Source organism: Brassica napus, chromosome C4, assembly GCF_020379485.1.
Source record: "Brassica napus cultivar Da-Ae chromosome C4, Da-Ae, whole genome shotgun sequence".
Lineage (NCBI taxonomy): Eukaryota > Viridiplantae > Streptophyta > Magnoliopsida > Brassicales > Brassicaceae > Brassica > Brassica napus.
This window is the reverse complement of record NC_063447.1, coordinates 46,043,187-46,114,245: the sequence shown is the minus strand read 5'-3', so window position 1 is coordinate 46,114,245 and position 71,059 is coordinate 46,043,187. Positions and strand designations below refer to the sequence as shown.

Below are 71,059 nucleotides of genomic sequence, written 5' to 3'. Positions count from 1 at the left end.
AAATGGGCTACGTTATGCTCAGATTACAACAATGTAATCTAACTCAATTCGACGAAAATTGACTTTTATATATTGATGTTTAACACAAAAGGGGTTTACAAGGTACCAATGAACAAGATCGACTAAGCTTGAAACTCTGATCTAAAGATAGGGGGGATCAATGTAGCGGAAGCTACGATAACACAAGGATCTTATTTAGTCTAAGAATGCCTAAGATCAATATTTTTTTAAAATTCGTTGAAAACACCTATGTTCTAGCCGAAAACAAGGAATAAAGAGAAATCTCTTAACTTTTATTAATCAAATCATAAAATGAATACAAAGTTAAGCCTAGATGTCTATATATAATAACATCGTAAAACCTTAAAATAAGAAAGTAAATAACTGATAAACTAAATAATAAATATTTGGAAATATCCCAAATATTTATCTGCATCAGGTATCGAGGTCGAAGTGGATGGGGACAATGTCCAGGTCTCAGAATATGCCCCCTCTTCTCTCCCACGTTCAAATTTGTTACCGAAAGAAACAATTTGGATTCATAAACTAAGCGAACATTTTCAACTGTAGGGGTGAAAACAAAACAAATGTAAAAATCGAAACTAAACCCAAAAATCTAAATTGTATCGATCCAAAGATGAATCTGCACCAAACTAAATTAAACATAAATATTCAAAACCAAGAATGGTTCTTGTTTTATGGTATTTCGAGTTTTTGATTTTGTTCAAACTCAAACAAATACAAAAACAATTCAAATTTTCAAAACCCTTAAAAATACAATACCAAACATGACCAACCCCGAATAAGTATTCAAAACACTCAAAAAATCTCAAAGAATTCATAATATAAATATTTGAATAATTGATTATAACATTCAAGAGAAAATTTCATGTTTACCACTTTCATAGTACCATTATTTATCTTTACCATCACAGATATTTTCAAAAATATCTTCTTCATTAAATGGCAAAAACTTTTATACTCTCGTTCTCTATATATATAATAAATAAAATAAAATAAAAATTTATGTTTTCGAATTATAGTTTTTCAAATTCAAAATTTTTTATAATTTTCTTTTTGAATTTTGTTTTCAATTTTTTTTTTCAAAATTTTTTTTTTTAAAATTAAAAATTATGTTTGAAACTATTTTTAAATTTTTTTTATATTTTTTAAGTATTTATTTATAGATTTATTAATCCAGTGTATAAATATCTTTTACACTTCATTAAAAGTGAGGCTAAAAGTGGTTAGTGTAAACATGAAAAGTAGTACTATGAATGTGGTATTTGTGGCAATTTCTCAACATTCAGTCTAACAAATACTAGATTTTGACATGCACTTTTAAAGCGTTGAGATATTTTGTGTTACAAAAATGTTATAAAAACACATCAAATATTTTGTTAGAGATGTTACAATGGGTATGTCTCATTTAAGATCTTCAAACTTCAAACTCTCTTCATACCCATTTTATTTTAGTTTCGATTAAAGTTGCATATTAAATCTATGATAATTACTTTGGCTAATTTAGAGCCGTTTGAACTTAGATAAAGCATTTTTAATTAAAAAAAATCTAAATTATTTTAAAACTAGTGGTTTGTCTGCGCTACGCGCGGATTGTTTGACATCTAGATTATATAAATTTGTAAATTCTTTTGTTTGTTTGTTGTGTAATTTACTAAATAACTTCTTTTTTGTTTATGAGAAAGTTCTCATGTAGGACATAACAAAATTAAAATTTTCGAAACCAATAATATAGACAAATTGTTTTCATAAAATAGCAATGAAATTTTCTTATTTATCGGATATGTAAATCATGTATTAAATTTTAGTTGTGCAGTACATAATAGTTGTTCTGTTCTGAATTATATTCTTAAAGTATGAAAGTGAAACCGGCTTAAAATGAAATAAACAAACTTAGTCATTTGCTTATAATAATAGCAGTGGTCGCATCTCTTGGTAATCTTGTTTGGGTGGCATAACATTGTATACTTAGTTGTTTGTAGAGTGGTGAGGTAACAATTGAGTTTTTAAACTCAAACTCCCATGTAAAGTTTTTTAATGCGGTTCCATATATTGATCCATTATGAATGTGTGATTATCCAGTGTGGTAAGTGGATCATCAGAGAAAAATTGAAGGATTATGGTGCCGAAGTGACGGCAACCTCAGTCCATGAAGCATCTCCGTTAGAGGCTTCTAAGTTGTTGTTAGAGTCATATTCTACGATCACAACCTGACCTTCCGGTCTAGTTGTGGTAAGTGGATCATCAGAGAAAAATTGAAGGATTATGGTGCCGAAGTGACGGCAACCTCAGTCCATGAAGCATCACCGTTAGAGGCTTCTAAGGTGTTGTTCGAGTCATATTCTACGATCACAACCTGACCTTCCGGTCTAGTTTGGTTCTTGAGAAGAGAGGAGAGAGAGACCGAAAACGTTTATAAATTTTGTAAATTTATCGTGTTACAATAGTTTTTTTTGTTTAAATTGTTTTACTATCTTTTTTTGAAAGCTAATTGTTGTACTATCATTGCTATATTAAAGTTGTTTGGTTTTGATTTTCTGTCAAACATTTCTTATCATACTGTCCATTTTAATTACTGAAAATGAACTGACCGATCATAATATTTTTACCACCAATTACAACAGTAGAGGCAAATGAGTTGATAGTTAGAAAACAACAGTTATGGGGAACATTAATTTGTAATAAAGCCAGAAAATATATTAGAACCCATTATACTTTTCCATTTCTGCTGAAAAAATAGAAGAAGAAAAAAAGAAAAATGATATGATGCGCTTAGTACCAAGCCGGCGTGATAAAAAGAAAAGTGAATAGAATTCTCATTTATTACAATAAATTAGTAATTTGATTTTTTTCTGGATATGTTTACACACATATTTTATATTCAAATATGGATTTTCTATATGTTCTTTCTTTGTGTTTTTGAACACTAAAGATCAGTGTTTTTTTGTTTATATTTATATTATTTTGTATTTTAGTGGGTCTTTTTCAAATTTGTCTTTAACTATATTTGTTTCAAATTATAGCTACATATTTTTATTTAAAATGTGATAGTTACAATATTTTTCAACTAAGGCAAATAGTTTCAGCTTTCGTTTTGTTTTAGAAGGTACATAAATACTTATTATTGTATAAAAATGTTAATATGTTTAAGAGTTTTGCAGAAACACATGAAAGTGTTTCGCTAGAATGAGGATTCAAAGTGAAAGGGGCGTTTGGAAGGAGATAAGCCATATGCTAGAGAGTCGTAGAGTTTTTTTTCTTGGATATAAATGCCATATTTAATGTGAGAGAGTGGGAGGAGTGATGGGAGCGGCGTTAATGACTTGATTAATGTAGAACATAGACAAAAACTGATCAATTACACTTGCATTGATCAGAGTTCGTGAGATCCGAAGAGACGCGAATTTTATCTAGCAACTTAGTTAAAGACAGAGTAACACGTGTCAAATTTTGGAATAGCCAGTGCTGAGGTGGCGCACTCTGGAGTCTTTCTCTTCTACTTTATTATTGTATAAAAATGTAATATGTTTAAGAGTTTTGCAGAAACACATGAAAGTGTTTCGATAGAAGGAGGATTCAAAGTGAAAGGGGCGTTGGAAGGATATAAGCCATATGCTCGAGAGTCATAGAGTTTTTTTCTTGGATATAGATGCCATATTAATGCGAGAGAGTGGGAGGAGTGGTGGGAGCGGCGTTAATGGTTTGATTAATGTAGAACATAGACAAAAACTGAGCAATTACACTTGCATTGATCAGAGTTCGTGAGATCCGAAGAGGCACCGCGAATTTTATCTAGCAGCTTAGTTAAAGACAGAGTGACACGTGTCAAATTTTAGAATAGTCAGTGTTGAGGTGGTGCACTCGTATTTAATTTGGTAGAACGTTTCAAGAAATTTGTTTATATTATTTGATATTTTGGTACAATTACATTTATAGTAACAATTCAATATATTTCACATATATTGTTTGATTCGATATTGAAACGTATTTTGGTAGATAATTAGAATATGAAAATATATATATTCAAAGTTGTTAGATATTTGTTAAGTTTCCTTAATTTTAGTTATTCATATATTTTAATATAATTAAAATATCTCATTCAAAATCATTATAAAATATCTTGCCACAGTTATGCAGATTTTAGGGTGTGTAGTTATGAATATTAATGCGTTAGACAAAAATATTATAGTGAGTATTTTTTAAAAATATTCAACCTATAAATAATTTGGGTCTAAAGTTGTTATGTCTTAAAACTATTGATATTTTGTTTTAATAATTTGAAGTATGTTGTAATATTCATGAATATATGTTATTCTATATATGTAATTATTTTATTTTATAATTTATAAAATATATAATAAATGGATTAAATTATTTTATATTTATCTGTTCGTGTACTAATTAATTAATTAATTATAAATATGAATTTGTATATATAAATATAATAGAAATGTTATTTTTATTCTTTAAATAAACCGCGACATGCTTTCTCTTTTTAGTGTTGCTAAAAAAAGTCATTAACCGCGACTCTCTAGATTGAGAATTAGAGGGTTTGGGTTTCGAGCAATAGGAGTGAGCTTAAGAGGATGAGCCATAGTCAAGGACAGTCCTACAATAGCCTCTTCCATGTTAACTTTCTCTTCTTTGAATCTCCATTCAAATCCCTGCACCATCACTCCTATTGCAGTTCCCATAAAGATATGAGATAGATTTTCTCCAGGACAACCTCTTCTTCCACTTCCAAAAGGAATGTACTTAAGTGTTTGATCTTTTCTCTCATCTTTCCTTGTATCTAGAAACCTCTCTGGCTTAAACTCATCAGGATTTTCCCAGTAATTTGGATCTCTCATCAGAGCATAAGCATTAACCATTAGAGTTGTTTTCTCTGGTACATAGAACCCTCCTACCATACACCCTTCTTGGGAGAATCTCTCGAAGATAGGCTCCGGCGGGTGCAGTCTTAGCCCTTCCTTGACCACTGCTTCCAAATAAGGGAGGTTTGGTAAATCTGTTTCTTGAATCAACCTTGTCTTCCCCACCACGGAATCGAGTTCCTCTCTCAGTCTCTCAAGAGTCTTGGGGCTTTTGATGATCTCTGCCAATATCCACGGTATTGGTATCGCCGGGGTGGTAGTGCCTGCAAATAAAAGATCCTGCAGTTGCAAAACTTTTTCTTAAGCAAAGCAGTTTTATTTCTCAATGAAACTCCTCATGTAAGTAATATTTACCACACAAAACGACTTTATATGGTTCCTAGTGATCTTATACGATGCATTTTCGTCTCCATAAGCTGCCAATAACACATCCATCAAGTCCATATCATGATGATTCTCTCCCTGCTTCTCTTCGTGTTCCACAAGAATCTTTTCGAGCAGCTCATTGAAGCTGTTTAAAATAACCTTCAATTCCTTTTTAAACAGTGAGAGAACAAGCTTCTGTAACCATGGGGGCAATAGGTTTGCCAGCATAATCGTCTTCGACAAATCATCTAACTCAGTAGCTAATCCCTTGACACTCTCCATCACACCTTCCTCCTCTGGACAACACCTCCCCATGATCAACTTGCAGATGCTGTTGTTAGTGAGCGTAAACGCTTCCTCAAAGATCTCCACGGTCTCTTTATTCACTGCCTTCTCGAACAAGTTATTGTAAAACCTGTCTAGCTCATCAGCACGAATTCTTTGTGACCGCTTGAGAGCCTGAGGTCCTAGAAGGTTGGTGACAAGAACCTTCCTCATGAACTTCCAGTAATCTCCATTTGGAGCAGAGATGAAGCTGAAAGAACCAGCGAAAAGGGAATCTTCGGTCGGAGGGAATCCGCGAGAGGAGATGTTAACGTCGTGTGCCCTAAAGATCTCATAAGCAACTGATGCTGAGGAGACAATGACTATGGGGCAACTGAAGATGCGGAGATAGAGAATAGAACCATACTTGGAGGAGAGTTTCTGTAAAGATCTATGGATTAGAATAGAGAGAAGAATGTGAAGATGACCGATGATGGGTAGAGAAGGAGGGCTAGGAGGCAAAGGAAAGTCCTTTGGCTTCCTCAAGAAGATAGTGTAACAGAGTAGTGGGAAGAAGCATAGGAAGATAAAGATGAAGCATTTCTGAAAGTCAAGGATGATTGCTGTCATCTTTGCTCAAGTCAAAAGAAGAAAAATGATGCAGTTATTTTCAAGATCAAGAAGAATCGGTCTTGCAACAATCTCAGATTAAAGAAGGACCCGTTTTTGAGGTGTAAATAGAGTATTCAGATTGCTGAGAAGACTTTCTTATTGACAAATGTTGCAGCTTACACCATATTCAGACAAGAACTGGAAATATATCTTAAATAGATTTGGACTTAGAATATATTTTAAATAGATTTGGAATGTAAATCTAAGAATTGGAAATTATCCTAATTTCCAAATACTCCCCCTCGAGTTAGAGCGTGGAGATCGTAACACCCAACTTGGTGCTTGTCAAGCGCCTTAGTTAGAATATCTGCGAGTTGGTCTTTAGTACGAATGTGAAGAGTGAAGATCAACCTCATCCCAAACACTGTGACAATCTCGTTCTATGTGTTTCTTTCTTTCATGAATTAGCTTAGTGTCAGAAGCTTAAGGGAAAACTCCATCAAACGTATTATGATTCATGACAAACCAAAGCCTCACACAAACGAGAAGCATACACAATAAAATGTACAAAAATTTAAGTTAACAACTATCAACTCTTCAAACGTAAGAAACACTATTTAAACTTTTATGATTTTAATTGTTGTAGGTACTCATATGATTTTCGATATGTTATATGTAATCGGTTTGGTTATTTTTTGGCTCAACAATCAATTTGTTTATCACTTGGGTATATTGGTTTCCATCTATTTCTCTTAATTCAATTATAATATTTTATTCTGAATATACTTCATTTTGATTAAAATTCTTATTTGCAGTTAAAATATTTATTTTCTTAGATATGTAAATATTTTAGTAAGATTATGTATGACGTACTATATATTGTCTTCAGAATTAAATAAAAATAAACTGATGTTTTTATTCAAAACTACATAATTGAATATAACGATAATATTCTGAAGTCTCATGCATATATATTAATTTTAAGTTAACAATTAGTTAATATTTTATTTTTATTTATTAATATGTTTTGAGTCATCATGTAACTTATATGTATAAAAATAAATAGATTCTTATTATAAAATTATATTTTCTTATTGTAGTTAGATCTTTGATTTTGCATATAAGTTGGATTAGTCGAGTCACTCATGTTGTGAATATATTGAGTTACATATATTCTTTCAAATTCAAACTCAAGTATAATTATTTTTTATTCTAATTAAGTCAAATCAAATTATTTTTATTTCTCGCTGAAATGTGCATGTATTTTCATAATATTTTTCAAAATTATATGATGATTTTTTTAAAAAATATTTGAAAATAAAGAGATATATCAATAGGAAGCTATATTTTTTTGTAAGCTCATGAATGAATAATAATATTTACAATAATTAAAATATTTTATAGCTTCTAAATAATTGTATGCCTTAGATTTATTGAAAGGTAACCTATAAATTGTTTTAAATAATCTTAAAAATAAGAATTCATATTTGCTTGGGTATTTTGATTATAGATATATTAAGTTCCACGAACATAAAGAAAATTTATGAAAACATTGTAGCCTACTGGTTAAGGTTTAAAGGCTTCTACATCGAGACTTGAGGTTTGAATCCCAGCTATGCAATTTCTTTCAGAATGCATATTATATGAAGTCAAAGTTTCAATTCCCGGAGAAAATGATTTATTATTAAACAATTATTCAAACTACAGAAGAAAAGCTTACAAGGGATCTTCAACATGGTGCAAATAAATCCGTCCATGCGTGGATCTTCATAGGAAGGCTCAGGTGATGCAGTTAGGCATTGATCCTCGTAATGCATGTAGTATTGTCAGTTGTCAAATCGTCAATGTAATATTTCTCATAATTGTAATATCATAATAAATCAGCGTTAAAAAACATAAAGAAAACATAAAATTAAAAAATAACTAAATATTAATAAAAAAAATATTATTAAAAATGAGAAAATATAATATATATACATGATTAAAAGTATAGGCTATTTAAAAAGATCATGTAATTATTTGATCAAAATATGCTTATCATAAGAAATTATTTTAGGTTCCATTTTTAACATCTCTTAAAAATCACACTAAAATTTTGATTGTTTTTGTGAAATCATATTATATAAGTAAAATATAACTTATAGGTACTTTTTGTTGTAATTGTAAGATATTATAGTCAGCTAAAAATTATGCAAAAACATTTCAATAATAATAATTATAAAATATTTTTAATCAATTAAACATATATCGGTTTAAAAGAAATAATATTTATTTTTTAATATCAAGATTATCTTTGTGAAATTTGTTTTTTTAGGAAATCACATTATATTAAAATATATTTTTGTTTTCATCTAAGAAAAAATAAAGATATAAAGAAAGTGTTTTTTTATTACTTTGAAAGTATATTTTAAACAGAATATTACTGTTTTGTGAACTTTCCTTTTTAATCAAATCATATTATATATACATATATTTTTGTTTTTAATTTTTTTTTAAACTTTATAAATGTTTCCTATTTAAATATATATGTTATTTGGAAAAATTAAAAAGGAAACTAAATAAAAAATTAATAAATAATAGTATTTAAATTCAATATTTTTAATTCAATCTCGTCAAAAATTAACGTGTGTGAAAGTGACACGTAAGAAAACTGACTTCTCAAATAATATTATTGAAATATTACAATAATTTGATTTAGCCTAAGGTGGTTGAAGGTCTTAAATGGAATCAATATTTTAGTTCAAGTCCCGTGAACAGCGAAATTTTTATTAAAAAGAATAAACTAAAACGACTTTGTCCACATCGGTAGTGGTCAACGACCGTAAACAAGAATGTGTTCCGGCTTTGAAGTACAACCGAAACATGGGCTCTCGTCCAGGGCCGGGCCTGAAAATTTCGGGCCCAGACGTAAAAAAATTTTTTTGGCCCATTATCTAAATAAAACATGAAAATATTAAAAGGTGGTTCCCATGTAATTCGAACCTATAACCTCCCGCTGTTACATATCTAGCTTTTGCCACCAGAACTAGAGAGAAACTTCACTTATTCTTGGCCCCTAAAATAAATATTTTCATGTTGGCCCCAAAACCAATGCTTGATCTGCTTGGTATCAGGCACGGCCCTGCTCTCGTCCCACCTCCAAAACGATTTAACGAACTCTTGTCCTCTAATTTTAGCAATTCACGGAGGTAAGCTAGGCATGGTTGTTCTGGATACCGAAAAAAACCAAGGAGCTTTGAAGGGGACTTGGGTTTATACACTCGTCGTAAACTCAATACATGGATACAATATATGATGACTTATGCTGATAAAAGTGAACAGATGTTGCTTGGTTAAACTTAGAACATCACAAAAAGTAACATATATATACTTAATCATACATACACAAAACACTTGAACAAATACAGCTGGACATCTCCTTGCACAAAAAGCTTGCTTGCCCATACATTAACATGACCCACATAAACCAAACTAGTTTTCTACATATACCTTTCCAAAACCCTACATTAAACTGGTTATATCATAATTCACAAACAAAACCCACCAACTTTTTTAGTCGATTTTGTAGACAAGGACTTCCAACCTAAAACTAATTGATGATAAGTGTAGTGGCCTATCTATCTTATATATTATTAAATATTCATTCCAATATTATCGATGTGGGAAACTATGTCTCTAATACGCCTTTTCGAGATGATGGCTCTTTGAGCGTTAATCTTGGAATGCTTGAGAAAGGATCAATAGGCTTAGTTTTGGGCCAGATCGATGTGGATCGGGTTGAACTGCGTGGATCAGACTCTGATACTATGTTAGGCTTGATAGACTTCCAACCTAAAACCAATTGGTGATAAGTGGAGTGGTCCATGTATCTTATATATTACTAAGGATCTCTTCCAACTACCGATGTGGACAATGCTCGGGCAATGATCGATGGATCAGCTTTGGACCAGATCGATGTGGATCGGGTTGGACTGCATGGATCGGGCTCTGATACCATGTTAAGCTTGGTTGGAAGTCCATCAAGCTTAAAAGATTTTTCATACATAGGAAATTACCCCTAAAATTCAAAACCAAACTTATCGTGGTCCAACGTCAGACTGATCTTATAGGCATTTTTCTTACCGATGGAACGTTTTCTGCTTGTTACCAACTTATTTGCCTGAGATGATTTGTTGTGCGGTGGGGCTGTTGGCACTGGCTGAACACCTGAAGGCAGACGACTTCCAGGAGGAAACAATCATGGAACTTCAGAAGCTTCAGGCCAATCAGAGAATCCCGGAAGTGGATTAAAATGAGCTCTGTATGTTCCAAAATAACTCTCTAGCTGAGGTTTGTATCTCTTCTCGTTCTTTCTCTCTACCTTTCTTTTTCTCTGTTTTTGCTGTGCAAGACTTGGTTTTACCAAACAATTTTTTCATCCATTCTTGCATACTTAGATTGACTTTTCTACTTACTCTGATCATGATTTCCTGTTCATGCTCCATCGCTACACTCATCTAGATACTAGCTTACTCCAACACGCTAAAACTTAACAACTCTTCTAACAACTTCTTAACAACTCCACAGAACAACTCTTGGAATTTTAACTTAGTTAAAAACTAACTAACTAATGACTTGACTAGACTAGTTTCTTGTTACGTACAAGCTTGACTTCAGCTTTGACTTGGTTTTGACTTGTATCTTCTTCTTCTTCCACTTACAACTTGATTATCTTCTTCTTATTAACTTGCAAGACTTACTCAAGGAATCAACTCTCAACAGTGGAGCTGTAGTCACTGACTCATTGGCCGGACATCAGGGCGACTTCCCGGAGGAAACAATCTTGGAAAATTAGTAGCTTCCGGCCAATCAGAAACTCCTGCAAGGGGACTAAAGTCAGCTGCATAAACTTCAAGAGAATGTTCTTTACTGTAGTAGTCATTAACATACTCCAAATGGTCAATGTTCAGCTTCCTGCAAACAGCTAAGATGTGAGAACACGGATACTTGCAAAGCTGCCATACACCACACGCGCAAACCCATCCCTGAGATGAACAAAAAACCGCTTCTTTCCAACTTTCACCCCTTCAGTCACCTGAAACTGTTGTCCGGTTTGGTCTAGTTGTAACACATCGTGTGCTCTAGAGGCTACCATGTACTCGTCAAGCTTTGTCATGACGCGTTTAACGTACGTGTCTTCTCTTTTCACCAATTCGCTGATAACACCACGACGAGTTTTGAAAAGCTCTGCCAAGTGATCAAATATCAACAAAACGCAGGTCGTAACCGGAAGATCAACAGCTTTGTTTATGAAACCGTAAGTTCAAAAGATCGAGTTTGTCTCGATGATCCCGAACCTTATCCCATCATCATCATAAGCCAGAACCCATTGCTGCCTAGGTAACTGATCTAACCATTCTTTAGCCTCTGGATTCATCTTTTCGATTTTTTTCAAGTAGCAATCGAAACCTGATACGTACCTTGATGATCCAGCCTTGTAAACAAGCTCTGTCATGAGATTGCTATGGAAAACTTCGTAAAACTTTAAGCAGAGATGCCTAAGACAGAACCGGTGTTTCGCCCATTGACATTCAGGTTCGTTGAGAGCTGCAACCATGTCAGGATCAGGACTTGTTATTAAACAAAGTCCTTCCCTCTGCGTTACTTTCTTTCAGATGCAATCAAAGAACCAACGCCAAGACTCTGCTGACAATCTTTCTTGAGTAACAATCGCAAACGCAAGTGGGAAAAGCCTGTTTCCGGCATCGAATCCTGCAGCTACCAACAGTTTTCCAGGGTGTTTACTGCTCAACTCTATAGTATCAACAATGATCAGAGGTCTTAAGTGAGGAAACCCTTTGATTGACTGATGAAACGCCCAAAATACAGAATGAAACGATGCTTCTTTGGGATCAGGAGAAATCGAATATTGCCAGTCCATTACCATCTTATTAGATGAGGAAAGAGCATCCATTAACTTGGGAAGTAGGCTAAAGCTCTTGTCCAAATCTCCCAAGATTGAAGTGATGGCTTTCTCTTTAGCTTCCCACATATTATCACCAGAGACTGTGTAGCCAAACTCTTCTCTCACCCACTTGTTTAGCTCTGTAACTGAGAGTGAAGGCTGAGCCTTTATTAGACCTTGGAGCTCCGCTGCTAGAAATTCTGAGCACACATCTGCTGGCTTACAAGTGTGTGGACCTCTGTATTTAGTTATCTTGAAGCCAGTTCCTTTTGTTTCAGCTGCCTTGAGAATCCATCCGCAGCCACCATTCTTGCACTCAAAAGTAGCTGAAGATTCGTATGCATGGTGCTCTCGTTGCCTTCTAACAGAGTAGAGCTTCACTGCCTTATCCAACTCTTCTTTATCTCTGAAAGGCATCCCAATTTGTAACTCGCTTTCATCAAGCCATGAACTAGACAAAATCAACTGCTTTTTCTTATGTGAACCTTTCGCTGCATCCCCACAGTTTCTGTCTTCTGTGCTCTCCTCATCTACAGTCCACCCGTTACTGTTATCTCTCAGATTGGCATCAACATTAGCGTCCCTTGACGACAACGCTTTAGAGAGGCCTGATTAGCCGAGGAACTAGCATTAGTTGGTAATGGACGAGAAACCAGTGGTTTGACCTCTAGATAAAACTCAACATTGGTTATAGAAGGATGGTAGCTTGGAACCTCAAGCATGGTCTCAAGACTAGAATTATCAACAACGGGCAAATGCATACACTTGACAAGAGAGTGTTGAACAATGGAAGGGTATCAACCAATCAAATCAATTTGGAACTTAGCCTTATCAAACCCAGTGACTCGACGCAGATCATTCAAGAATGTGGGTAAATCAGTCTTGCTCTCAACTCTGATCACTCTGGGGATTGATCCTTGGTAGAATGGACCATCAGGGCCATCTTTTATACAACCGTTCCAATAACAAAACACGGGAATCTTTCTTTTCTCCATGAGCATTCAGCTAAGTCAAAGAACACTATAACAATAAAAAAAAAACCTAAAAAGCTGAACTTCATAAAGTAGCTGTGGAAACAACACTATAAGAGTAAGCAAGGTGAGATAAAAGAGAAAGCTTTCTAAAAAAGAATGTGATTACATAAACCCTAAAGCTCAAATGAATTGAAAAACCCTAAAGCTCAAACGATGATGTAAACTCTGAATTTCAAATCTTTTAGAAAAATTGAGTTAACAAGAGGAGAAAACAGGAAGATGAAAGGACCAGAAACGATTTAATGTTAGTAACTTTTTTTTTTTTACTTGCAGAAGAGTGTTGTTGTTATTCGCCGTCTTAGGGGTGATTTTTTTCGGCCAAGAGAAACCAAAGTAAGTAGCTTTTCTTCTATTACACACCACCGTGTCCCTTTATAAGAGAACTCCATCATGTCCACAATGTGTTCCATTTTTGGGTCTCCTCCTTTATTTTGGACAGCTAGATTTTGCTAATTTCGGTAATTAAAATTTTAATCAGAAAAAAGAGAAACCCACTTTTTTTTTTTTTGTCAAACTGACCGTAAATATACGGTAACTAAGATAAGACATGCACCAAATAAGTTTATTTAATAAATATTTAAACATATATTATCGACAAATTTATTTTTATATTTGATCATTTTATTTATATATATATAATGTTTTTTGTTGATATTATATAATTTATGTCCGATCGGCCGGATCTATTTTTTATTAAAAATTGTGAACATAAACAATAATTAATATATCATAATCCGATCGGACTGAACTTTAAACAAATTATGACATAAAGACCTTATGTTTTTTTTCCACAGAACACATTGTTGAAAAAGGTGAGCAGTATTGTTTCCACAATCGAATTATTTTGACCTATATATTTCACATGGTTTTGAAAGGTTTCAGATCAACTATCGAATTGATACATGTCATTTTAATGCTTTTAGCCGTATGCTTAAACGATGCTTTGAAATTTTATGGTATTGCTATGAAACAGTTGATAGTATATATAGGTATGATATGTAGGTTAATGGATTGTTTGCGAAGCAAAAGTAAATTAGCACTAACTACCTATAAATCTAATTTTTTGAAAAGTTATCAAAATAATGTAAATTTTCCTTAACAACACCAAAACAGTAGGCAAGCTTTTTCTTGGTGATAATTATCCTTACCATACAGAACATGTATATAAATTGTGTATCAACAATACATATACATATACGATAGATACAAACTCAAAATTTATTAAGGAAAAATGCTTGTTTCCGGTGTCGAATCCCGCAGCTACCAACAGTTTTCCAGGGTGTTTACTGCTCAACTCTACGGTATCCACCATGATCAGTGGTCTTAAGTGAGGAAAACCTTTGATTGACTGTTGAAACGCCCAAAACACAAAACGAAACGATGCTTCTTTAGGATCAGGAGAAAGAGAATATTGTCAGTCCATTACCATTTCATTAGACGAGGAAAGAGTATCCATGAACTTGGGTAATGCGCTAAAACTCTGGTCCAAATCTCCCAAGATTGAAGTGATGGCTTTTTTTTTTAGCTTCCCACATACTATCATGCGAGACTGTGTAGCCAAACTCTTCTTTCACCCACTTGATCACCTCCGAGATAGAGAGTGAATGCTGAGCATTTACTAGACATTGGAGCCAAACTGCTAGATAGTATAAGAAGGAATATTAGCAAAGCCTACAAAGTTTTGAGGTTTACTCATGACCAACAATATAAGGAATGTGATGATTATGAACCATGAAAATTTTTATGATTTGGAATCACATTATTAGAAATCTATTGAAATAAGAGATTATTGGATTACATATAGTTGCAACTTTGGAGTGGTCCCGGTGGAAAGTAGTTTATATTGGTTTGTTGCAACACATGGAGTAATTATTGTGCAGTTTTGATCTCGCTACAGAATCTTTTAGAGCAAAGCTCTTCCACAAGTCACTGCAAGAACATTTTCTTTGTAGCCGTTTGAAGACCAGAAGCTCTATCTTCTATAGAAATCAGATATAATAGAATTATGAAATACTCAAATGGAAGAGTATCTATACAATATAAAAACAAAAAGGATTAGAAAATAAAGAAAGAGTTCGTGAAATAGCAAAAATGTTACTTTTTATTTATTTAGATAATAAAATATTATAAAGTACTAATATTTTGTTAAATTGATATTATTGATAGTATATATCTCAGCATTAATGGTGCTCTTAAATTTCAATAATTCTAAATCATGGGTTTTATTATACTGTAAAAAAATTTGGTACATATTTTCTGTTTGGAAACGATGGCGAAAAGGAGTATATGGAATCAATTTGGACGGATACATCTCACTTAGAGAACCAAAGACAATCGTTTTCCAAATTTTGAGGGATAGAAAAGTCCACACTCTCTAGGTTTGTGTCAAACCTATTGTTTATCTGGAGTGTGGTGATAAAGTTGTACCAAACTATTTCATCTTTGCGGGATTTGTATTCACGGATCAATCTTGCGGCGTTAAAATCTCAAAGGTATTGTAACATGAAATAAACATGGGTTACACCTCATTTCCCCCAACTATTGATTGTTATGGTTAATTGAATCGAAGTAAAAACAGTGAAGGATCTTTCTGAAGTGATCAAAATGTGCACTGTGAAATTCGATCTTCAAGGAAAAAAAGTTGTTATCATTGGCTTAAGCTATTGCCATGAACTGTTGCATCATGGCGTTGAAGAATGGCGTTGGAAATGAAGACGTCGAAGAAGCCATTATTGGTGTTTGCTATGAAGACTAATTTTTCTATTAGCTAGTTTTGATTTCCCTTTTCAGTTTGGTGTTTTATGATTAGTGTGTAAGACTTTTCACTTATTATATATAATTAATGTTTTAGGGAAAAAAATGAATACAACTGAATGTAGAAGTGTTGTTGGACTTGTAGTTTAGCTCTAAATGCACCGTTTTCATACCTAGAAAGGTTCTTGGTATCATGTACACTTCAATGATGGTCTACAACCATAAATCTTTAGAAATCTCTGTATAAACAATATATTCTTTAAACTCTTAAATGATAGCCTTTTAACTCTTAAATGATTGTATTTTTGGCTACTCTAAAAGCTCTTACCATGTAATTGTTTTGTGCACCTCTTACCATGTATTTTTTTTTTTTGCTACTCTAATAGTTTAAATGATTGCACAAATTGTGGCGAGTCAATAGCACCCAAGACAATCTGCACAAACTAATTAGAACTTTTGACAGTGTACTTAATTTATTCATCAATTGACCACATGAAGAGCATTTTAGGTTAAGTTTTGACTGTTGAGTTGAGAAAATTGACCTGACCCACAAATAAAATGTTACAGAATATAGATAAACATTAGGATTTGTCTACGCAGTTGTTCATAACCCTAACCAGAGACTATAACCTTAGATTAAAGACAGCTTAGGGTTTTGGCGCGCTTCGGAATTCATCTCATCCTTTACAAATTTTAATTCCATAAATAAAATCTACGCAACCGAACCGGAAAGAGAAGATCGAAATCCATGAATTCGCTCAAAAGGAAAAGGGAAAGGATCGAAGGGAGCTTCCTCCTCTTCCAAGTTGGACCTCCTCAAGGAATGGAGTAATTGGTCTCTGAAGGAGGCCAAAGTCGCGACTCGCTACGGATTCATCCCTCTCATCATCATCATCGGCATGAACTTCGATCTCAAGCCGCATCTCTTCCATCTCCTTAGCCATGTCTGAACCTCCTATTTCATCACCATCCTCAAAACCAGATCAATCAATTGTAGAGCCTGTTAGTTTATAACTGAGTTTTTTTTTTTGAATGAATGTTAAATTTATTCACCAAAAAAGCCTTATTACAACTAGTGCTTACTTTTTAGTTTTAAACTTACACTTCACTACTCAAAAAGAAAGCAAAACCTATTTACATTCTAGTTAAAAACCAGAATTGCATTAACTCCTCCAAGCCTTTAGCTCCACTTTTTCGCACTAGACTGATTCTGTTTCTAATCCCCTTCTCAATTACTCTTTTCAGAACCGGCAATGGCAGTATCTTTTCACCATGCCTTACCCTGTTTCTTTCTCTCCACAAAGCATATAAGACTGCCTGAAAAGCATATCTAATACATATCAGACTCTTCTTCTCCCATGTCTTATCCGAAATAATGCATATAATCCCTAACCAATCCGTAGTATAATAATTTCCCATCAACCCTTTAGCAATGAATTCCCAAACTTGAGCAGACAAGTTACATTCAAAAAATAAGTGGTTTCTCGATTCAGGCGCATTCTTGCAAAGAACACAGACATCATCACCCCCCTGACTCCCTTTCATCACTCTATCCATAGTTGATAACCTATCTCTCACAGACAGCCACGCCATGAAAGCATATTTTGGAGTCACTTGCGGAAACCATATACCTTGTGCCCAAATACAAACCGCCTTTTTTATTCTCAACTGATCCCAAGTTTTCTGCGTTGAAAACTCCTTATTATAACCCGAGTCCCTTTTCCAGAGATAAGTATCTGAATTTCCAGCATACAGATTATTCTCAATACCACGAAGCTCCTCCTCAATCTCATTAAGTATTCCTACCCGGTGTCTTCTCCTTCGAACACTTAACACTGCCTCCTCCACTGTAGCATCTTTTTTCACTCCCATATCAATGATACCTCTAACCCCCAGCAGATCAGAGAGAACTCCTTTCTCAGACCAATTGTCGAACCAAAAAGATGTGTGTCTTCCATTACCCACTTCAATCTTAAAAAATAGCTTAGCCACACCTCTCAGCTTCAACATCTTGTGCCACAACCAAGAACCCATTTGCATCTTTGAGTTAACTTCCCAAAAACTTCGCCCTTTCAGTAAGTTAGCTCAGATCCATTTACCCCAAAGTGACTCACCAGTTAGCATTCTCCATATTAGTTTAAGACCGTATACCTTATTGACCTCTCTCATGTTTCTGATCCCCAAACCCCCTTCTCTCTTAGTGCAGCAAACATCTTTCCAAGCAATCTTTGCATTTGAGGATTTAAGAGCTGGCCCCGTCCATAAGAATGCTGAACATAGTTATTCCACTTCTTTTATACAACTACACGGTAATCTGAAAACTGTCGCCCAGAAGTTGAAAATACTGATGAGAACAGAGCTTATTAACTGAAGTCTTCCCGCATATGACAAGAATCGACATGTCCAGGAGCTTATTTTACTTCGTATCTTTTCCAGAAGAGAGACATAATCTTGCTTCTTCATCACTTGTGTCATTAGAGGTAGACCTAAATAGCAAACCGGGAGCTCTCCAATTGCAAACTTGAAATTCGACAAGATACTTCTCTTTTCTACATCCGAGACCCCCGCCATGTATATTGTTGATTTCTCCACACTGATACTCAATCCAGACCACACCTCAAACTCTTCAAACACCATTAACGCGCCTTGTACAGACTGCTTAGAACCTTCAACAAAAACCATTAAATCATCTGCAAAGCATAGATGAGTGATTGATAGAGATTGACAACCCGGGTGAAACTTGAACTTTCCTTCAGCCACTGCTCTATCAATTTTCCTTGATAATACGTTCATACACAATACAAACAGATACGGCGAGAGAGAGCAACCCTGCCGTAGACCTCTTGAGCTTTGAAAGTACCCCGCAAGGTCACCATTGACTTGCACCGAGAACGAAGGACTTGTTATACATAATTCTATCCAATGAATGAACTTCTTAGGAAAACCCAAGGCACTCAGACTCTTCAATAAAAACGTCCATTGCACTGAATCAAACGCTTTGGATATATCAATTTTCATAACACACCTGGGGGTAAGTGTATCCTTATGATAATCCTTGACGAGTTCTGATGCTAGAAGAACATTCTCCATGAGCAAGCGACCTTTAACAAACGCTGACTGGTTCTCTGTGATGATCTGAGGAAGCAATCTCTTTAGTCTATTTGCCACAATCTTAGAGACCATCTTGTAGAGGACATTACAGCATGCAATCGGCCTGTAGTCTCGCATCTCTAGCGAGTCCAGCTTCTTTGGGACTAAAGCTAAGATTGTGGAATTTACCCCCTTAGGAAGAAACCCAAATCTGAATACAGACTGCACCGCGATAGTAAAATCTTGAGCTAGAACAGACCATGTAGTGTTGAAGAACTCCGCAGGATACCCGTCTGGTCCAGGAGATTTATTATTTGGCATAGCAAATAGGACTTTACGAACTTCCTCTACAGTAACTTCCTCCTCCAAAAGACGACAATCTTCATCAGAGCATCTGAAATCAAGTAAGCTCTCCAACTCCTCCTCATTAGTACCTTGGAAGTTCTCAGGAATACGATTGAGAAATTCTGAGAAAAAAACTCTCTGCCTCCTGCTTAATCTCCAGATGTGAATTTACTAGGTCCCCATTCACACATCTTATTTCTCGTATCATATTCTGAGCTTGCCTTGATGTAATAGCTCTATGGTAAGTCTTATTGTTTTGGTCACCAATATCCAGCCAATGAAGCTTTGCTTTCTGCTTCAAGAAATCCTCCTCCAAACTAGCTATATGCAGCCATTTACCATACGCTTCCGCTTCATCTTTTATTGCTTCCTCACTCGGGGTTGCTAAAGTAAGATTCTGCTTTGTGCAAAGAGAATCAAAAGCTTCTTTTGCTCTTTTTGAAAGATTCCCCAGCTTATCCTTACCCATCTCTCTGATTAACGGCTTCAAATTCTTCAGTTTTTTCGAAAACCTGAACATAGCCGAGGTGGAATGAAATAATTTCTCTGTTGCATCCCAGTATTCTTTTACCATAGGCAGGAATGAGGGAAGACTACCCAAAGCATTTACATACTTAAAAGGCCTTCTAATTCTCTCCTGAGGGGGAAACAACTGCACTTTGCACCTCATGTGATCAGAACAGCCACCGGATTCGAAGACTGAATAAGCATTGCTAAATCTGAGAAGAGCTTCTTCATTGAGCAACACTCTATCTAACTTCTTGCAGATAATACCTTCCTCCCCCTTATTGCACCATGTATACTTAGGCCCCTGATAAGCCATATCTGTGAGCCGACATCGAAGAATCAGTGCCTGAAAATCCCTCATTCCACTAGGCATTCTTCCACCATTATCAAACCTCGAACTCTCATCTCCTTCCAGAATCTCATTAAAATCACCTAGAACCATCCAAGCTTTGTTTTTGAAGCTCGGTGATTCATGATGATGAATAAGATCATCCCATAACACTTTCCTCTCTTCCACTTGATTACTAGCATAGATACTAGTACAATAGAACCCCTCCTCATTTTCCAACTCCACTTTAACTGTCACCAACTGATCAGTCTTGTACACGGGTGTAATCCGAACTGAATCTCTCCATAAAAACCAAATTCTTCCTCCGCTACTGTCTTCATAATTATTAATAGAAGACCAATCTCTGAAAACCTTATTTAAAATCTTTCCTGCCTTACTTTCCTTCACTCTTGTTTCCAAAACACAACCAAACTTGAACTCTCTATTATTTATCCACTCTGCTACCATGGAATGCTTCAACTCTTTATTAAACCCTCTCACATTCCATGAAAAACACGCCATTTTTAAAGCTTGCGTCCAGAAGACCTTTTGCTCTTAGGATTTGCATCCTGAGCTTTTGGCTTCTGAACTTTCCTTCCTCCCTTTACACCCCCTGACTTCTCTTTCTCTCTTAATTTTTGATCCAAAATCTCATCTTCCAACAAATCTCCCTCCCTTTCTTCCTGCCTTTGATCTTCCTCAATAATATCATCATCCATTACTGTCGTCTCTTCATTCTGAATTTAACCATCTTCCACATCATCCACACTTAACACAGAGAATTTAGATGCCGAGATAACAGCAACTACCTCCCTGCTTGGTGTTTTTGCTGTAGCTCTACCCGCTTTATCTGGTAACACCAAAGCCCAGACATGATCCTTTTCCATCCCAATATCTTGACCTTCCGTAACCTCCTTTTGTTTGGACAATTCATTATTCTTTGTCCCAGACCTTTCCCTTGTGTGATTCGCAATACAATGATCATCCCCCCCCCCTTTATTACAGTCCCCACCTGAGTTACTACTTCTTACTTTTGTTTGCCCATACCTTCCAGTTCCTTCATTCATCAACCCTTGTTTCTTCTCTTTTTTCTTCATAATACAGACCTTTTCATTGTGCCCCCACTTCTCACAGATATTACATCTTGATGGCAGCCAAGGATAGTAGAACTCAGCAGTAAGCTCTTTCCCTTCAATAGCAAAATCAATCTCTTTTGGTAGCGTTTCGTAACATCAACATTCACAAAAATCTTTGCCTCCTCAAAGTTTGAACAAGCAATCGTTTCTGGATGAAGATGTACTGGATGTCCAACCGCGCTTATCATGAAGCTCAGAGCCTCCCAAGAGAACATGTTCAATGGCACCTTCCTCAGGTGAACCCACATTGGAATAGCCTCCTCTTCCTGTTTTTCCTCTTCCGTCTTAGGAGACCATTTTTTGACAATCATAGGAATACCAGCAATGTTCCACATCCCTCTTTTGATTACCTTCTCTCGAGCTTTCTGATTTTTGATCTTAAACCTCATCGTCGTAGCATTGACATCATACACCTCCACTTTAGATGACGAATCACCATAGCTCCAGATCTTGTTCACCACCATGTGCACCTTAGCGATATGAGGCGCAATATCCCGAAACTTTCCTACAACGAAATCCTCCCACAACGAAGTAGCATCGGAGAGAATCTCATCAGGAATCACCACTTTATGCTTACCATCAATCGATTTCACCTCAACGTCGTACTTCTTCAAACTTCGTTTGTCTTGCGCCACATCAACCCATTTTGAATCTCTTAGAATCTGATCTTCCTTCATACTCTTCCCTTCTCTCAATCCTTCATCACTAACCCCTTGAATCTCTTTGGTACTCTCCGGTGAACCAGATGAGCCCGGCGGCGATGCCGAAATCATCAGAAACCCTCGACACGAATCGCAGTCAGAATCGCCAATAAATCGCCTTTAGCAAAACGCAGCGTTTTTAAGACTCAGTAGTATTTTCGTTATCCACTATTAACCCAAAAGACCTATAATTGAGTTTAGTTTTAATAGTTACATATGAAATTGTATATGTTGAATCAAAGAGTGTATGTTAAGACTTGTGTATGTTCATAAGAGTAGTTATTATGTTAAAGGGTACAAGAGTGGTAGTTATTATATTAAGGGTTGCAAGAGAGAAGAGTTATGTCTCTTGCGTTTCGTACTCTTTCACTCGTATTGTTTCTATGTCTATACAAAGACATTGACATTCTCTTGGAAACATATCATATTTTCTCAGATAAATAAAATTATTGATTTTCTCTCAAGTTTGAGTAAAATACTTTTTTTTTGTTTTTAGCCACAATTATAAGGATTGTGAATCAGGCCCGGTCCAGTAAAAATTGTTGCCTAAAACGAATTAAAAAAATGTCCCTGGGAACCGAACTGAGTTATCATATTTTTCTCAGATAAATTAAATTATTGATTTTCTCTCAAGTTTGAGTAAAGTATTTTTTTTTTTTTTTGTTTTTAGCCACAATCATAAGGATTGTGAATCAGGTCCGGCCCAGTAAAAATTGTTACCTTAAAGCGAATTAAAAAAAATGGCAACCCCTAGGAATCGAACTGAGAACCATTGACCTTAGGTTGTGTTGATCAACCTCTGGACTATAAGCGACTTTTACAATTTTGATGCCCTTAAACGTTTAATCTATTTTGGCACCTGAAGCCCTAGCTTTACCAGCTTTAGGTCAGGGCTGGCACTGTTGTGAATACAAATCTGTTTTGTTTAGGGAAACTAAGTTTCCATTAACAGCGCCAACCCTTATTTTCTCTGCGTGTTCGTCACACTTTGTTTGTTACTCATCTCTATGGTATCAAGCTAACGTGAAAACATAAACTCAGAAAGTATGCCACTGATGCTAGTTTTAAGAACTTGTGTGTAACTGCTTATGCTAACTGCTTGATTTGAATGTCCAAACTTTAGCAACTTTGCTTTCTTAAAATCTCACATTCACAAAACTTTAAACCTATGGTATCAACATATACCTTTTGCAGTCTTTTCTTCCTCAAGAGGCACAGACATTTAAATTCTTGATAACGTAAGATTCCAAACCAATTTATGCATACTAAAATCTCCAGATCCAACAAACCTAGCTAGCTACGAATCACTTCTCCTTGTCGTTGTCAGTGCCATATAGTTGCGACACAAAGATTGGAGTCCCAGTGATAACTTTGTTGTATTCTTCTGCAAAGTTATAAAGTTATGCTAAGAGAATGATTCTCATGATGACACACAAGCAATGATATTTTGATTAATCACATATGAGGTAATGTTAATTATTAATAATGCTCATCACATTTTTCACGGCTATTGAATTTGGTGCCCTCCGACATGTAATTACCACACTTGTTGCAACGAGCACGTACAGGAAGCATAAATCAAATTCTTTTCTGATGGTTCTTCGGTTTCGGAGGCGAGGTATCTTCTTCGGATCAAAGTCTGGCGGATGATACTTGTTTAGGCCTTTGCATTCTGCCATATCTTCACAACACAACAAATGGTTTAAATATAGTAGTATATTTATATTTAATATTTTGTTTTAAGTTAAAAAAAAAAATTCTTTTTAAATTTTTATCAAATCAAACAAAGCATAATTTTTAATTTTTCATTGACAAATATATGTACTAATATTTAGATATTTAATAATATTATGGATTGCTATTTTTTCTTATTTTTATTTTATAAAAATTATTAACTTAATATGTTTACTAATTATTTTCAATAGTAAAAAATGATAAGAAAAAACGGTCTATTTAAGAACTGAAACATCGTCATGTGTTTACTAAAGCCGATATCTAATCATCTAAAAATTATCTAAAGTAAAATTCACAAAATATTATTAATGATAAATATATTTATGGGCTTTTGGTATAAAGCCAAACATACTTAAAATCGACGGTATATAAACCAAACCAAACCAAATCAAACTAGATATGGTTTTAATATGGTAGTTATTTTTTATAAACCGAATTACCGAAAAATCAAAAAAATGAACCAAAATCCGGATTTGAACACCCCTAAATTATGTATAGCTGAACATTATTTTATACTTTATGATTTCTGATTTTTAATTAGTCAAATATTACAATTGATAGAACTTAATAATATATAGAATAAAGTACAATATATTAATTAAACATATCAAATCTAACACTATGAAAAATTGTGTGTTTTTATTAGCATAAATTAATATGCACAAACCATCTAAATTGTATAACCCATAGATACTTGAAAATGGTAATTTTATAAAAAATACCAAAAAACAAATGACTTTAACATGCTTATTTAGTTGTTTGAACATCAGTAACAGATATCATCAACAAATATATTCACACAAACAACTAAAACATACAAACAACCATAATGCTAAACATTACAAATAAAAGAATACCCATGCGGTTGTTATCCTTACAGAAAATTACCGTGTAAGCCCCCTTAGTCCAGTGGTTTGACTAAGGGTTCATTAATGCTTCTACACCAGGAGGTCTGGGTTCAAACCCCAGAAAACGCAAATTATGCAGATTATGGAGAAAAATGGTTACAAGAGGTCTTCAACATGGTGCAAGACGCACCATCGAACATTGATCTCATAGGACGGTTCAGAGTGACGTAGGGCGGCTCAGAGTGATGCAGTCAGACATGTATTCTCATATGGCCGTGAAATCGTCTATGTAATATTTCTCAGTGTTGTAATAGAGAAAATTACTCAGACTAATTCTTATTTTTCTGTAATTAATTACTAGATTAATTTCCTTTCGTTGATGCATGTTAGAATGGTAGCATAAAGACGAAATAACCATATAATAGTTGATAATTATTACAACAATGCCATTATATTAGTTTTGGTAAACAATTAAAAACACCTATTAAAATCACGATTAAACAAAAATTAGGATTCATGGGATTCACCGGCGGTTCTCGACGAATTGGGAGAATGCGAGTTAGAAAGCGGCAGTTATAGACAAAATGAAAACAGGACCAGGACCAGACAGAAAAATCAATCGTCTCCCCAAACAAAACCTAGAACACCGTCAATCGTTTCCCGTTGAAGATAAGAACCAGAGAGATGCGGATGATCAGTTCATTGTACGGTAAATTGGACTTCTTGAGAGAGCACCCGAAAAACCTTCGAAGTAATCTAATATTCCCCGTCTCTCTCCTTCACTACGGACGGTGGCTATGGTGATAGCGGTGAGTTATGTAACCGCTGGGTTTGGTTATCGTTTATTGTGTTCTTGTACAATCGGGAACTTGAAAAGCGCGTTGAATGATAACACCGCTTTGCTCTTAGTCGATATGTTTAGTGTTTTGGTTACTTTTTCTCCAAAGAGCTAGAAATGTACTCAATGATTACTCCATTCTTGATCTTGGTCTATCACGTCCTCATTGATCTCTTTAGAATGAATGTTAAGCTACAGATGTTAATGCCATAAGCAATATTCTACATGTATTTGTAAAAAAATCATCTAAAGACACTAAACGTTTGACTATGGTTATTGTGGCAATAATGAAGAGAGAGAGAGGGAGCTTAACAGTTTGTGAAAAGTGTCATTTAAATCCCGAACTTACAAAACAAAGCCAAATAAATCCCGAACTCTTAAGTGATCTTTTTAAATCCTGATTTCGCAAAATTAGCCATTTAAAGCTTAAAGTCTCGTTGACCGGGCTAATTTGAATCCAGAGAAAGTCAACTATTAAATGTAGTTAACATCTGTTAAGTTTTGTTACCCGTCATTTAGTAGACATTTAACTTAAAACCCCAATCTATGTCATAAGAACCCTAAATTCTTAAACATTTGAAACTTCTCCTAGTTGTAATTACGGAACATACTGCCAATCAAGAGGCTTGTGGCCCCATTGGCAGACTCTGACGCAGCTGGGTAGCAGCACCTTCTTGGTTCTAGACTTAAGGAGAAGCGTGATCAGGCCGTAGTGAAAGTTTTTCCAAGAGGAGATCTAGCTAGATCTCCCTTCTGCTACTGCTAAGCCTATCTCTGATGAATAAGGGGTTTTCTTTTTTTCTCTAGTTTTTCTTTGTTTTAGTGTTGTGAGAATTATTTGTGTCATGTCGTGAATGTGGGGTTCCTTCCATAAATCCAAAATTTGCAATATCAACAAATGAACAAAGAGATTGAAACATGAAGTTCAATCTGAGTCACTAAGAAGGTAAAAACACAAAACACATAATCATCATCACTCTCAGTATCCTTATTTCTAGCAAACTCTCCAAATGCCTCTACCATATCTCGACAAGTTTCTTCTTTGACTCCTATGCCATTTTTCCCAATCTTGTTCTCAAATTTATCACCAGGATCATCTATTGCTTCGCAATCATTCCTATATGATTCACAATCTCTTGTCATCTCCTCCAACACTTTCAACGGGATGTCGTTGCATGATCTCCACGGGATCTCGCAGGATTACATCTTCTCCAGTTACAACTAGAAGAAGAATATTGATTTGAAGTTTTAATTTTATAGGGCTTTAAGGTTCTTATGATTTGATTGAAGGCTTTAAAAATGGCAAAGTTTCTACTAACTAAACTGTCATACTTAACGGAAATTAAACAATTTAACTGTTGACTTCCTATGGGTTTAAATTAGTCTGGTCAACTAAAAGTTCAAAGTTTAAATGGCTTATTTTAAAAAGTTCATGATTTAAATGGATCAGTTAAGAGTTCAGGATTTATTTGGCTTCTTTTTGTAAGTTCGGGATTTAAATGGAGTTTTTCCCAATTTAAATTTGATAATTACAAGAATGTATACAATTTTGCAGGACAGTATAATGAGAATGATCGTGTTCATGTATGTATTTAAATGGTTTTGTTACGATTTTATTTAACCATTCAAATTTCGTTATTTATAGTAAATTTGTTGTCAAAAGAATAAATAAGTCTATCTAACTAAATTTGTGGTGAGAAAACAAAAAAAAATCTATCAAATTGTAATTAAATCTGTTAGAAGTAAGTAAATTTGTGACCAAGGAAAAAATAATTAGGTGAAATCTAATTAAATCTGTTAGAAAGAGGTCAATCTATGGCTAAAAGAAAATTTAGTCTATCAAATTCAATTAAATCTGGCAAATAAAGTAAATCTGTGGCAAAAAAAATAAATAAATCTATTGAATCCTAATAAAAACTGTTACTTGCAATAAATTTGAGGCCAAGGAAAAAATAAATATATGGATGTTATATAATTTTTTTCGAAATTAAATAAGTTTGTGGCCAAAATGTGATAAATTTATTAAAGTAATGTCAAATTTAAATAAATATGTAGATAAAAATTTAACTATGTCAAGAATAAATTTCTGACTACGTAAGATGTTAGGAAAGATAAATCTGTTAAATGGCAAAATCGCAAAGACTATTTTTGAAACAAAAAATTAAAGGCAAAACGGGCAACAAAACAAACTAGTAATTGAAATAAAATTAGAGTTAATAGAGTAATAAACTGATAAATAAAGGTTAAACTAACTTTTTTTCCCAACGCAATTACAATTTTACTTTGACGATCAAACTATTTTCTTAATTGGGTAATATTCGTTCTTTTTTTTGTTTGAACTAGGGTAGTATTCATTTTTTAAAATTTTAGTAAAGTTCAAACTAAAATATAACCATTTAATATACAAAAAAACTGGTGGGAAATTTTAACTTTCCATAGGTACTTAAATCACGAAAAGTTTTTGAGTTGATAAATTTAGAACTTTCAAATATATCCTGCTTGTGTAAAGAAATACAAAATGTTAAATTATTTTTCTAAGACCATCATATTAGTAAATCCTTACTAATTAAAGGGACTTTTAGAGGCTCCATAGAGCGTCCATATCAGCGAAAAAAAATTCTCCCGAAAAATGACACGTGACATTATTATTTAAAAAATAGAAAAAAAATAATAAGTAAATTTGCAGTATAAGGAAAAATAAATAATAAGTCCTTACTAATAAAAGAGACCTTTTGAGGCTCCATAGAGCGTCCACATCAGCGAAAAAAAATTCTCCCGAAAAATGACACGTGGCATTATTATTTAAAAAAATAGAAAATAAATAATAAGTAAATTTGCAGTGTAAGAAAAAATAAATAATAAGTAAATAAACAATATAAGAAATAGAAACATTGCATTAAACAATAATAAGTAAATATACAATATAAAAAAATAAATAATAAGCAAATATATAATTAAGAAATAAAAAAACTAAATTAAACATATATTTGAAAAATGTATAGTATAATAAATAATAACTAAATACACAATATAAGAAATATAAATATTATATTAAATATTTATCGTAATATTAGAATAAATAAATATAAAAAAATAATAAGCAAATATAGTATATAAGAAATAAAAATATTACATTAGATATGTATCGTAATATTATCATTAATATAAAGGCAAGAAATTTAGAATAAATAAATATACAAAATAAGAAAAGATAAACAATAAGTAAATATACAATATAAAAAATAAAAAAAATCTAAATTAAACATATATCAGAAAAATGTATTGTTAAATAAATAATAAGTAAATTTGCAGTATAAAAAAAATAAATAATAAGTAAATAAACAATATAAGAAATAGAAACATTGCATTAAACAATAATAAGTAAATATACAATATAAAGAAAATAAATAATAAGTAAATATATAATTAAGAAATAAAAAACTAAATTAAACATATATCTGAAAAATGTATAGTATAATAAATAATAACTAAATGCACAATATAAGAAATATAAATATTAAATATTAATCGTAATATTAGAATAAATAAATATAAATTAAAATAAAAAATAATAAGCAAATATAGTATATAAGAAATAAAAAGATTACATTAGATATATATCTCGTAATATTATCATTGATATAAAAGCAAGAAATTTAGAATAAATAAATATACAAAATAAGAAAAGATAAACAATAAGTATATATACAATATAAAAAATGGAAAAACCTAAATTAAACATATATCTGAAAAATGTATAGCTAAATAAATAATAAGTAAATATACAATATAAAAATATTACATTAAACATTGATTATAATACTACAATAAGTGAATATAAAATAAGAAAAATAGAGAATAAGTAAATATACAATATAAGAAATACAAAAAATATATTAAACATCTATTTGAAAAGTATATAATAAAATAAATAATAAGTAAATATATAATATAAGTAAAAGAAATATTACATTAATCCTTACTAATAAAAGGGACCTTTTGAGGCTCCATAGAGCGTCCACATCAGCAAAAAACTTCTTCCGAAAGATGACACGTGGCATAAAATATTGTTTTACATTTTAATATTACTAATTTTCGAAATTATAAATAAAATGTAAACATACAGCATAAAAAATGGAAAAACTACGTTAAACATATGTAAAATTACCATTTTTCACTTAAAAAAAAGATGGCTTATCTCCATAATGTAACATTACCGTTTTATAAAAAAACAACAAAAAACATTATATATAATTTTGAAAATAATAAATATATGTAAACATACAACATAAAAAATGGAAATACTACATTAAACATATATAAGATTACCATTTTACATTTTTATTTTTAAAAAATAATATGTAAACATACAACATAAAAAATGGAAAAACTACATTAAACATATGTAAGATTACCATTTTTCATTAAAAAAAAGACGGCTTATCTCCATAATGTAACATTACTATTTTGTAAAAAAAAAACATTATACATAATTTCGAAAATAATAAATAATATGTAAACATACAACATAAAAAATGGAAATACTACATTAAACATATGTAAGATTACCATTTTACATTTAAAAATAACAAAAAAATGTAAACATACAACATAAAAAAAATGGAAAAACTACATTAAACATATGTAAGATTACCATTTTTCACTCAAAAAATGGCTTATCTCCATAATGTAACACTACCATTTTATAAAAAAAAAAAAAAAAACATAAATATAACTATTTGACTATTTTTCCAAGTTCTTCTATTAAACATTGCCGTTTTACATTAAAAATGGAAAAAAACATTAAGAATTAAACATCTATCTTAAAATATAAGATATAAATATTATCTAAATATAAAGTATAAGAAAGAGAAATACTCAATACATAGAAAAATAAATAATAAGTAAATATTATAAATATACTCCATAGAGCGTCCACATCAGCAAAAAACTTCTCCCTAAAGATGACACGTGGCATAAAATATTATTTTACATTTTAATATTACTAATTTTCGAAAATTATAAATAATATGTAAACATACAGCATAAAAAATGGAAAAACTACATTAAACATATGTAAAATTACCATTTTTCACTTAAAAAAAAGACGGCTTATCTCCATAATGTAACATTACCGTTTTATAAAAAAAAAACAAAAAACATTATATATAATTTCGAAAATAATAAATATATGTAAACATACAACATAAAAAATAAAAATACTACATTAAACATATGTAAGATTACCATTTTACATTTTTATTTTTAAAAAATAATATGTAAACATACAACATAAAAAATGGAAAAACTACATTAAATAAAAGGAACCTTTTGAGGCTCCATAGAGTGTCCACATCAGCGAAAAACATTCTTCCGAAAGATGACACGTGGCATTATTATTTAAAAAATAGAAAATAAATAATAAGTAAATTTAAAATATAAGGAAAAATAAATAATATGTAAGTAAATAAACAGAAGCATTGTATTAAACTAATAAGTAAATATACAATATTAGGAAAATAAATTATAAGTAAATATACAATTAAGAATTAAAAAAACTAAATTAAACATATATATGAAAAATGTGTAGTAGAATAAATAATAACTAAATACATAATATAAGAAATACAAATATTATATTAAATCTATACTAATAAAAGGAACTATTTGAGGCTCCATAGAGCGTCCACATCAGCGAAAAAAATTCTCCCGAAAGATGACACGTGGCATTATTATTTAAAAAATAGAAAATAAATAATAAGTAAATTTGTAATATAAGGAAAAATAAATAATATGTAAGTAAATAAACAGAAACATTGTATTAAACTAATAAGTAAATATAAAATATAAGGAAAATAAATTATAAGTAAATATACAATTAAGAAATAAAAAAACTAAATTAAACATATATATGAAAAATGTGTAGTAGAATAAATAATAACTAAATACACAATATAAGAAATACAAATATTATATTAAATATTTATCGTAATATTAGAATAAATAAATATAAAATATAAGAAAAAATAAATAATAAGTAAATATAGTATATAAAAATAAAAATATTACATTAGATATATATCGTAATATTATCAGTGTAAAAAAAAGCTAGAAATTTAGAATAAACAAATATACAAAATAAGAAAAGATAAACAGTAAGTAAATATACAATATAAAAATGAAAAAAACTAAATTAAAAATATATCTGAAAAATGTATAGTTAAATAAATAATAAGTAAATATACAATATAAAAATATTACATTAAACATTAATTATAATATTACAATAAGTAAATACAAAACATAAGAAAAATAAAGAATAAGTAAATATACAATATAAAAAATACAAAAAATACATTAAACATCTATCTGAAAAGTATATAACAATAAAAAGTTGGATAAGTATATATACAATATAATAAATAGAAATATTACATTAAACATATATCATAATATTATCATTTGATACAAAAACAAGAAAATTAGAATAAGTAAATACACAATATATAAAATGGAAAAAGTAAATTAAACATATATATGAAAATGTATAGTTAAATAAATAATAAGTGAATATACAATATATAAATATTACACTAAACATTTATTATAATATTACAATAAGTAAATATAAAACATAAAAAAATAATAAGTAAATATACAATATAAGAAATACAAAAAATACATTAAACATCTATCTAAAAAATATATTATAAAATAAATAATAAGTAAATATATAATATAAGAAATAGAAATATTACTTTAAACATCTATTGTAATATTACAATTTGATATAAAAGAAAAACAATTAGATAAGTAAATATACAATATAAGAAATAGAAACACTACATTAAACATCTATCTTAAAAAAGTATAGTTTTACATTTTTATTATTTTCAAATATTTTATAAGTAAATATACAATATAAGTAAAACAAGCATACAATATATGTAAAAGAAACGTACAATATAAGAAATATAAATATCACATTAAACCTCTATCATAATACTATTATTTGGTATAAAAGAAAGAAAATTTAAATAAATAAATATACAATAAAAAAAATAAACAATAGGTAAAATACAATTAAGAAATTAAAAAACTAAATTAAACATCTCTCTGAAAAAAATGTTTAGTAAAATGAATAATAAGTAAATTTACAATTTAACAAATAGAAATATTATATTAAACATTTATCGTAATATTAGAATTAATAAATATAAAATATAATGAAAAATAGACAATAAGTAAATATACAATATTATTACATTAAATATATATCATAATATTATCATTGATATAAAAGCAAGAAATTTAGAAAAAGTAAATATACAAAATAATAAAAGATAAATAGTAAGTAAATATACAATATAAAAAAAATTATACATCTATCTCAAAAATGTATAGTTAAATGGAAAAATGTATAGTTAAATAAATAATAAGCAAATATACAATATAAGACATAGAAATATTACATTAAATAACTATTGTAATTTTACAATTTGATATAAAAGCACGAAAATTAGAATAAAAAAATATACAATACAGAGAAATTCCTTAAGATGGTGAGTTTAAGTTTTTGTCACAAAATAGCCATAATAAGAAAAATGACCAAAATAAATTTTATTAAAGAGTAAAAATACTTTTATACCGTAGGGTTAACTAATCTAGATTTAAGGTTTAGAGTTAAAGGTGGGGTTTTGAGGATGGAATTTCAAATTAAAAAAAAATTAAATTAAAATTTTCAAAATAAAAAGTGGTTATTTTGGTCATTTTACTTATTCAATGTTATTTTTGTTACAAAAACTTTTAAAAAAATTTGAGAGAGATGTCCCACAATATAAGAAAAACTAAATAATAAGTAAATATATAATATAAGAAATGAAAAACTATATTAAACATTTAACGTGTTAAATAAATAATAAGTGAATATACAATATAAAAAATAGAAAAACCTAAATTAAACATATATCTTAAAAATGTATAGTTAAATAAATAATAAGTAAATATACAATATAAAAATATTACATTAAACATTAATTATAATACTACAATAAGTGAATATAAAATAAGAAAAATAAAGAATAAGTAAATATACAATATAAGAAATACAAAAAATACATTAAACATCTATCTGAAAAGTATATAATAAAATAAATAATAAGTAAATATATAATATAAGTTATAGAAATATTACATTAAACATCTATCGTAATATTACAATTTGATATAAAAGAAAAACAATTAGATAAGTAAATATACCTTATAAGAAATAGAAAAACTTCATTAAACATCTATCTGAAAAATGTATAGTTTCACATTTTTATTATTTCTAAATATTTTATAAATAAATATAAAATATAAGTGAAACAAGTATACAATATATGTAAAAGAAGCATACATTATAAGAAATATAATTATCACATTAAACCTCTATCATAATACTATTATTTGGTATAAAAGGAAGAAAATTAAAATAAATATATAAATATACAATATAAGAAAAAATAAAAAATAGGTAAAATACAATTAAAAAATTAAAAAACTAAATTAAACATCTTTCTGAAAAAAAATGTTTAGTAAAATGAATAATAAGTAAATATAAAATTAAAAAAATAGAAATATTATATTAAACATCTAATGTAATATTAGAATTAATAAATATAAAATATAAGAAAAATACACAATAAGTAAATATACAATATTATAACTGAAAAAACTAAATTAAACATCAATCTGAAAAATGTATAGTAAAATAAATAATAATTAAGTATATTTTTTTTGACAACAATAATTAAGTATAAGAAATAAAAATATTACTTTAAGCATCTATCATAATATTAGAATAAAAAAGTAAATATACAATATAAGAAAAAAATAAAAAATAAGTAAATACACAATATAAAAAATAAAAACTAACATCAAACATCTATCTGAAAAATATATTTTTTACATTTTTATTTTTACATTTTTATTATTTACAAATACTTTTATAAGTAAATATATATATAATATAGGAAGAAATAAATAGTAAGTAAATATACAATATAAGAGATAGAAATGTTACATATTATAATAAGTAAAAATATAAAAAAATAAATAATTAGTAAATATTGTATATAAAAAATAAAAATATTACATTAAATATATATCATAATATTATCATTGATATAAAATCAAGAAATTTAGAACAAGTAAATATACAAAATAATAAAAGATAAATAGTAAGTAAATATACAATATAAAAAAATATACATCTATCTCAAAAATGTATAGTTAAATGAAAAATGTATAGTTAAATAAATAATAATCAAGCATACAATATAAGACATAGAAATATTACATTAAATATCTATTGTAATTTTACCATTTGATATAAAAGCAAGAAAATTAGAATAAATAAATATACAATATAGAAAAATTCTTTAAGATGGTCAGTTTAACTTTTTGTCACAAAATAGCCTTAATGAGAAAAATGACAAAAAGAAGTTTTATTAAAGAATAAAAATACATTTATACCGTAGGGTTAACTAATCTAGATTTAGTGTTTAGAGTTAAGGATGAGTTTTGAGGATAGGATTTCAAATTTTTTTAAAAAAAATTAAAATTAAAATTTTAAAAATAAAAAGTGGCTATTTTGGTCATTTTACATATTCAATGTTATTTTTGTGATAAAAACTTTAGAAAAAATATTTGAGAGAGTTACCCTACAATATAAGAAAAACTAAATAATAAGTAAATATACAATATAAGAAATGAAAAACTATATTAAACATCTATCTGAAAAATGTATAGTTTTCTGTTTTTTTCCAAAGAAATATATATGCACACAAACATATAATTCAGAATTTTGTTGTTGTTCAGAATACAATGTAAAAAAAACTATATAGTTAACATTTAAAAATCAAAATAGCTCCGCGCTACGCGCGCGGATTAACTCCTAGTCTATATTATAATAGGAGAGTTTTTAATCTCTCCTAAGCCTATCCACTTGTGCATTCTTTAAAGTTTGTGGGACCCATGTTCGGTTTATTTTGGTCATTAAGTCTTCGCGTTTGGTTTAATAATTTAGTTCATTATTTCGGTTTCAGTCATACGTTTGGTTATATAAACATCTATCTTAAAATGTAAATAGAGATATTAAGTAAATAAAAAGTACAAGAAATTAAAATACATATACAGGAAAATAAATAATAAGTAAATAATGTAAATATATAATATATGAATTATATATATAATAATAAGTAAATACACAATTTTTTTAAAAAATGGAAAAAATTCATTAATCATTGAACATCTATCTTAAAATGTAAAATATATAATATAAGTAAATACACAATTTAAAAAAAAATGGAAAAAGTACATTAAGATTTAAATATATATTTTAAAATACAAAATATAGATATTACGTAAATAAAAAATATAAGAAATGGAAATAAACATTAAAAAAATGGAAAAAATGCATTAAGATTTAAACATCTATATTAAAATGTACATCTATCTTAAAATGGTAGTAAATTATATAAAAATAGAAATACCACATTAAACAAAAATAAATAAAAATCTATAGTTTTACATCAAGAAAGTCCCTATAAAACTCATTATTCCATCAACATCAACCTCACACTATCAAGGAAAACTTCAAAGCGTTCGAGCAAAAAAATGGTTCCACCATCAACTCTTGCCGTCCCAAAAACCTTTAATGACCTTGAAGAAATTTTTTTATAACAACGAACTTTTTGTTAGGTGGATTCATTGTTGGAAAACCCACAACTTCCAAAAGCCAAACTTATTCATGGGAATTGAATTGCTTTTCATAGACTCAAAGGTATTCTTACAAATTTAAATTAATCTAATCTAATTTTATTGTTAATATTCATACTAACTCTTTCATGATCAAACCATTACAGTTAATAACCATTCAAGCGTTTATCCCGAAACACTTCCTTCCTCGCCGAATCAGGCATTGGTTCATGTTGGTTTAGTATTGTTTTTGGTTTATTAACCAGTTTAGGATGGTCCAATTGTAAATATAATTTAAGTTGGTTTAGCATATATTATGCTTAAAATAACTTAAATTAAATAATAGTAATATTATGCTTAAAATATAATTTTAGAGAGTGTTAAAATATAGTTTACAGAACATTATAGGTGATGAATTTAATTTATTAAATTTATTTATTACTTAAAACTAAGTTTTTTTTTAAAACATACTGAGTTATAAATATCTATGATGGATTGGTGATTATAACATAAAGACAAAAATATAAATATTTGATTTTCAAGATAAAAAATTCAGCTTTTATTCAGTTACTCAATATATAATATCTTAAATTATTATTTTTTAAATATACATCATTTATATATATAGATTAATCTTCCAAACTTAAACTATTATATTATATATGAATAATGTTTTTAAATAAAAATAATTTCTGATTTAAAAATAAAATAAAAACATCAAATGGTTATTTTCAAATAATAAATGTAATTTACATTATACTATCATTTAACAAGTATTAGATACGTTTTGATATATAATTACTTTCTATTTCCAGAAAACAATAAATTGTTAAACATCAATATCATCTAGGTTACGTATACAAATAGGGGTGTTCAATCCAGATATCGGTTCGGTTTAGGTTCGGTTTTTTCGGTTTTTCGGTATTTCGGTTAATAAAATATAACTACCATTCTAAATCCATATTTACTTCGGTTTGGTTCGGTTTATATACCGTCGGTTTTCGGTTTATTCGGTTTTATACCAAAAAAACATAATTCTTTATTTTGGGATCATATTATATGAATTTTAGAGTCTTGTTGTCAACACATTCATTTATTAAAAAATATTATAATTTTAAATAAAAGAACAAAAATAAAAAATGTTTCTATCATCTAATAAAATAATCAAATCTATAATTAAAATCAAAGCTCAAAATTTTGATAATAAAAATAAAAAACGAAAAATAAAACAGAAGCACGAAGCACAAAAAATAAGTTATTATATTCTTTCATATTTAACGTTCATCAAAGTCATGTTTCTTCTATTAAACACGAAACTCTATTCGTTTATAGATAAAAAAAATTGTGAAGAATTTCCACTAATTGTTATCATCAAATTTATAATCTTTATTTCAATTTAGTCAATGCTAAATTAAAGCAAAAAGATCAAAAGAAGACTAAGAAAATAAGAAGCATGTTTGCGATGAATTGTTATTTAATTATAGTTCAAGTGTTTTACAAATCAGGACTATTTTACTACTGTAAAAAATATGGTAATAGTTATTAGCAAAAAAATTAACTTATGATTTTCGTACGTTGTTATAAAATATATACATATTTACATGTTTCTATTTTTTGATCGATTTTATTCGGTTTATTCGGTTTTATCGGTTATATACCGAACCATATCCAAATCCTACGGTTTTTTAAAAATCATATCCATTTGGTTTGTATGGTATATACCAAATCCAAACCATATTATCTATTTCGGTTTGGTTCGGTTCGGTACGGTTCGGTTTTGCCATATTGAACAGCCCTATATACGAACAACACAAATTCAAACATCACAAAAAATATTTACATAAACATTATAATACAATTATATAATCAAAAAATATAATTCAAAAAAACAATATTCAAAAGAATAGTTATATACTTAATATTTGAAAATCAAAGATATTTTTGCTAAAATTGTACTTACCTGACCAAGGAGATCGACCATCTTTTTACGTATTGATCGATTGTTGAGCATGTGGTCGATCCAAAATTACTCTTCAGTTTAATTAAATATCTAAAACATTTATTTCAACATTCAACAGATAGTTTCGCTAAATATGATAACTATATAGCCAGCAAAATTACAAAAAAATATTTAAATAGTTACAAATATGTTAATTTAACGTGTTAAAATTTAAAAATAAATTTAATTATGACATGTATCTTAACATTTATATAAATATATATATCATAACCTAAATATAAATAATTTAATAATTTAAATTAGTAAAAAATAAAAATTTCGGGCGTAATCCGGGTTAATCTCTAGTCTATATTATAATAGGAGAGTTTTTAATCTTCCCTAAGCCTATGCACGTGTGCATTCTTTAAAGTTTGTGGGACCCATGTTCGGTTTAGTTTCATTAAGTCTTCGCGTTTGGTTTAATAATTTAGTTCATTATTTCGGTTTCAGTCATATAACCAAACTCTGTGTTTTGAGTAGGCGTAGATTAGGGTTTCGTTGTTATGGTTCCTCGACTCTTCAACCTCGCCGCACCGTTAACCTTAAGTCTCCAAACACAATGATTCATTTTCTCAACTCCTAACCTTCCCTTAGGTTCAACATATTCTTCTTAATTTCGTCAATAAATGTTGTTCAATAACAATCCCGACCTTTCTGTTTCCTTCCTATACATCAAACCTATAAGTTAGAGCTCCTACTTCTTGACGACCTTCCAGATTAAGGTAGATGATTCCAGTCACATCACTGATTCTCGATTCAAGACCTTTGGCTGTGGCGCCTCCATCGCCGCTTCTTCCGTCACTTCTGAATGGGTTAAGGGAGAAACGGTATCGGAAGTTTTGACTATTAATAACACGTAAGTGCCCTTCTAGACCTTGACAAGATCTACTGCTAGCTGGATGATGATGATATGCTCTTGAATTTTTCAATCATAATAGTGTGCTCTAATTTTCCTTCCAGGGCAAACGCAAAGCATCTTCGCTTACCTCCGGTCAAGTTGCATTGCAGTGTACTTACTGAGGATGCCATCAAGAAGAAGAAAGCAATTGCTGATGCAGCCGTGGCTTGATTCTATTGATTCTACTGATGATGGTAATGATTAATTTCATCTTTAAAAAAACTGTTGTGTTTGTGTGTGTCTTCCTTCTGTTTGCTTCCAGAAAGTAGTTCATGATGTTTATTATTGAATTTGCATGTCGTGAACTTTTTTTCTTTTGTGTGGAACCTTTGCAGTTTCATTTCATCACATGACTAAAAAATTTAAATAATAATAATAATATATATATATATATATATATATATATATCTATACAAAGTATCTGGTTAACCTGATAGACATGTATCAACTAATATGTGTTACATATTTACCACTATAATCATATTTCTTGCTGTCAAAGTAGCACATATTTGAACATGTGAAACTTATTTCATGTTGGACTGGTTGATTCTCAGTTACGTCATGAACTCCATCTGATTCCTCATGTTAGATAAAGGACAAATAAACATCTAGATTTAGATGTTGATCCATTTATGTGTTCGTTTCTTCCATACATTTTCCGCCTTGGTCGGTCCTCTCACGTGGTTGTTGGTCGGCTCCTTCGTTTATGGGATTCAGCAAAACATCAAGAAGAATGAAGAGTTCATGGGTATTACCCTGGTGCTTCTTGATAAAAAGGTTAAAAGATCATCACTCTCACATAATCGCTTTATTAGTTTGGCCCTTTTTCAATGTAGTTAACGTTTAACAGTTCTACTCATATCTCTGCCTATAAGCCATAACTAAACAGAAACTCTTGCATCGCAGGAAACCTCTACCTCAACTCCACACCGGTGACCCAATTTTACTTTTGACCCATCCATTGCGGCTATTGAAGTTTTCAGCACAAGAGGTTTGTGGTTCAGAGAGACATCATGGCTCTGAAACATCAACAACAGCAACATCACTTCTTTGTTGCAGAGAATGTGGTAAAGGTTTCCCTTGTTCTAAAGCTCTTTGTGGTCACATGGCTTGTCACTCTGAGAGAGAGAAGATTTTCATGGATAGTTAATCTGAGACTGAAACTTCTTCATCACCTATCAGGAGAAGATCCAAGAGAGCTGTGAAACTTCATCATCATCACCACAAGGCTGATGCTTTTGTAATTGGAGGAAGCATCATGAATCATCAATACGGCTCAGCATCTTCCGATGACACTGGGATTGAGTTTCAAGAAAGGACATAACTCAGTTGTGAACCACTCTTTGTCTGAGTCATTAGACGACTACTATGTGATACTTGAGACCAAGTCATCTTCAGGAGAACAGGTGAAGAGCTTCAATGTGAAGAAAGTTGAGGAGTTTTGTAAGAAAGACAAAAGTTGACAACAATTTAAGGAAGAGTGTTAAGCATACGCTCCCGTGCTATATTCCTTTTTAACGCAAACGACTACACATTTCTGCGACTCATATTAGGAAGTGTCGATAATATTTGTAGAAAAAAGTTTTGTACAGTTTGATTCTTCGTTATAATGGACTAAACACATGGAATCATATAAAGACCTTATTATATCAACTTAAACTTTCAACCTTATCGAGTTATCGTATCAAATACAAACCTTAAATTCAAAATTTTTTATATCTAAATATATTCAAACTAACGTTTTTGTGAGTTATACCATTTATGCAAGTGTTGCATATAACAAAATGTATTTACGTTTGCGACGGAATCCAACAATAGTTTCAAATGAATACATCCACGGTCCGGCGGAAATATAAAACCCTACTATACTAATACAACAACACATGATTCCCTACTCCTACATCTCCTTCATTGCATATCAAAATTCGGAATGCATGAAAGCAAAAAAAATGTCACTCATATTTATCTATATATATAAAAGGATGTTGGTGACACTCCTGTGATGCCATGTCATCAATTCGTGCATTTTGGGAGTGACACGTGTCCCCTTCATTGAAACTCTGCGTTTCATTTATTCAAGTTTAAATTTTGTTTGGGCTTTTGATTGCACATGATTTTTTTTGTAAAACTTGGTAAAGCCTATCCTGAATAAGAGAAACTCAGCATTATCAAAACGCTTCGTTTTCTATTTTATGGATTGAACCCTCATCGTTCTCAGCCGTAGCGATATCGGCTCTAGGGTTTCCATTCATCTTCTTCCTCTGGCCCATACACTACAAGAAAACAGCGGTATTCTGACGGACATTCCGACGGAAAATGAAATCCTCGGAATATACCGAGGAATTTCCGAGGAAATTTCGAGGAAACACAAAATTGGGGTTCCTCGGAATTTCCTCGGAATATACTGACGGAATTACGAGGAAACCTCAGTCCGTCGGAATATTCCGAGGAAATTCCGAGGAACAATGTGTTCCTCGGAAAAAACCGATGAATTCCGAGGAAATATTTTAGCCGTTGGAGAGCCGTTGGGGGATTTTACAAAATTCCGAGGAAATTCCGACGAACTAGCCGTTGGCGTCGGAATTCCGTCGGAATTTCCTCGGTCTGTCGGCAGGATTTAATCTATATATACAAGCACTCCTCTTCCTCTTCATTCACTCCATATCTTCATCCTCCCTCTCACTCTATTTACACACGAATTTGATTCATAAAAAATATGTCTTCTTCTAATTATTTTCGTTCTTGGATCGATCGACCTCATTTGGATCCGAACACGAGATTGCTTACGGAAGAATACCAACGAGGTATAACCGAATTCATGGGGTTAGTTCACCGACAACCGGAAGCAAAAACAGGTAAGTTAAGATGTCCTTGCTCTAATTGTAAAAATAGAAAGGTTATTAAAGAGTGGGATGTTTGGACTCATCTATATTTGAGTGGGTTTACACGAAGTTACAAAATTTGGTATCATCATGGGGAAACTGATTATGAACATGGTAGTACTAGCGAACCTCAGCCAGCGGTTAGATTAGAAGAACCAATTAGAACGGATGTAGATTATGGTGTAGGTACTGAGCAGATGGTAAATGATCATTTTAGAGGGGAAGATTTACCCAATGCAGAAGCTAGGAGATTTTATGATATGTTGGATGCTGGAAAGCAACCATTGTACGAAGGTTGCAGAGATGGTCATTCAGCTTTATCATCTGCTACAAGATTGATGGGCATTAAAACAGATTATAATTTGGCTGAAGACTGTGTGGATGCGATTGCTGATTTTGTAAAAGGTATTCTACCCGAGGATAATGTAGCTCCTGGTTCATACTACGAGGTTCAGAAACTCGTAGCTGGTCTTGGTTTATCGTATCAGGTAATAGATGTATGCAGCGACAACTGCATGATTTATTGGAGGGCGGATGAACAGCGGGTTACATGCAAATTTTGTGGAAAGCCTCGTTATAAAGATACGAGTGGAAGAGTTCCAGTGCCATATAAAAGGATGTGGTATTTACCTTTGACGGAAAGGTTGCAGAGGTTGTATCTGTCTGAACGCACAGCGCAACCAATGAGATGGCATGCGGAGCACTCAACAGATGGTGAGATCAGACATCCTTCAGATGCAAAAGCGTGGAAGCATTTCCAATCAAAGTATCCCGACTTTGCGTATGAGAGAAGAAATGTCTACCTTGGATTATGTACTGATGGTTTCAGTCCGTTTGGCAAGAGTGGAAGACAGTATTCTCTATGGCCCGTCATTCTTACACCATACAACCTCCCCCCAAACTTGTGCTTGCGACGAGAGTTTTTGTTTCTCTCGATTCTCGTTCCCGGACCAGAGCATCCTAAGAGATCACTTGATGTGTTTCTTCAGCCACTAATATATGAGTTGCAACAACTATGGGCTCAAGGTGCTGAAACATACGATGTTTCGTGTAAAGAAAACTTTCAAATGCGGGCAGTACTAATGTGGACAATAAGTGATTTTCCAGCATATGGTATGTTGTCTGGATGGACAACGCATGGAAGGCTATCATGTCCATATTGTCAAGATAACACTGATGCTTTCCAACTAAAACACGGAAGGAAAACGTGTTGGTTTGACTGTCACAGGAGATTCCTACCACCTGATCATCCATATCGTAGGAGTAGGAATTTGTTTACGAAGAACAAGAGGGTGTTTGACAGTCCACCTCCGGAAATTTGTGGGAAAGATTTGAAGATACAACTAAGAGATTTTGGTGCAGAAAGGACGCCAGAAGTCGGTGGACATGAGCGTTTTCCGGTAGATGCTGTTGGAGAACTACATAACTGGCACAAAAAAAGTATTTTCTGGGATCTGCCATACTGGGAGGATCATCTGCTAAGGCATAATTTAGATGTCATGCATATTGAGAAGAACTTTTTTGACAATCTCATGAACACGATCCTTAATGTTCAAGGTAAAACAAAGGATAATTTGAAGTCAAGACTGGATTTAGTCGATATATGTGCTCGTTCAGAACTTCATGTTGATGAAAATGGTAGGGCTCCTTTTCCCATATACCGACTTGATGCAGCGGGAAAAGATGCGTTCTTTGATTGGATTTCAAACGATGTGGAATTTCCAGACGGTTACGCATCAAATTTGCGTAACTGTATCGACAGAAAGGAAGGAAAGTTTACTGGCTTGAAAAGCCACGATTGCCATGTAATGATGCAGCGCCTCCTTTCGTTCGCCTTCAAGGAACTATTACCACGAAATGTTCATGAAGCAATTGCAGGGATAAGTGGTTTCTTCCGCGATTTATGCACGAGATCAGTGACTCTTGAAGGTATTGAAAATTTGAAGACTAACATAGCCGTGATTCAGTGCAACCTTGAGAAGATATTTCCTCCCTCATTTTTTGATGTTATGGAGCATCTTGTTATTCACCTGGCAAGAGAATTGGAACTTGGTGGTCCTGTGCAGTATAGATGGATGTATCTGTATGAGCGGTATATGTTCCATTTGAAGAAGATGGTGAAAAATTTAAGTAGGGTGGAAGGTTCTATAGTCGCACAGATGATCAATGAAGAAACTTCAAACTTTGCCGAGTACTACTTTCCAGCAGAAGTTCAGACCAAAAACAGAAGACCTGCTCGGCATGATGATAGAGGCGAACGGGCAGCATATCATGTTACGGTTCCAGACATTTTCACAGATGTTGGACGACTTAGCGGAAAACCAAAGGACCGTCGACTTACTGAGCAGGAGCGCAGTCATTTGCAAACATATTTGCTCACCAACTGCGAAGACGTTCTTCAATATGAGAGGTAAATAAATGAGCTTACAAATTTTTATTTTAACAAGTTGAAATTTAAATCTTAATTAATTACATTATTGTCATCATATACAGGATTTTCATGGCAGAAAAGCGGTTCGAGTATAGATACGCCACAGAGGACGAACTAGAAGAAATGAAGCAGAGAGAATTTAGTGGATGGATGTTTACTTATGTGAGTGCTTTAAACAAATTAAAATATATTTTATCACATATTTATACTAATTCACATTTATTGATATAATATATATATATGTGCTATTAATAGGTGTCTGCTGGTTTGGCCAGAGGTGAAACATTTGACGATTGGATACGTGAGATGGTCGTTGGACCAAACTTTGTTGTGAAGTCATATCCGAGATTTTGTACTCGAGGATATGCATTCACAACTCAGAAGAGGAGACGTTCGAGTACGACTTATGATGCTGGCGTTTGTTCTGCATCAGGAGATGATGTATACTACGGACACATACATGAGATTTTGGAAATTAAGTATTTGGGCATGGTTGGATTGCGCTGTACTGTTTTCTATTGTGATTGGCACGACAACACCCCAGATCGAGGTGTGAGAACAGATGCATTTGGTGTTACATCAGTAAATTCGAGGCGAAAGCTGCAATATTATGATCCTTTCATTCTTGCTTCTCAGGCCGATCAGGTAATTAAATGTTAATTATTCAGAATGATTCATCATCATGTGTATTAATTTATAATTTTTCTAAATGTTACAGGTTTGTTATATCAAGTACCCCCGGGTAAGGAACAGAGATGATCCATGGGTTACTGTTACAAGACTCAATCCGAGAGGCCGAGTTCAGGGAAGTTCTGAGCTGGAAGACCCACTACAACCAAGCACATCCGGCAACTTAAGTGCAGCAGAAGATTTAGCTGGAGTTGGCCTTGTAGTCGATTTAACCGACTTTGGAGAGGAAGCCGTCGTTCACGTAGAGGATGAACCAGTGATTGGAGAGTTTCACCAAGATCCAGATTCAGATTCATCTGGTGATGATGACTCGGAAACAGACTACCATTGAACTTATTATTCTTTTTTTTTTTAAGAAATACCGAGGAAATTCCGAGGAACACTTGATATAACCTCTTTCCTCGGATAATAGTTATTTGGTTTATCTAGCAAGGCAAAGCTGAATACGAATTAAAAACTACTCAGTTCAAAATTATTTGGTTTATCTAGCAAGGCAAAGCTGAATAAGAAATACGAACTCATAATTAAGAAACCAAAAAAAAAACTCAGTTCAAAATTAACAGAAAATAAGACCATAAAACGTTAGAATAGAAAAGAAAATAAAATAGCCGATGGGTTACTCTCCTACTCCTCGTCTCCTGCTCCAGATGTTCCTGCATCGTTGGGTCTCTTGGACCTCTTTCTTACCCTGTGTGTACCACTCGAACCCGAACCAGAGCTGGATGGAGAGTTGTCCCGATGAACTACATCATCCTTTTGGCAACGACACGGCCTGATACGTGAAATGGCAGCCCAGATCTTGTGTAGCATGTCGTTGTTTGTCTTTATGCTCTGATCTCTCCAATGTTGTTGCTGGCGCGAAGTGGCGTTCGGTGGAAGCTCTTGCAGCTTGTACTGGCTGGAGTCTGATGGGAGTAGCTGATGGGGTTGTGAATCATCTGGAATGGCTTGTGCAGCCTCATCTTCTCCTTCTTCATCAACCACGCCCTTGCCTTTGGTCTGATATTTTGGCGTGAAGAAGGATGGCTTGTCTACTAGTGCGGTAGCAGGGGGTAGGAACTCAACTGCAGCCTCTGAAAGAAGAGAAGTCAGACCGATCTGAGGCAGGTGGCAGTAGAGTGTTTTCTTCGCTCGGTCCTGGAATACGTAGACGTAAGGACCATCCTGATGGATCTTCGAGTGGGGACCAGCTATGAACTCCTTACTTACTAGAGAAATGACATCCAGGTAGTTCCAAGCAATGTTGTTCGATCTGTCCAGTGCTACCTGCTGGTTATTGCAGTCTACACCCACATGTCTAAGGATCCGAGTAATCACTGCACCAAATCCACATGCATTGCTCTTGGAATTGGTTACTTTCTCCTTGTATCCTGCTAAGTTTGCGGCCAGCACCGCTCCCATGTTGAAGGTAGTAGCAGGTGGGAATGTAGAGTTTCCAAATGCCGGTAGCAAATGCCTCACACCTTGGTACAGGAGGCACAACTCCCATTGCGTGACTGATGCGGCTGTGGTTGTCCCGTATAGCAATGATCCAATGAGGCGTGTGGCATATCTCAGTACTGGGCTCCGGATAAGTGACTCCTTTGCCTGAGAAGATCTATAAACCCCTGTGCCAATCGTTTCCCAGAAGTTCAACAGCTCTGAAGTCCAATAAAGACCAGATGTCCTCTCCCCTGCACTCAATCCAAATAGTCCGCAGAGGTCTGTGAAAGTTACCTCATAGTATACTTTCTGCACTACGAATGCCAGAAAACCTTCCTGATGCCTATCATCGGGACGGGTGACGTATGCGGATGCTATGAACTGGCGTACCAACTCCGGATAAGTGGGTTCGTTGAGGTTGCATAGTTGGCCTAGACCCATGTTCTGGAACAGTCCTTCAATGTCTGCTTGGATTCCCAATATTGTCATCGTCTCAGGACATGCTAGTTGTGTAGCCGGAACGGCTACCTTCTTCATGTTGTTGTAGTGGGTGGTATCAGACTTATCCCACTTCTTTGGCATTTGCTTCTCCAGATGAGACGAACCCTCTTCTTGTGTGTTCTTCTTTGCTGACATTTTTGTGCGCTTCATTCTCTACAAAATAGAATCATTTATCTCAACATGGTTATAATCAATTAAGAACTCAAAGCAACATGAAAATGAAAAGCGAAATCGAGTTGTGATAAAAAAAAACCAAATTCAAAAAAATTCTCAATCCGTAAATCATCTCAAATCCTGTTACAAACTCGTTGATTACAGACAATTGTGTTCTATTCCATGTTTAAACATCTGTTTCATGCATATTTGATCAAGGAATCAACACGGAAATAAGAAATTCACAAAACCCAAAAAATTGCTCAAGAACACGATTTCAGAATGTGGAGATTTGCGGAGTATACCTGTCTTAGGGTGAAAACGAGTGTAGGAATCAGGTAGAGCTCGAAAAATCAAGGGGAATAGAGCCCAAAATTGTTCAAATCGGATGATTATAGAGAGTGAAAAGGGGGGGGGGCGAATTATAGGGGAAATCGGAGGGGGTGAGAGTTCTGAGGTTTAGATCCAAAAAGGTCGGGTTTTGCCTTATAATTCTGTTCGCACACGCATCGATCGATGCGTTTTTTCACATAAACGCATCGATCGATGCGTTTATAAAAAAACATACAAGATTTTCCGACGATATTCCGAGGAAGGCTTCAGATTTTGTTCCATCGATCGATTGTTCAATCCAATCGATCGATCACATTCTTACGGCTTTCGTCCATCTGCTGATCGATCGATGCGTTTTTCTAAACAAACGCATCGATCGATGCGTTTATAAAAAAACATACAAGATTTTCCGACGATATTCCGAGGAAGGCTTCAGATTTTGTTCCATCGATCGATTGTTCAATCCAATCGATCGATCACATTCTTACGGCTTTCGTGCATCTGCTGATCGATCGATGCGTTTTTCTAAACAAACGCATCGATCGATGCGTTTATAAAAAAACATACAAGATTTTCCGACGATATTCCGAGGAAGCTTTGAGATTTTGTTCCATCGATCGATTGTTCAATCCAATCGATCGATCACATTCTTACGGCTTTCGTCCATCTGGTGATCGATCGATGCGTTTTTCTAAACAAACGCATCGATCGATTCGTTTATAAAAAACGTAAAAGATTGAAACCCCAAACACTAGTTCCTCGGAATTTCCTCGGAATATTCCGACGGAATTACGAGGAAGACAAGGGTTTCCTCGGAATAGTCTGAGGAAATTCCAAGGCAATAGGGGTTGTAAACCGAAAAAAAACGTTTTGCGGTTTGAATTACACCTACATAACCCTTATTAAGTGTCTTACGTTACTTATGAAGTCTAAAATTTGTTCCTTACCCCTTAATTAACACTTTTCCGATTGTATGAACGAAATCCCACTACATAAGAGAAACACTCAATTATACGTTTTAATGAACGGTATAGGGAATACTTTCAATTAGTTTTGAAATTTGTTATTTCATAGTTTATGCTAATCTATACAAAGAATCCTCAATGGTATACATTACAATTGTATAAGAAATGAAAAAACCCAAAAAAAATTGATGTTTTGAAACCCCAAACACTAGTTCCTCGGTATTTCCTCGGAATATTCCGACGAAATTCCGACGGATAGTAAATTATCCGTCGGAATTTCCTCGGCATACATTTTCATTTTACCGGGCAAATATTTCGCGAAAATTGAAATTATAATTCCGACGGAATTCCGACGGATAATATCCGTCGGACCCTAGGTTTTATAACCACGAGCCACTTCTTCTTCCCCATTTCTCTCTTCCTCCTCTGCGCGACTCCTCTCTTTTTTCTCCGGCGATTTCCCCCTGAAATCCGACGATATCTCCGGCGATCTCCCCCTTTTCTTAGACAAATCATGTAAGGACCCTATCCCACTCTCTTAGGTTCTATTTGTTAGGTTTTTGTGGAGTTTTGATAGATTTGTGTTAAGGTGATTGGTTAGGACTGTGATTTTTGGTTGTATAATAGATTTAGAATTGTGATTTGGTTGAATAATTTGTTTTGTTGAATTGATTTATAATTTTTTTATCATTTTTTAATTTTTTTGTATTTATAAAATCGATTTTAGTATATAAAATCGATTTTTGTATTTTACAAAACGATTTTTCTATATAAATTCGATTTTTTGGATTTTACAAAAAAAATTTTGTATATAAATTCGATTTTTGGGATTTTACAAAACATTTTTTAATATCTATACAACTTTTTTTGTGATTACAAACCTATGTTACATGGAAACGGAAGCGGGTACGTGGAAGCGGAAGCGTAAGGAAGCGCAGAAGCGAGATTTTTTAAAATATTAGGAAGCGGGTACGTGTTGGAAGCGTATATCCATATTTAAATATATATATATGCAAAAAAATTTAAAAAATTAGGACTAAAAATTATATGATTTAAATTTGAAATAAAACATTTATTTATTTATAATAATTTTGAAATGATTTTATATTAAAACTGTAAAAATACACATAAATTATGTTTACAAAAAATATTATATTAATTATTTTTAATACTTCATAAATAATTGACACAATATGTTTCAATATGTGCTATATCTTTAATAAAAAATCTCAATGCATAAAGATAATTTATAGTATTATTTTTGATATTTGTATATTTATAACTCAATATTCATTACTATTATTTTTTTTTTATTTTATATATATTAAAACTATGGTTTTATATTTTATTGATATACATTGTATTTTTTTTTTAAAAACGGAAGCGTGATTCCAAAATGGAATCATAAGCTTCCAACAGGTTTTTAAAGAGAATATTTTAGAAACGTTTTGGAAGCGAGATTCCGCAAGCTTCCACGAGGTTCCGATTCCGATTCCGGTTCCGAAGCGGGAAGCAGACGTCCAATGAAGCTTCCGTGCAACGTAGTTACAAACTATTATTTGGGATTTAAAAATATTTTTAATACATATATATTATTAAAACTATTTTTTGTAATTATTGAACTATTTTTTATTTATCAAAACTATTTTTTTTATTAGAACTATTTTTATATATTTATTAAATATTTTTAATATCTATAAATCTTTTTCTTGATTAAATTATTTGAGACTTTAAAAAAAAAAAATTTATATATTTCTGTATTTATTAAATATATTTTTTTAATTTACAGGTCTCATGATGATCAGATCCGGCCTCGACAGCGTCGTGGTCGTGGTGGTACGGGGAGCCAGTCTCGGGATTCCAGCCATTTTCAGGATTCCCCTTCGCCCCACAGCTCCAACCAGACATCTCCCTCTGCTGCACCCGCTCTTGCTCCTCTCGCTCCCGCTGCTGCATCCGCTCCTCCTCCTCCGGCTCCTTCGGGAGTGATGAGTGTTGCGGAGTTGGTTCAACAGCCCGGTCGTGACCATCTTCCATATCTCACTCCGTATCCACATGGACGGGGTCAAACATGGTAATTAAACATTTTTTTTCTTTAAATTTGGATTCATTATTAACCGTTTGTTCTTTTTATTAGGTTCAACCGATCCGGGAACGGGATCAGCGCATGGATCAACCGTATGATGTACTCGGCCCTCGACAGTGGACATCCGACTTTCACCCACTTCCCTACCGCCAAGCAGGTTCTGTGGTTTCGTCAGTTTGCGGTAAGTATTCTAATTTTTTACTTATATTTTTAATCTTTAATATAAATTTTCTACTAATTGTGTTTTTTTTTCAGCAAGAGTTCAACTGGAATTCCGATGAGACGCTCTTTATCTATCACCACTTCGTCCATAAAGTTATGGACAACTATGGGAAGCAGATCCACGAGTGGAAGAAGAAGTGGGAAATCAATAAGGTTCGATTTAATTTATTAAACAATCTTTTAATTTATTAAAATATTTTTAAATTTATTAAACTATTTTTAAATTTAATAAACTATTTTTTTTTTATTATTAAAAGGTCCCAAAGTCGATGAACGACACGGTCTGGAAGGAGTTGTGTGCGCATTGGGATAAGGAAGAGACGAAAGAAACTTCTTCCACCAACTCCACCAACCGCAGGAGCGACCGTAAAGGGAAGGGCATCTACAAGCATAATTTGGGTGCTCAATCTATTGCCACTCTGGGAGATCGCATGGTAAGTTCAAACGTGTTTTCTTCAATTATTTGAGTTTCAGAATTTTAATTTATTATGCATTTCTTCTAATTTCTAATGTTTCTTTAATTTTTTTTTTTCAAGGCGGAAGAAAATGATGGCGAGCCAGTTGATGATATCGCCCTAATGAGTAGGGCGTATACCAACAAGAAGACCGGCCAGATTGATGACGGTCTTGTGAGGGACGTGGTCGACCTTGTCCAAACTCAGGTGGTAGACGAAGTGTCTCAGCTTCAAACCGAGGATGACACTTCGACGGCTTCGACCAACTTGTCCCGGTTTCGAGTCAACGAAATCGTTGAATCCGTAAGTTCTTTTTTTTGAAAGTTCAATTCATTTATTTTTTGGTTTAAATTTGTAAATTTGGCTATTTTCTATTCAGTCGGTTCCAAAGAAGAAGGGACGTTTGGTCGGTTTGGGTTGTCGCACCCGGTCGGTTCCTCCTTCTTCTGCACCACCGCCCTTTGTTGATCCAGAAGTACTTACGGCTCAGTTGAAGGACAAAGATGATCGTATATCTTTGTTGGAGACCCAGATGGCGGCTCAACAGGCGGGCTATGAGGCGCAGAGGAGGCTGAACCAGCAAATGATGGAGATGATGCAGAGGATGTACCCGAACGAAGTGTTCCCGGACGTGCCAAACCTGTAGTTTTTTTTTTTTTTCCAAAAACTCGGAATGTTTTATTTTTATTTGTCAAACTTTGAATATTAATTAATATGATTTCAATTTTAATTTTAATTTCCTATTTTCGAATTTAAATTTCAAAAATTTTATTTTTTTTTAAAAAATTAATTATATTTTTTACGCGATCGATCGATCAGTTTATGGACATAAAGCCATCGATCGATCGATGATACAAAAAAACGTTCGGAATATACCGAGGGACAGGTTCCTCGGAATATACCGAGGAACTTTTCCCTCGGTATATACTGAGGGACGTTTCCCTCGGAATATTCCGAGCAACTGGTCCCTCGGTATATTCCGAGGAATATGTCCCTCGGTATATTCCTATCGATCGAGCTATATATGTCCAAAAACGCATCGATCGATGAACGTCCGAGGAGATATCCCGAGGAAGCTCTCCCTCGGTATATTCCGAGGACTTTTCCGACAAACATGGGTCCTCGGAATTTCCTCGGAAGTTTGTTTCCTCGGAATTCCGTCGGAAAATTTCGATGGATTTCCGAGGAAATATGAAATTCCGAGGAATTATTTCCAACGACTTGTTTTGTCGGTATGTCGTCGGAATAACGATATTCCGACGACATTCCGACGATTTTTTCCCTCAAAATCCTTGCTGTTTTCTTGTAGTGATAGTTTCATCAGTTTCACATTCATATTCTTAAAGTCATCTTTGATTCCATCATCCACGGTCTATATTTATTGTCTGCTTCGTTCTTTCAAGGCGGTGGAAATCTCACTATAAAAAGGTTAGCATCCCTATTCTCGACTCCATCCTAACAATCTATTCAAACAGATAAATCCATTTATTTTCTGGAAAATGGCTAGCTCACAAGTTTTCCTTTCCGAACTCATGTCTGTCGACATGCTCTTACTTGATTCAAAGGTCAGTCCGTTCTTGAGATTCTGATAATAGTGATGTTATTTCTCCGGTGACCTTATGAATTTATGATCCATTTATTGAGTCTGCTCTTAACCCTTACAAAGAGCCTCTTAATTAAATCCAGTCATAACATTAAAAGATCTGCAAGTATGGTTTATGTATTTCTCTTTAACCGGTATGAATATCTTTCCCCCTTGAAATTATGTCTCGGTCAGTGAAGTATATACAATTTTTTTACTGTTTATGAAGAATAGGGAAAATCCCTCACTTTTATATTCCAGCGGATCAAACGCTATGTGATATGAGCAAGCTTTACTCTGTTTTCAGATGTGATGAATCTTTTTTAGTAGAAGATTTACTCAGTTTCTGATTTAAATTATTTAGCTCAAAAAGTCATCTGCAACGTGGCTTCTAATATCCCAACGATTCGTGGATTGAAACATGTCCATGGCTATGTCCGTGACCATTTGTGAGCTCTCGCGTATGTTTTCTCCAATTTTTAAATGTGTTCAAATGAAGGCTTTTGTATATCATTGAGTTTCCTATGCGAGTAAATAAGCTTTGGTTGTTCAAATTTGAGAACTCATTGAAATTTTAATTAATTATAAGGGAGATGAGTTTGATTAAAATTCTGACCGTTATTTTTTTCTTCAGTGAAACAATAGATTCTCACCTTTTTCTGCTTACAGGAATTGTTTCCAGAGATAGGATTTACTATGCAACAGTTTTGACTTGCAAACACAGTTCACTGGAGAAGAAGAAGAAAGAGGAGACTTGAGCACACAAAACTCAGATTCACGCTGCTGTCTCTTTAGCTGGTGTGGATGCAGCTGTTACTGATATCGCAGGAGCCACCGCCACGTCTTCGTGCTATGGGAAGGATGAGAAAATGACTAAAACCGTTGTGGCGGACCCTCGCTCGGTCAATGCAGGTTGCTGAAGTGATTGGAGCTAAGAAAGAGCATTAGGCATATATGTTATACTTCTGTACTTCCAGAGATATCATGACACTCACTGCCGGCAAAGCCACATGTAAAGTAACTTCAAAATGTATTTTAGGTTTTGATAAAGTTTCGATTTTGATAAAGAAAATCAAATGAGCTGATTTTATGTGAGGCATGCTTAATACTTCTTGACAATGTAATCATCATTGCTAAAGTTTTTATTTTGATGAAGAAAATGTAAAGCTAGATTCGGGGATTAACTCAGATTGGTACTTTATGAAGAGATCAAAGCTAATGTTTGGGTATTTGGTGCAGTGTTAAGAGGAGTGGCAAAATGGAAAGTGAGGTATATAAAGGAAGTTTTGAACATTGCATCAGTTACTCCAGGAGGTAAAGGACTCACTACTTCTGAAGGATGCATTGACTTAATAGTGGTGGCAGTGGAAGTTCGAGTGGTAGACAGTAGTCACAGTGGCGAACTTATACAAGAGAATTTCTTAGGAGCTGGTAGCAAATAATGGCTCACAAGAGGCTGTGTCTCAAACTTGTTTGCCAACAGTAGTAAAGATTTTTCATTTATTTTTTTATTTAGTTTACGTTTTACTTCTTGGATATTTTGCCTAATGCTTTTGTTACCTTTGCAAGTGATCTCCACTGGAAAATAGTTCATGTTTACATCAACAAGATGATCAAGTAAATTATCATTGATCTGATGAAAAAAAAACTAAAAAAGAGCCAAATTATTTGTCAATTAGTGGGAATCTTTAGCTTACTTCACATGGATGTTGACTTTGTTAATATCAAGCACACAAATAAATTTGAAATAGTGGGTTAAGAAGAGAAAGCAGAAAGTAAACTAAAGCTAATAAAAAAACATTCGTTAATGATGGTGATAATGAAGTTATGGGATCCACATTTGAGAATCACCAAAATAAAAGACTGTAAAATGTACGTCTTTAGTGTTAGTGTATTTGATAAAGAGATTGTTTGTTTGGATCATCTATATATGTATACTACATACATATATACATGTTTGTGGCTAAATATGCAAAGTCCCATGAACATTTTTGTGATTTGCCTTTTGGTGGAACGTACCATTTCATAGTTGTGATGCATGCTTTCTTACAAAAAAAAAATGATCTGCAGTCAGTTATATTATTTGCTCTCATTACTGTGTTGATGAAATTCATGTAAGGTTTTTTCTCAGTATTACTACAGTGTAATTATTCGAGTAAATGTAAGAATATTAAGTCAGCTCCTTCTACAAAAGGTTCCTCTGTGCAGCATCAGTTGTATTCCAGTTTGGTTAGTTTAGTTGCATTTGTAATCAGAACTGCCAATTATATATACATCAGCCACTTGCGAGAGTCTTCTGCTTACGCTTCTGAAGTGGTGGGGTTCAAGGAGGAGTCTGCCTTATTTACCAGGTTCAAGAGTCGTTTACTTCTAGGAGACGCTGGACAGGACCATCTTGGTAATGGTAAGTCTGGCTAAAACCAGTATCAGAGCCACCATGCTTCTTCAAATTAGAATATGGAGCTGAAAACGTGATGCATTTTTCGATTAGATGAGACATGAATCATATTTAATTATTTATAGTATTGGTTTTATGGTCGAAGAAGGAACGATTTGGTTTTCACCCATAGCCAATAGACACATGCCACGGTATATGGAGTGTCTGCGGTTCATCTAACCGTTAACCGTTACTTATGAAATAGTAAAATTTAATGTTAGGAAATTATATTTACATTTATACATACTCTTACAAAATTAATATTATTTATACATCCGCCCGCCCGTAGGACGGATTTACCCTAGTATTATATAAATAAAACATCAATTAAAAGCATAATCTCGCGCAAAGCGCGGAGCCAAGCCACTAGTATATCTAATAAAAGAGAGTAGTTATTGATTGGTTTTTGTGCGGGTTGTTGATGACAATTTGATATTTCATTGATTCATAAAAAAATTCTTAAAAAGGTAAAAATACAAAAAAACTATATTTATAAAAATATATACTTTGACATCACCTCTTAGACCAGACTTGTTCTGAAGGGTTAATCCTTTTTTACGAGTGAATTTGATGAATTCATCAATAAAGGAATTATTTAAGAAATTAACAAATAGTTTTTGAATAAAAATATTGAGATATTATAATTGTTTTAAAAATTGCCTTAAAATATAAAAAAATCGTTACTTATTAAAAATAGTCTTTTTGGAATAAACAAGCTAACGTCCTACCTACAGGCGCATAGGAGCTAGTTTTCCAACCGCGGAACAATATCTTACACTTAGATTCCACCATAGTGCTAGATTAACTAGGCCTTCCCTCCACTAAACAGATTCCAATCAAATATTTCATAAACTATGACTTCGTTCTATTTATCTCTGAAAACAAAGTTTTAGTTTTATTTTTCCATATATCTTGGTTTTGTTAAGTCCAATTCAAAATCTTTAACTACCAATAGTAAACCAAAAATCCCGAATCTGACCAAACATAAAACCAATTAAACCATTTTAATAAAACCAATCAAACAAAATTAACATAATTTTAACCATCTAAATCAAAACATATCAAATCACTTCATCTCTCTCCTTCCCCACAAGCCACGGCAATTCCAGAACATAAGAGTTTTTAAATATAAATAAAAACTCTTATGTTCTGGAATTGCCGTGGCTTGTGGGGAAGGAGAGAGATGAAGTGATCTGCAGATCAGAAAAGGGGATCTGAGAAAAAACATCCACATGCCTCCGAAAAAGAAGAAAAAAACTCGTAATCTCCTCCGGGGCTCTTCGAAGATGGCCCGTCTCCAAGGAGCGTTGAAACCCTCCACTTCGGTCCGGTCGTTACAACAGTCGTCTCTCGCCGGCGCTTCAAGCGCTGATGCTGTAATTGCTGCTTCGGTGGCACCCACGACTGAGGTTTCGCCGTCGACCCCTGAGGTCTCTGTAGATCTGAGTTTGGGTCACCTACCACTACCGCTAGCTCCTGTTCTTGAGTTTGGCAATTCATCACCTCTCACGCCATGTGAGCTTGACGTTACCCCTACAGTATCGGAGGAGGTAACTCCTGACGCTACAATAGAGGTTTCCCTTCCAATCCAGGAAGTGGTTAGTAGAGACATCCCTCATGGAGCCCTGCAGAAGGCTGCTACCCTAGGGGAGTACTCTGGAACTAAGAGCTACGCCAGTTTAGTCAAGGACTCTGCGACTTTGGAAGAGCTAGGAACACCCTCTGAACACGTATCGGGGGTACCTTTCGTTCTTATCCCGGATGAAAATATAGAATCAGCTAAGGAGGAGTTTCGTGATTACATCTTCGCTAGATTCCACGGGGACTGGCCTTCCATGGGTCGTATAATCGGTGTTGTTAATGCCGTATGGGCTAAGACAGGGCCGCGAATCTTTGTCCACATGGTGGGCGCTGGGGAGTATCTATTAAAAGTCACGTCTGCTAAGACAAGGGAGCACCTCCTCTCCAGGACTTGTTGGAACATTGCGGGATTCCCGATGTTTGTTGCTCCATGGTCGCATGATTTTACTCCGGAGGAAGCTCCGATTACAAGTGCGGTGGTTCCAGTAGAGCTAAGGGGAGTCCCTTACTTGCTGTTCAACAAGGAGAGTTTGAGTCGGCTGGCCACAGCAGTAGGCAAACCTGTGTCTTTGGCTCCGGAAACAGAGCGGAAGGAAAACTTTCAGGTTGCAAAGTTATTTGTGCGTGTGGATCTCACACGGGAGCTCCCCTCAAAGATGATCTCTGGGTTTTCAAATGGGAAAGAAAATGAGATAACTATTTCTTACCCTTGGCTCCCACTAAAGTGTAATGCTTGTGGTAAATATGGTCATCTCAACACCAAGTGTCGTGCCCTGCCTCGTAGTAACACGGAAGGCAGAAGACGTTCTCCTAGTCCAACGAATGAGGAGGAAAAGGGGAGGAAACAGTCTAGGCAAGGACGTCGTAGGAGAGGAGGTAAAGCTGGTACTCACAACAAGGAGCGATCGGTAGATGGTGATGCGAAGAAGGGTGTCACATCCTCTCAGGGTTTGGAAGATGGTGAAATACCTCCTGAGGAGCATACAGAGGACACCACTGTAACAACTCCGGTTAGGGAGAATGGCATTCCTGAATCATCTGATAAGACTGTCCCACCGGATATCTCTATTCAGAAATTCCCACCTGCGCACGACTTGATTACTTCTTCGTATGAGTCAGGTCCATCCTCGGGGGTCCCTAGTGCTGAGGCAGACGGCTCAGATGAGCATGAAGCCCCGTTTTTGCTGGTTAACCGCCAGAGCTGTGGCCGCAGGGTCGCAAAATCTATATAATTATAAATGTCGAAATTTTTTGCATGGAATGTGAGAGGGCTTAACGATCCCAGACGCCACACCATGGTTAGAAACTGGATTAATATCCAGAGGCCGCTCCTTGGAGCTTTTTTGGAAACACATATTCAGGAAAGAAATTCACAACGGATTAATAATGCTCTCCCTATAGGATGGAGCTTTTTCGGCAACTATGATCATCATCTCTCGGGTCGAATAATTGTTGTTTGGGACCCGTCTGTTCGAGTCTTCATCTACAAGTCTTCTGCTCAGGTTGTTACTTGTGGGATTTATCTTATGGCGGAAAATGTGAACTTCACGGTCTCTTTTGTTTATGGGTTCAACACTGTACTCGAGCGTAAAAACTTATGGGAAGAGATGGTCTACATACATGATTCCACTCCGGTTGTTAACTCTCCTTGGTCGGTGCTGGGAGACTTCAACCAAATCTTTCGTCTAAGCCAGCACTCTGATTACCCTTTCTCAGTTATTGATCCATCAGGTATTGATGATATGGTTGCAGCTTTGCAGGACTCTGAGCTCTTCGAATGTCAAGCGAAAGGCCTCCCTTTCACTTGGTGGAATAACAGTGGCTCCAACCCTGTCTCCAAAAGAATTGACCATGCTCTTATCAACCACTCGTGGGCCGCTTCATTTCCGGATTCATACGCAGACTTTCTTCAGCCAGATCAGTCTGATCATGCGCCTTGCCTTCTCAGGGTTCCCTCAATCAGTAGACGTATCCGCAAGCCTTTCAAATTTTATCACCATCTTACTGGCCATCCTGACTACTCTTCTGTTGTCTCAGACGCGTGGTCAAATGCTGAAGTTCAAGGATCTGAGCAGTTTAAATTGGTCCGACGAATGAAGCTTCTTAAGACAGATCTGAGGAACTTAAATAAAACGCACTTTAGTGGCATCACAGGAAGGGTAAAGCAGCAGTCTGTGAGGGTAGCGAACCTGCAGCAAAGTCTTCTCACCTGCCCGGACCCAGCTACTGCCTCTGAGGAGCACCGTCAGCGTGATATCCTTAACACCTTACTCAATGCTGAGCAAAAGTTCTTCAGGCAGAGGTCGCGTGTTCGCTGGGCTGATGTGGGAGACAGGAATACACCTTTCTTTCATAAAACAGTAGCACAAAGGAATAATAGCAACCACATCCATTATCTGATAGATGAGTCTGGCCAGTTCCTGGGGTCCATCGATGATATAAAGGCGCACTCAGTCTCTTATTTCCAGGATATCCTTGGCCACACAGAGCTTCCTGTCTCACCAGTTCCTCTAAATGCTTTGGAAGATTTGCTCTCCTTCAGATGCTCGGACCTACAGAAAGCTTACCTGAAGAGAGATGTCCTGGAAACTGAGATCAAAGGTACTATCTTCTCCATGCCCCTAAACAAAAGCCCAGGTCCCGATGGCTATTCTTTTGAGTTCCTTAAAGCATCGTGGGATACTGTTGGAGGGGATGTGATTGCTGCGGTTTCTGAGTTTTTTCGTAATGGCCGATTGCTGAAAGACCTAAACACCACAGCTATTGTTCTCATTCCTAAGACCACTACTTCTTGTAGCCTTCGGGACTACCGGCCAATAAGCTGCTGCAACATTGTGTATAAGATCATCACCAAGATAATCGCCAACAGGCTCAAGCCGATTCTCAAGAGTTCGATAAGTCGTGCTCAGTCGGCTTTTCTTAAAGGGCGCAGCTTGGGTGAAAACGTCCTTCTTGCAGCTGAGCTGATCCGCAAGTATGAGAACCAAAATTGCAGCAGGAGCAGCATGCTAAAAATAGACATCCGCAAAGCTTTTGATACAATCTGCTGGGACTTTGTCATTAAGATCCTCCAGGCTCAGGGATTCCCTCCGATTTTTGTTACCTGGATCAGAGAATGCATCTCGTCACCCAGGTTCTCTGTGGCCATTAATGGTGAGTTTGCAGGTTTCTTCCCGGGGAAAAAGGGGCTGCGTCAGGGTGATGCAATCTCGCCGTACCTCTTCATTATGGTGATGGAAGTACTGTCAAAACTGCTTGAACGAGCTGCTGCTGCTGGACATTTTCGCCTCCATCCTCGGTGTTCTGAGCCTATAGTCACGCATCTGCTTTTTGCTGATGATCTTCTTGTGTTCACTGATGGGTCAAGGCACTCTATCTCCGGTGTTAAGAACGTGATGGCAGGGTTTAAAGACTGGACAGGTCTGGATATAAATGCTGAAAAATCTGAAATTTTCTTTGGTGGGTATCTAGATATTGAGGCTGCTGTCATCAGTGACATCTCAGGTTTCAAGCGTGGTAAATTCCCAACTCGGTATCTAGGCCTACCGCTATGCCCTAAGAAGATCAGTTTTGCGACGCTGCAGCCTTTTCTTGAGCGAATAACTGCCAAGCTAAACAATTGGACAGTTAAATGCCTCTCCTATGCCGGCAGGATCACTATGATCTCATCCGTCATTTATGGAATGGTAAATTTTTGGAGCTCGGTCTTCACACTGCCAAAGAGGTTCTATGCTAAGGTTGACTCCTTCTGTGCGTCCTTCCTCTGGAAAAATAAGACTACATCGGCTTCGGGGGCTCGAGTTAGCTGGGACGATATATGTAAACCGAAGAATGAGGGCGGATTAGGAATCAGGAAGTTGGAAGATTTCCAATCAGTCTTCCAGCTGAAGAGGGTTTGGAATTTTTTCTCTGAGGCAAGCTCTTTATGGGTTGCTTGGCTCCAGCATAATGTCTTCGCGGGGTCATCTTTTTGGACTGCTGAAACTTCTACTACTTTCTCATCTACGGTCAACCAAATGCTGAAGCTGAAGCCGAAGCTAAATGCCTTAATGAGATGCAATTTAGGGGATGGGAAGTCTGTTAGCTTCTGGTTTGACTGGTGGACTGATCTTGGTCCCCTAATCTCTGTGTGTGGCAGGAGAGGTACTAGGGACCTTCGTATTCCCATTGACGCTACTGTTAGTGCTGCTGCACCTAATGGACACTGGTCTCTTCCACCGGCGAGATCCGATGAAGCTGAAACCTTGCAGGTGGTTCTCTCAACGATGCAGCCACCATCATCTTTGCGCGGAAAGGATTGTTTCCTTTGGCGGAGTGGTGCTCACTCTTTTCTGCCCAAGTTCTCTTCTAAAGCTACTTGGAACTTTGTAAGACAACCCTCCCCTCTGGTATCGTGGTATAAACTTATCTGGTTCAAAGAAGAGATTCCCCGCTGTTCTTTTGTCTCTTGGATGTCAGTTTTATCAAGGCTGCCTACTAGAGATAGGCTCATCTCATGGGGAATGCAGGTTCCTCCGGTGTATCCCCTATGTTCTCTGGACCATGAATCGCACGCTCATATGTTCTTCTCCTGCTGCTTCTCAACTGCAGTTTGGTCTCACTTCACGGGCTGGTTGCTCCCTACCACTCCGGATTCACTCGCCTCTTTGGAAACCACCATTGCTCTGCCACATATTGCTTCCTGCTCGGGTGCTGTGTCTGTTATTAAACTTTTGATGCAGGTCATCGTCTACAGCCTGTGGAGAGAGAGGAACGTCCGTATCTTTAAGAATGTTTCCTCTACCGCAGCGGCGATCGCCAAGTATGTTGATCGTTCTATGAGGGATCGTCTCTTGTCCTTAGCCCCTCCAGCTGATGGCCACGACACGCTCCTCCTGCTCTACCTTTCCATCAGACGTCTCTTTCCACCTTAGTGTCGATTTCTCTTATTTTGATTGTTGTTGTGTAGTCTGTTTCCTTTGTCTTTCTTTTCTGCTTCTCTGTTTTTCTCTTCTAATAAGTTGTTTAACAACAACAGTGTATCCTTCTTTCAGAAAATGGTAAGCTTAACATTTTACCAAAAAAAAAAATTCCAGAACATAAGCCTTTTTTTTTTGCATGTGATCATCTTCACATCGTTATCTTCTTCTTTTTCCATGTCACAGTCAATAACGCTTATAATTCCAAGGGTGCTACAACTAGATGAGATAATCAAGCTAAAGTAGAGAACTTTAACCAATCCATCGATTATAAGTAAAGATAATAGTTATGAACATTATGATTTCTCTTGGCGCTAGGTCAACAAGAGCGAGTTCGACGTGAAACCGGATCCAGATCCCACCATGTAACTTGATGATATCTGCTTGAATTCAATACACAGGACACATTTGAACTTATTATTTGAAGTTAAAAACAAGACAAGAGTACGGCTTAAAAAAATAACTTGTTGCTGAAGCAAACAAATGTTTTGTTTGTTAGCCTATGTCATACTTTTTCGTCCAGTTTCTTGCAGGCCAGTAGCCTTGTACTTTGCTCTGTCTGTTTTGTACATGAACAACACAAGAGCATGTCAACGTTAATTACCACCAAACAAGTTTTGTTATTTGTTTGATAAATATCATAACCTTGGGTTCGAAAAAAAAAAAAAAAGAGAACAAACCGTTAGAACGACAATAGATTGGTTTTTTATAACGCCAAAGTTGAAGTTGAGAAGCTCTCACTTCTTGACTTGAGAGGTTTTAGAGTGGCTGAAACAGAGCGACCCTTGGGCTTAAGTAGAGCCAACCCTTATTCTCTATGCACGTTCGTCACTTTGTTAGTTACTCATCTCGATGGTATCAAGCTAACGTGAAACATAAACTTAGAAAGTATGCAACTGATGCTAGTTTTAAGAACTTGTGTGTACCAGTTTATGCTAACGGCTTGATTTGAATGTCCAAACTTTAGCAAAACTTTGCTTTCTTAAAATCTCACATTCACAAAACTTTAAACCTATGGTATCAATATATTCCAAACCAATTTAGCATACTAAAATCCAACAAACCTAGCTAGCTAGCTAGAGAAAAAGAAAACTAAATATAATATTATACAAAAAAGCAAGCAATATCGAAACGTACGAATCACTTCTCGTCCTCGTCCCATTGATAACTTTGTTGGATTCTTCTGCAAGGTTATGCAAAGAGAAGATAACCACAGTTCGTTGGATCGGTTTTAATGGTCAGCTCGGCGGAACAGTTTGTGCACTTGAAGTAGAACCTATAAATTTTAATCCCTAGGTATGTTTCTTCGGTGACTTGTTCTACACGGCTATTGAATTTGGTGCCCTCCGACATGTAATTACCACACTTGTTGCAACGAGCAGGCACCGGAAGCATAAATCGAAGTTCTGCCATATCTTCACAACACAACGAATGGTTTGAATCAGAGTTTTAATTCTACTCTCTGCTTTAGAACTAAGAGCCTTGACCACCTCTCTTTATATAATACTCGAATTTTCCTTATCCCAATTGTGTTAACAAACCGACTTTGATAAATAAAAGGAAAATAACCTCTCTTTGTTTGGTTCAAAAAATAAAAGGAAACTAACCATTATCGGGTTTTTGTATTGTAAAATTGTCTATTATGTGTGTTTTAAATACGGCCGAATGTAGCTGGGCTTGTGATGTTTAGCTGTGGGCTTAGTGTCAATATGGGCTTCTCTGGACTACGCATAGACATAACGCTTAGTTCTAAAGAAGGATAAAAAAAAAAAATCTCAGCAGACGCGCATCTCTATAGACTTTTGACAGAGAAGAGAACCTCTAAGATCGGAATCCATGGAATCGCTCAAAGGAAAAGGGAAAGGATCGGCGGGAGCTTCCTCCTATTCCAAGTTGGAGCTCCTCAAGGAATGGACCAATTGGTCTCTGAAGAAGGCCAAAGTCGCGACTCACTACGGCTTCATCCCTCTCATCATCGTCATCGGCATGAACTCCGATCCTAAGCCACATCTCTTCCAACTCCTTAGCCCTGTCTGATCCTCCTATTTCATCTATCATCTTCGTCAAAACCAGATCAATCAATCCTTTCCGATCTTCTCCGGGTTGGCTTATTCGTTAGATAGTCTTTATGTTCAGTAACTAAGTTCTCTATGGTTCTTGTCTGTATGGAATCAGTTAGTTTATGATAATGTTCATTTAGCAAGAACCAGTGATGCTTTTGATTAAGAATTGAAAGTTTATTTATGTTGTTTCTCATTATGCATCAAGTGTTCGAGTGTCTTCTTGTACCATCTTTACAAAACATCTGCTGAACTAGGTCGATCTTGTGGCTTCAAGTCACCACAAGCCAAACCTATTTGCAACATCTCAACCATCTCTTCCTCTGTACCCATTTGCTTCATAAGCTCTATGTCTGTTATGAAGCTTATCCAGCTCGCCATATCCCTGTTAGAAGCTCCATTAACACCATGCCTGTGGACTTCCTTTTGTCTGTTATTTCTGGAGCATAACAGACCATCAGTGTGATTGCTCGGAACTCTCATAGTTCACAATTTATAGTCTCTTCTTTCTTTATATGTTAAGAGACTGAGGAATTAGGTCTTTTTGCTCCAAAGATACCTCAACTTGTTTCAAAACATTTTTTGTTGTTTTGTATAGATAAGAAAGAAGAAAAAAAACAACAACTCTTTGGTAAGGTGATGGGATGGGATGAGAGAAATGCACTTTGGTCCGATTATAAAAGGCCAAGACTCAACAACCCAATTAAACCAATCAAAAATTACGATCCGAAATTTCAAATGTCTTGCTCGGTTTGGTTTAGAACGTACCAATTCGGTTTGGTTTATCAATAACATAGGGCTGTTCAATATGGCAAAACCGAACCGTACCGAACCAAACCAAACCGAAATAGATAATATGGTTTGGATTTGGTATATACCATACAAACCGAATGGATATGATTTTTTAAAAAACCGTAGGATTTGGATATGGTTCGGTATATAACTGATAAAACCGAATAAACCAAATAAAACCGATCAAAAAATAGAAACATGTAAATATGTATATATTTTATAACAACGTATGAAAATCATAAGTTAATTTTTTTGCTAATAACTATTACCATATTTTTTACAGTAATAAAATAGTCCTGATCTGTAAAACACTTGAACTATAATTAAATAACAATTCATCGCAAACATGCTTCTTATTTTCTTAGTCTTCTTTTGATCTTTTTGCTTTAATTTAGCATTGACTAAATTGAAATAAAGATTATAAATTTGATGATAACAATTAGTGGAAATTCTTCACAATTTTTTTTATCTATAAACGAATAGAGTTTCGTGTTTAATAGAAGAAACATGACTTTGATGAACATTAAATATGAAAGAATATAATAACTTATTTTTTGTGCTTCGTGCTTCTGTTTTATTTTTTGTTTTTTATTTTTATTATCAAAATTTTGAGCTTTGATTTTAACTATAGATTTGATTATTTTATTAGATGATCGAAACATTTTTTATTTTTGTTTTTTTATTTAAACTTATAATATTTTTTAATAAATGAATGTGTTGACAACAAGACTCTAAAATTCATATAATATGATCCCAAAATAAAGAATTATGTTTTTTGGTATAAAACCGAATAAACCGAAAACCGACGGTATATAAACCGAACCGAACCGAAGTAAATATGGATTTAGAATGGTAGTTATATTTTACTAACCGAAATACCGAAAAACCGAAATACCGAAAAACCGAAAAAACCGAACCGATATCCGGATTGAACACCCCTAAATAACATAGAGCAAAACGGCACCGTTCTGAGTCCCATCGGCTCTCTTATAACCTCACGAAAAAATTACATGTAAACATGTTGAAGCCTTGTCCTTGTTACACAAACCGTAAACCTATCTTCTTTTCTTCCCCTCTTAAATTCATTATATGTTACAACTTCCCAACCTATCTTGGGACCTAATTGTACAACCCGGAATACCGGATCAAAACAAACGATATAATAAAAAACTATGTTAAGAAAAATATTCACGATTCAAAAACAAAACGAAAATGAAATCATAGAGTCGAGAAGAACCTCTTTCCTTAACTTTTAATAGTCGTTCCGTTAGTGTGGCGGATCTATACGAATATGAGTCCCAAGAAAAAACCATGGTAGCTTATCACGCCGCACTTGTGAACAACATGTACGAACTATTGAGTTATGAAACACTCTCGAACTACTTACGCCAAGGGATTTTTCCTGGATGTTTCTCGCAGTGAAAAAGGTTTCGATACGAAAAGTAGTAAACAATAAAGAAGAGAAGACGGGTATTTAAAGAAGAAATGAGAGTTTGAATTTCGTAACTGTCGGAGCACGTTAGCGAAATCTCTGAAATCTCGGGAGTGGAGAGTTGAGAAACTTTCTCTGCAAGATTTTCTTATGTTTTTGACTCGTTATGATCTTTTCCGAACAGATAAACTTAATTTTTTTTTAAAGACGAACTACATGTCGTTTAAACACAAACATCATGTTGTTTTTTGAGTATTAAATGGGTAAAAAACGTTGAGCTTAACTTGGTCCAAAAAGAATCTTATTGGCCCGGAGGCCTTCCACCAAGATCTAAGACTCAAGATCAAGCCCAAGCACACGCCCAAGCACATGCCCACGCCAGCCGAGCCGGCCAGACAGTGGCAGCGCGCATGAAGAGCCTTCCTCTCTCTCCAAGCTGTTTACACACTCATAACACATGAGCATATATATACATCACAACTCTTCCTCTCTTGTCCGATGTGGGACAAAGTCCCCTTTCTTTCATTAAAACACATAAGGCCGAGGCCCATTTATATTCACAGATTTTCCTATTATTAATTTAGCCATTAGGCTTTAATAATTAGGCCCAACAATCCCCCACATGAATATAAATGACTCTAAACATATGCAGATTTAAATGCAGACTCGATAGACTCTAAAAACTATACTTATTCTAATCTTGACTAGACTAGACACACTTATCGAGAGTGTTTGCAAAAAATTCACTGTGTTTGAGTTGATGGCATTTTTAAACTTTGAACCACTCATAGTTATCTGTCGGGTTTACTTTACCAGAAGGTGAACATGATGTCTTGAACCAACCGGTGTTTTATGTAGACCAAGACAACATGCATAACGCAACTTCATTTTCTCGTAAAGCTTAGTTCTTTATTGTGTTCATTGTGGCCCTGAACTATTCATGATTTTCATGAGTGAACTTGGAGAATATAGTCTTGCGTTCATTCTCCTAGAAACGGCCCCATTTCATACTCATTAGGTAATTGGCCATTAGGTAATTGGCCATGAAAAGTATTGAGTAATACTCAGTTTTAGAAGCTATGGAATCATTAAAGGCCTATGTTTATCCTTCTCATATTCGTTAGCACTTTTATCATCTTAGAGCTGGGAAAAGACTACTTTGTCTCAAAGTGCTTTGGTCAGAATCTGTTTGATTTTATTTACCCTTTGAACCTACGTCTTGGGATCTCCAGTCATGATAGGTAGGGTTGCAATCAAGCATCCTCATTCGTTATAGGCTTTAAACCCATTCCTTTTGATGAGTGAACTTAGAGAATATAGTCTTGCATTCATTCTCCTAGATACGGCCCCATTTCATACTCATTAGGTAATTGGTCATGAAAAGTATTGAGTAATACTCCGTTTTAGAAACTATGGATTCATTAAAGGCCTATGTTTATCCTTCTCACATTCGTTAGCACTTTTATCATCTTAGGAGCTGGGAAGAGACTACTTTGTCTCAAAGTGCTTTGGTTAGAATCTGTTTGATTTTGTTTTCCCTTTGAACCTACGTCTTGGGATCTCCAGTCATGATAGGTAGGGTTGCAATCAAGCATCCTCATTCATTATAGGCTTTAAAATCATTCCTTTTGATGATTTAACGACAACATCTCATGGAAAACCTTTAGTAAATAGATCTGCTAAGTTGTCAACCGATTTGATGTAGTCTATTGTGATTACACCAGTTATGTTGTCTAATGGTTTTATATCATCTTCTGATGTGACAAGATTTACCATTGTAGAGATTATTCTGAGTTCGAGCTATAGCTGATTGACTATCACAATGTATGCGTATAGCTGGTACAGGTTTCTCCCACATGAATATCTTCCAAAAAAATTCTAAGCCATTCAGCTTCTTCTGCTGTTTTGTCTAAGGCTATGAACTCAGATTCCATGGTGGATCTGGCTAACACTGTTTGTTTGGTAGATTTCCATGATATTGCTGCTCCTGTTAGTGTAAAGACATATCATACTTTTTTAGTCTAGTTTCTTGCAGTAGCCTTGTACTTTGCTCTGTCTATTTTGTACATGAACAACACAAGAGCATGTCAACGTTACCACCAAACAAGTTTTGGTATTGTTTGATAAATATCATAACGCCAAGGTTAAGAAGCTCTCACTTTTTGAGAGGTTTTAGAGTAGCTGAAACAGGGTGACCCGTGGGGTTAAGTAGAGCCAACCCTTATTTTCTCTGCATCTTTGTCACTTTGTTTGTTACTCATCTCTATGGTATCAAGCTAACGTGAAAACAAGTCTCATAAACTTCGTAAGTATGCAGTGATGCTAGTTTTAATAACTTGTGTATAAGAAGAAAATTTAGTCATCTATTAGTGAATACTAATTTTGCTAACTGCTTGATTTGAATGTCCAAACTTTAGCAACTTTGCTTTCTTAAAATCTCACATTCGCAAAAATTTAAACATATGGTATCAACATATATATATATACTAGATGATTTTCCCGTGCTCATGCACGGATATAAATAATTTTAAAGTAAATATATTATAATAATTGATTGCTGCTTACTTTTAGTTTTAATTAGTTTATAATTTATATGCATCATTTATATTAATAATATTATGTTACTTTAATTATACATATGATTTTTAATGTTATATCTAATCGATTTTGTTGTTTTTAGTTGATTTAGTTATCATTTGGGTAAATTGGATTGCATCTATGAATTCAACTGTAATATTTTTATTCCATATATTAAAATTTTGGTTAATTTCTTATTTGCATTTAGGTGGTTGTTGTCTTAGATATGTGAATATATTTTATGAAAATTATGTATAACTTAAGATATATTGTGCTTAGAATGAAATAAAAAAAATAAACTAAAGTGTCTGATTCCAAATTACATAAATTAATATAACGAAACGATAATATTCTGAAGTCTCATGCATATATATAAATTTTACAAAAGAACTAAATTGTAACAGTTGGTTAATATTCTATTTTCATTTTTAATATGCTTTGAGTTGTCATATGATTTATATTTATAAAATAAATTACTATTCTTATAAAATTATATATTCTTATCGTAGTTAAATCTATGATTTTATATATAAGTTGGATTAGTCGAATCACTCACGTTGTAAGTATATTGAGTTACATATATTCTTTCAAATTCAAAATGAAGTATAATTATTTTTATTATAATTAAGTCAAATGTGCATGTATTTTCATAATAATTATCAAAATTATATGTTGATGTTTGTAAAAACAATATTAGAAAATAAAACGATGATCAATAGGAAGTTACATGCGTAAGTAGCTGAGACATTTTTGAAAGATCATGAGCACATATCAATATTTACAATAATTTGAATATTTTGTAAATTTTAAATAACTTTATGCCTTTGATTTATTGAATGGAGACTAAAATTTATTTTAAATAATCTTAAAAATGAGAATTCAGATTTGCTTTGGTATTTTGATTATGGTTCTATTAAGTTACAAACATAAAAACATGAAATTTAAAATAAAATTTAATATTAAGAAAATATAACTTTAATAATGATAAAATATAATATATCTACCTCAATAAACTATTTTGTAACTATTTGATCAAACGATGTTTATTTTAAAAATTATTTTTAGTTTTTTTTAACATCTCTTAAAAATAAGCGGTAAAAAAGTTGTGATTGTATTTAAAAATAATATTATATAAGTAAAATATAATTTATCAATATTTTTTTGCAGTAATTGAAAGATATTATAGTCAACTAAATATATAAAAAAAAATAAAACATTTGAATATTACTAATTATAAACAATATTTAGACAATTAAATATATATCAGTTTAAGTTACTTAATTATTTTATGTAATCATCTAAGAAAATATGTAGATATATAAAGATATTTTTATTAATTTGAATTTTTTTTTGTATTGTTTAAAATTATGTTTTAGAAGAAATAATATTTTTTTTTCTAATATCAAGATTATCGGTGTAAATTGTTTTTAATGAAATCACATTATATAGAAATTTATCATTTTCATCTAAGAAAATATAGATATAAAGAAAGTATTTTATGAAATCATATTATATTTACATATATTTTCGTTTTTCAATTATTTTTTTAACTTTATAAAAAAATTTCTTTTTTATTATATGTGTAATTTTTTCGGAAATTTTTTAAAAGAAAAATAAAAAAAATAGTATTTTAAATGTAAATTAATTCATTAAGGGTATCAGTGTAATCAACCATCGTGTGAATTAACGTGAGAGCGACACATATGAAACTGACTTCTCAAATAATATTATAGAGATATATATCACAATTATAATAATAATAATAATAATAATAATAATAATAATAATAATAATAATAATAATAATAATAATTTATATTATAATAGTTGAGTTTTTGCTCACTCCTCAACGCGCCACGTCAGCGTTTCGTGGGCTCCACTTTTAAAAAGTGTGAAAAAATGTCAAACTCATGGCTCGAACCTGGGTTATTGAGATATAAACACCAACATTTATACCACTAAGCTAACTGATACTTAGTACATTGATGGCAGAATGTAATATATATTTATGAAGGTCGGAAGCCCTTGATTCTTCGGCTTCCTCTGAGGGTCGGGCCTACAAGTGTATTATGGGTTTCATTTTTTAATGGGATTCATTACGTTATTTGAAAAAAAGCTCAAGTTTGCAACAATTATGGTTTTCCTATATTGTAAATTGTTGTAGTTTAACATGAGTTCGGGTTCTTTTCATCATTGTCTCAAACAAGTCTGAGTTACAGAGTTGCGCCGTGTGTGTTCGTAATCTATTTTTTCACCGGTGAACTCTTCATGTCCCCATCTTAAATCGCTTTATCATAAATGTTCCTGATTTGTAGCCCCTTTGTAAACCCTATATATATGATTCTCATCTTTGATGAACCCAATCTGCATCTTCTAGAAAATGTTTCTCTCTGCCTCTCCAGTTTCTCAAACCGGCATCCCGGCGACCGTCACTCAACCTTCGAGACTCTCCGTCTTGGTCGTAGTTG

At 33.7% G+C, this 71,059-nt stretch overlaps 2 protein-coding genes and 1 long non-coding RNA gene across 3 annotated transcripts; 1 reads left to right on the top strand and 2 right to left on the bottom strand.

Moving 5' to 3' along the window:
• Positions 1–4,525: 4,525 nt before the first annotated feature.
• Positions 4,526–7,191, bottom strand: LOC106444661 (cytochrome P450 705A22-like). Its single transcript, XM_013886114.3, has 2 exons — positions 5,250–7,191; positions 4,526–5,174 (listed from the first exon to the last, which is right to left on the bottom strand). Exons 1-2 carry the CDS (start codon positions 6,153–6,155, stop codon positions 4,539–4,541), a joined length of 1,542 nt encoding a protein of 513 aa, XP_013741568.1. The 5' UTR covers positions 6,156–7,191; the 3' UTR covers positions 4,526–4,538.
• A 3,718-nt stretch (positions 7,192–10,909) lies between these two features.
• LOC106442774 lies at positions 10,910–13,076 on the bottom strand. Its single transcript, XM_048755931.1, has 5 exons — positions 12,884–13,076; positions 11,811–12,689; positions 11,474–11,723; positions 11,212–11,332; positions 10,910–11,161 (listed from the first exon to the last, which is right to left on the bottom strand). Exons 1-5 carry the CDS (start codon positions 13,074–13,076, stop codon positions 10,910–10,912), a joined length of 1,695 nt encoding a protein of 564 aa, XP_048611888.1.
• Positions 13,077–38,590: 25,514 nt separating this feature from the next.
• LOC125586285 lies at positions 38,591–40,677 on the top strand. The gene is made up of 4 exons (XR_007322794.1): positions 38,591–38,991; positions 39,096–39,227; positions 39,588–39,810; positions 39,940–40,677. It is a non-coding gene; the product is annotated as an uncharacterized LOC125586285 (long non-coding RNA).
• Positions 40,678–71,059: the final 30,382 nt, after the last annotated feature.

Coding starts and splice junctions, on each gene's coding strand:
- LOC106444661 (XM_013886114.3), bottom strand. CDS start 6,155: ATGACAGCAATCATCCTTGACTTTCAGAAATGCTTCATCTTTATCTTC. Junction 5,175..5,249: donor ATATAAAGTCGTTTTGTGTG/GTAAATATTACT, acceptor TTGCAACTGCAG/GATCTTTTATTTGCAGGCAC.
- LOC106442774 (XM_048755931.1), bottom strand. CDS start 13,076: ATGGAGAAAAGAAAGATTCCCGTGTTTTGTTATTGGAACGGTTGTATA. Junction 11,333..11,473: donor TATGATGATGATGGGATAAG/GTTCGGGATCAT, acceptor TGGTGTTATCAG/CGAATTGGTGAAAAGAGAAG. Junction 11,162..11,211: donor AAACCGGACAACAGTTTCAG/GTGACTGAAGGG, acceptor TGTTCATCTCAG/GGATGGGTTTGCGCGTGTGG.